Raw genomic sequence first — 68,779 nt, forward strand, 5'->3', positions numbered from 1 at the left:
GACGCCGAGTCTACGGCTGAGGAGTCAGGTCAGACCGGTGGGGGGCTCCACCGAGCGCAGTCTCCGAATCCCCGGAGGGCCGCCCAGCGGACCGAAGGCTCCAGGAGAGGTGGGTCACGGCGGGCGCTGCTGAACTGTAGAAGACGTGTCGTCCGTGTCCACGGCCGTCCTCCCAGGCTCCAAACCGCCGGCCGCCCTCGCCTGCGCTCCGCCCCCCTTTTCCTGACCCGGTGGCCCGGGACTCTCCCTCCTTCAGTGCTTAACTGATCTGCAGGCGATGCGAATTCCTAGAAGCCGTAAGAGGCTGCCCAGGATTTGAAGTTAAAATCCCCCACGTATTCTTGAGGTTTGTACTTGCACACCCCCACCGCCTTCGGGTCACAGAAGGGCCCAGGGGGGCGTGGGCAGGGAGAACGCCCTACTCACCATCCCAGTTCCCTCCCAGTCCCTCCCAGTCCTGCCAGTCCGGGCTGACCCGGAGGGGATTTGGGGAGCGGGGCCCGGCGGCTGGGTGGAAGGTGGAGGAACAGCCGGAGGTGACGGGGTTGGGGTGGGGGCAGGTAGCGGCAGGCCCGGAAAGGAGGGGGCTGGGCTGGGGCGGAGGCGCAAATGGGCTGCTTCTGCACCTCTGGGCCACCCGCCCGACCTCCGCCGGCTTAGCCCGGAGCGGGGACGGTGAGTCAGATCTCGGGCACCCGCGGGTCGGACGGGGAGGGGAAGAAAGTCAGGAAATGACATCAGAGGCCTGTGCTTGGGGAGGGGTGGTCTGGGCCGGGTCGGGGCGACAGGGGTGGCAGGGGCAGCACGGGCGGCTGCGCCGGGGCCGGAGGACCTTGGCGGAGCCTCGATCCGCGGGGCAGGATCGGGGCCCCTTCCTGGGGGAGTTTCCTGCCCGGGCCGCCTCCCCGCCTCTCCCCGCCCCCGCTCCGGGCCGCTCCTTGTATGGTCTGGGCGCCGCTCTCTGCCCGCCCCTCCGCCCCTCCCTCCTCCCCGCGTCCCTCCGCGCCCGGCTGGAGGCTGCTCCGGACCGGGACGCAGAGTGCGCGGACCCGGCTGCGAGGCGGCCCCCGGAGACGCGGCGCGCAAGCCCCGGCCCGCGGTGAGGCGCGGGGAGCCGCCCGGCGGCCGCCCGAGGGGAGGAGGCGCGGGCGGGGGCGCCGAGGGGAGCCGGGCAGCCCGGGGTCCTCAGCCCGGCCGGGCGCTGCGTAACCCGGCCACCCACCCCCAGCAGCCCGGCCTGGCCATGGCGGCCCCCCGCCCGCCGCCCGCCATCTCCGTCTCGGTCTCGGCTCCGGTTTTTTACGCCCCGCAGAAGAAGTTTGGCCCGGTGGTGGCCCCAAAGCCCAAAGTGAATCCTTTCCGGCCTGGGGACAACGAGACTCCCCCGGCCGCCGGGGCCCAACGCGCACAGATCGGCCGGGTGGGCGAGATCCCCCCTCCGCCCGTGGAAGGTATGCGGCTGGGCTTCGTAGCTGGACCCCGGCGGCGCCGGGCGGGGGGCAGTGGTTTCAGGAATTTGGGGGTGTCTGAAAGGGTTGCAGCAGAGGGGGCTGGGCGCAGCCGCCCTGTCCCAAGCAGATGTTCTTACCTCATCGTGGAGCTCATGGCTGGGAGCCAGGGCTCCTGGGACCGTTCCAAGTCCCCGCCTGGGGGTGGGAGGCAGGAATGTGGGGCACGAATCTTCCCCTCTGGGTCCGTTTTCTCGAACTGTAACGGGAGCTGCACCACAACTTGGCCGAGCCCCTGGCCTTTCCTGACCTAGTATTCCCAGGGCGTCTGCGTTCCCCTTTCCGTCCCAAACGCTCTGGGACCCCTGAGAGAGTTACTGGGCAAGAGCTGCAGAAGGAGGGGGACTTAGGGAAGGTAGAGGGGCCGCTGGTGATTGCCCTCTCTCTCCTTCCTACCCCAGACTTTCCTTTACCCCCGCCTCCCCTCCTTGGGGATGGCGACGACGCTGAGGGCGCTCTGGGAGGTGCCTTTCCACCCCCGCCGCCCCCGATTGAGGAGCCATTTCCCCCTGCGCCCCTGGAGGAGGAGATCTTCCCTTCCCCGCCGCCTCCGCTGGAGGAGGAGGGAAGGCCGGAGGCCCCCATACCGCTCCCACCACAGGTATGGAGGCCTGGGAGGGGCAGCTACACTGGGACACCCTCAAGGGAGAGCGGAGGGTCCTTTTCTCTGACCTCCCCTTGCCTCTCTGGCCTGATGGGGGTGGGGTGTGGCTGGAGTCCCGGGATGGGTGCCCTGACCCCTGAACCTGTAGCCCAGGGAGAAGGTGAGCAGTATTGATTTGGAGATCGACTCTCTGTCCTCACTGCTGGATGACATGACGAGGAATGATCCCTTCAAGGCCCGGGTAAGGGACAGAAGAGTAGGAAGGCAGGGCAGGGCAGGGCGGAAAGGCTGATGGAAGCAGGGAGGGTAGCACCCTCCTCTAACTGCACTTCTCTCCTTTTGTAGGTGTCATCTGGATATGTGCCCCCACCAGTTGCTACTCCATTCATTCCCAAGTCCAGTACTAAGCCTGCAACTGGGGGCACAGTACCCTTGCCTCCTTGGAAGTCCCCTTCTAGCTCCCAGCCTGTGCCCCAGGCTCAGGTTCAGCCTCCAAGCCAGACCCAGTTCCATGTGCAGCCCCAGGCCAAGCCTCATGTCCAGCTCCACGTGCAGCCCCAGGCCCAGGCCCATCCCCAGCCTGTGGCTTTGGCTAATACTCAGCCTCGAGGACCCCCAGCCCCATCTCCAGCCCCTAAGTTTTCTCCAGTGACTCCCAAGTTTACTCCTGTGGCTTCTAAGTTCAGCCCTGGAGCCCCAGGTGGAACTGGGTCACAGCCTAGTCAGAAGTTGGGGCCCCTTGAAGCTCCCTCTTCTACTGCCACAGGCTCCCCTCAGCCCCCCAGCTTCACCTATGCTCAGCAGAGGGAGAAACCCCAAGTGCAAGAGAAGCAGCACCCGGTGCCCCCGCCGGCTCCAAACCAAAATCAGGTGAGGGAGAGTGGGTGGACGGGGCTGAGAACGGGGTTGTGGGCTGGTTGAAGTCATGAGTGGGAGATTGAATGGGAAGGTGGGCCCTGGGAACGGGGTGGGAGTGCGCATAGTGGGATGGGAGTTTTCCGCTTTTAGGGTTGGGCTGTGGAACAATGGGAAGAGAAAACTTCTGGAGGAGGGCCTGGGGCTGGGTGGGGCCTGACTGGGAGTTGGGGAGCAGCATAGGCTCTGAATTAGGAGGAAGATCTGGTGGCCCTTCCCTTGTGCCCTGCCCCAGAATGTTAAAGGGAGGGCTGAGATCATCACCAGTCCAACCTTGGTTCTTCCCGCTTTTGGATTCTTGAATTAATCTCTGTGCTTCTTGGAGCTACTCTCACGCCCGCAGGCCCATTTGGTGATAAGAGAGTCCCAGCCTTAGTAAACACTGATTGAGCCAGCATCTGCCGAGTTCTAGGCACCGTGCTCTGCCCAAGAGGGAAGGGATCTCTCAAAGAGGTTAGGTCTGGGGGAGCCAGTTGGACCTGGGATAGAATTCCTGGCTCACAAAACCCTAGGCAAGTTAGGTGAACTTTGAGTCTCAGTTTCCCTGTCTTTAAGACTGTTTACCCCATATAATGGTTGTGAAGATAGAAAGTGCTGGGGTCTGTATCTAGCACACGAATGCTCAAAATGGAAGAGCTGCATTTCCTGCCTTCCAGTTCAGGGACCCTGAAAGTCCTCTAGTCCTCTAGTCCACTGGGCCGCGGAATTCACCAGGAGCATGAATAGCCATGTGTGCTAGAACAGTGTAGGGAGAGATGCCAAGTACCAGTGAGTTTTGCAGAGTCTCCAGGGAGCCAACATGGGGGCTGGCAAGTCAGGAAAAGTGGTGTGCCTTGAAGGATGGTGGGGTGTAAGATTCCTGAGACGAGAGGGAAGGGCATTTGGGTGCGAATAGCATGAGCAAAACTCAGGGTCACAAATAACACCGGGCGTGTTGAGAGAATAGAAAGTGCAAGGTTCCTGTGGAAATGCAGAGCTGTACTTAGGTAAGGGGGGTGCCTCTAGGGAGGAACTGAAATCCCACACCAAGGGAGCCTGTGAGTCCTGGGGAGGGGCTAATGATTTTTGAGTAGATGTGTGGCTGGGTGGGAGGGCTGGCGACAGCTGCTTCTGGAAGGTTTGGGGGAAGATTTTCCAGCAGAGGTGTGAACTAGAGGTAGGAGGTCAGTGATGTGTAGGTGTTCACTCCTGGGTGACCATGATGTTGGTTAAAATGAAACTAAGGCCCAGATACGAGAGCTGGTACAAAGGAAGGACCTCTAGGCTCAGAGACCTATAAGCAGGTAGAAGAGGAGGGAGAGGAGTTTAAAAAAAAAAAAAAAAAGCTGGGTGTGTTGGGGGAATGGTGGTATTGCTGACAAAATAGAGAAGTCCAGAAGGGGAAACGGTTTTGACGGGAAGAGGAGGGGTCCAGCTGTGGGCATGTTGAGCAACAGGTTCCAGCTGGAACTGTCATTCAGTTAGAAATGATGGACTGTGTTTCCGGAGAGGGCCCTCACTCAGGTGTGTGGTGGAGCTGAGGCCGTTGGTGCTGACCAGGTGGCCCTGGGGGATGCCGACACGGGGGGCTGAGGGCCTGGGCCATGCCTGGGGGTGATGCTCATGTGGACCAGTGGCAGGAGGAGGGAGTCACAAGTCTGGGTGGGTCTCAGAGAGGTGGGATGTGGTATAAGGGGCACTGCAGTAAACCAGACTTGACTTCAGAAGTCCTAGATGGCCAGGGGTGGCCTGTTGGTGCCCCGGGGTGCTGACAGGGAGAGGGGTTGAGTCAGTTGAGTGGTGAGAGTATGGAGTTGCCAGAGTAGCCTGCTCAGGTTGGCAGGAGAAGCGACACTAGGGGGCAGACTCTGAATGTGTGTAGGGGGTGGGGAAGAGGGCTGAGGTGTGTGTGTAAACCAGGGTGAAGAAGCTGACGGAGGCATCTAGGATGCCCAAGAGCAAGGGCTGCTGCTAGGGATGCGTCCTGGGTGACAGCCCCCAAGAGGATTCCCAGAGCAAGGACTGCGGCCGCAGGGCTTTCTGTCGAGGGGAGGTACGATGAGGGAGCTCGAGCTGGCTGGCATCCACCTTCTCAGTCACGGAGGAGTGAGGTCACTGGGGAGAGTGAGGGGGCAAGGCAGTTGGGGGCTCAAGGAGATGGAAAGGTTTGGAACAGCTGCTGTGGGGAATGCAACCGGGAATCCGCAGAGCCAAATACCAGACAGCTGAGCTGAGCTGGAGGGTGCCGAGGGCGCTGCAGTGCTTTGCGATCTCTCCACCTACTTTCTGCAGCTTGGAGGCAGAAACAGGAAGTGGGCAGTGTCGTGACCCAGGGTTGAGATTGGGCCAGATGCACGATGGTGGCTGAGGGTGGCAGGAGCGGCCGAGAGAGCCATGTAGTGATCATTGGTCAAGGGGACAGGCTTCGGGAGAGGCAAGCCGGCAGGAAGGGCTTGATACACAAGGCACGTGGGGAGGGTTGGGAGTCAGGAGGGAAAGCCTTTCTGAGTAGGTTCATTCAGGAGTGTGAATGGGGAGAGGGAGAGGAAGGTAATGGCTGGGAGGTTAAGCCCAGGAGCTTAGAGGTAGAGAGGCTGGTTGTCTGAGGTGGCTGGTGTTGCATGGTGGAAGGTGCCTGAGAAGGAGGGATATTGGGAGTCATTGGAGTTAGAGCTAGAGGTCCGAGTGCCATGGGTGTTGAAGCTGTGACATCCGTGCTGGTAGGCAGACTGAAAGTGGGGGGCCAGACTGAATGTGTCCTGAAGGAGTGTCGATACCTCCGGGGAGCTGATGTGTATGAATGGTTCATAATGGAGAGTGGAACAGGCAGTGAAAGAGGCTCCAGAGAGTGACATCATTCTGTCCCCAAGATGCCAAGAAGGGAAGACTGGGCGAGGAAAAGGTGAAGCCCACATTGCAGAGGGGGCTCAGAGGGGACAGAGTCCCTTAAGGGCAGGAAGATGGCTAACACCTGGGGCATCTGTGGCTCTGTGCTTCCTGGGAGGATGAAGCTGATGCAGGTGGGGGTGTGAATGTGGGAGATCCAGGGTGCCATGGGAGGAGATAGCTGGGAGACTTTGGGGTTCCAGGTACTACGGGAATGAAGGGATTTGCAGGCAGAACATTACTGATGGGGGCCATAGTCCTGGGTGGTCTGACCAGTAACGGAAGCTCAACCCTGTGCTTCCATTGGAGTGTCTCGTGGAAATGCCGGAGCAGGTCAGACAGCCCCTGAGCACCTCCCAGGAATTCTCAGGATCAAGACGGTGTCCTTTTAACCTCACCTGTGCCCCCAGTCTCCAGCTCTCAGGGTCCCCTAAATAGGAGGCATAGGCTGGTCTAGGGAGTGGCCCTTCTCTGGGGTCTGCTGAGAAGGGAGTGGGGACCTCTCAGGAGGGACCCGGGACCTCTGCCTGGGGAGCGGGGGCTGGGCTCCTGCAGACAGCGCTGGGGGTTTAACCTGTGATTCCCGCCTGTGTTGTATCCTCACGCTGACAGGGGCTGCTCAGCAGCAGGCGGGCCGGGTAGGTGTGGGTGCACACGCCATGGCGCCAACCTCTTACGTGGGGGCTGTGTCCCAGCATGCTCTGTGGGGTTGGTGCAGGCCTGGTGTGTCGGTGCTTCAGTGACCTGAGCTGCTATGTGCGTGGCCTCCGTCTGCTCAGTCATTCTGGCCTGTCTGTGACTGCCCTGGGAGTTCGGGTCATCCCTTTCCCTTTGTGTGGTGTTGGGGGTCGGGGAGGGAGAATGAGGAGCTTTCAGGGTCACACCTGAGTGTCTGGCAAATGGGAGGGAGGGGAGTTAGTCCTCATTGGAAGAGAAGTGGATAAGCTGAATGGGGTCAGTGCTTGGAAGGGGCGGCCCTTAAGAGAGTCTGAAGGAAGTGTTGGGGTTTCAGGTGCGCTCCCACGGGGCCCCAGGGCCTCTGACCATGAAGGAGGTGGAGGAGCTGGAGCAGCTGACCCAGCAGCTGATGCAGGACATGGAGCACCCTCAGAGGCAGAATGTGGCAGTCCATGGTGAGCCCACCACCCACCCATTGGGACTTGTCCCCCTCTTCCCGGACTCCTCTCTCAGGCAGCTGATCCCTTGCAAGCTCATGCCCTTCCTCCTATTTATTTGTGTCTTTTCTGGCCTTCCCAGAGTCCTGTGGCCGGTGTCACCAGCCCCTGGCACGGGCACAGCCTGCAGTTCGTGCTCTGGGGCAGCTGTTCCACATCACCTGCTTTACCTGTCACCAGTGTGAGCAGCAGCTGCAAGGACAGCAGTTCTACAGCCTGGAGGGGGCACCATACTGTGAGGGCTGCTACACTGTGAGTCAGGGTTGGGGCTGAGGGGCATGCCAGCACTCAGCTGTGGGTGGGGCCTGACGTGAGGCCCACATACCTTGGCAGCTAACTGTTGGCTACCTGTTACCTGCCATTCCCCTGCTGATACCTCCTCAGGACACCCTGGAGAAGTGCAACACCTGTGGGCAGCCCATCACTGACCGAATGCTGAGGGCCACGGGCAAAGCCTACCACCCGCAGTGCTTCACCTGTGTGGTCTGCGCCTGCCCCCTGGAGGGCACCTCCTTCATTGTGGACCAGGCCAACCGGCCCCACTGTGTGCCTGACTACCACAAGTGAGGACCCACTGCCCACCTTCTAGGCTTTTCTCTGGGCGCCAGCTGTGGTTTCTCTGGGAGCCAGGCTGCCCTCTAGACACCAAGACAGTGCCAAACCCCTGGCCTTGCTTTCTGGCCCCACATCTCTCTGTAGACAGCAGAGCCCAGCTCATCTGGACTTAGATATCCAGTGGCCTTAGACTTGAAAAACAAGTCTTGCTACTGGCTAGTCCGCACTGGCCCTTGGCTCTCCAGGCCTCTTTTGGGTGTGGTCTTGGTTCAGCCATGTGTGCTGGAGGGACTCATTTCACACACAAGCTGGATTCTAGAAGTTCCTTTGGAGATCAGCTGTTTGGAGCTTTGGTTTTCCCCTAGAAACAGTGTTTACAAGGAGGCCACTTTTTTGAGGTCAGTGCAGAATCCCGTAATGTGGCTGAAGGGAGGTACAGGAATACTGCAGAATCTGACTCCCACTTCGCATGTTTGAAGTGTACACTCAGGGCTCCACCTTGGGTGGCCAGAACGTCACATCCCCCGTACACCCCAGCAGTTGGCAGAGGTGCCCGCATGGTGCGGGGAAGGCTAGGGGTCAGGGTCAGAGGCGCCACCGTGGGGCGTGCTCTCTGCAGGAACTGCAGTGTGGATGTGGCAAGGGGTAAGCACCCGGAGGCAGAGGTTCCTGGGAGATGGGGCTTTGGGAGGGGCAGAAATTCCCCTTGATGAGGGCTGGTCTTGGTGACCTATCTAGGCTTTTCTGTTGAGCTTCCTCCACCTAGAGATAGGGGCCAAGATAGGCAAAGAAGTCTGCCCCATTGCCACCCAGCTGCCACCTCATTTCCCTGTGCCCACGAGCAGCTGGGGTGCCATGCGCCCCCATTCTGACGGCCACCCCTGCTTTCGGCCCCTCCAGGCAGTATGCCCCCAGGTGCTCTGTCTGCGCGGAGCCCATCATGCCTGAGCCTGGCCGTGAGGAGACCGTGCGCGTGGTTGCTCTGGACAAGAACTTCCACATGAAGTGCTACAAGTGTGAGGTCGGCCGGCCCTGCGGCCTCGGGGCTGGGAGGTGGTGGGTGCCCTCCCTGGAAGCAGTGCTGGGGTTTTGCGGTGGTCAGTGGTGGTGCCCATGCCGGCCCGGCCCAGTTGTTTCTGCCACTGTGGGTGGGTTTCCATGGGGTCACTGAGGTGGGGAGAGGCCGAGACAGGACCCTGACAAATGGGAAAGGAGGGTGTTGTGTGCTTCACTGTGGCAGAGGCTGGGGGTCTCTGCACTTAAGCAAGAGTCAGAATGGGGCTGGGGCAGGTGGGAAAGGCCCCACGTCTGTCACTGTGGTAGGCGCCTGGGAAGCTGCTCCACCCATTGCCCATCCTTGGGCAGAAGTTGGGGTGGAGGCTGGGTTAGGAGTGGGGCAGTGGGTCTGGTTGGGGGACACAGGTGAAGCCGCAGCTGAGCCATGAAGTGTTCGGTCTTCCTAATTTAAATACGGGGAGGATCATGGGGCACACAGGGGCCTGCATGCTCGCGCATTCTTTCCTGCCCAGGACTGTGGGAAGCCGCTGTCCATTGAGGCAGACGACAACGGCTGCTTTCCCCTGGACGGTCATGTGCTCTGCCGGAAGTGCCACACTGCCAGAGCCCAGACCTGAGTGAGGACTGGCCGCCTTCTCAACTGCGAGTCTGTTCCCCACAGTGGGCCACCCATACTGAGACCACCCTCCCCTCCCCTGCCTGCCCCCAGTTACTTTTGATGTCCAGCCCCTCCATCCACACCAAACCCATCCCCATATTCCTAGTGCCCTGATCCAGGGCCCCCGTGTAGCGTAGGGCTGCAGAGGCCCTGGGTTTCTAGTCCTCCCCCATCCTGCAGGGACCACCCACCTTCTTCCAGGTACCCCACCTTAGGGGGCGCTAGGTTGCACGCTGCTTTCACTGCTGCACCGATGCCCTTGGCTGGCCCCTGAGCAGCCTCCTACTCCGCTTGCTGAGGGCCAGGGGACGCCCTGCTCCCCGGGAGGCTGGGCTGGGTTGCCCTGCCTCGATATTCCTACCTGCCCTTGTGCTGCCAGGTTGTGGCTACAGCTACAAATAAACCTTGTTTTCCAGAATTCGTGGTAGGCAACTCTTGTGGCTAGAGTCCTCACGGGTGGGATGGAGGAATTAGAGGGATTAAAACATCAGGGGTAAAGGTGAAAACTCAATTCCTGTTTATTTACAAAAATATATCTGTATATGTATATATATATTAAACCCTCCCTAGCTCCCTCCCCCCATCACCTTTTTACTTCTACCCCCACCTCCCTTTTTAAAACAGGCTCCAGGCTGAGAGGCACCTTTCTCAGGGAAGGCTGGGCGAAGCAGCACCGAAGGCCTCCATCTGGGGGAGGGGGAGGGCAGGGCGGGGCATAATGAGTGGCCTTGGCCCCATCCTTGCTCCCCGAGGATAGGGCGGGGGGGAGAGGAGGCCTCAGTCCTTGAAACCCTGAATACTGCAAAGAATGCGCTTCTGGTGTCCCGGCAGCGTGATCCCCATCTGTGCCAGGTCCCTGTGGGCGAGGAAAGGATGGTGAGCCTGTGGGCTCAAACCCCAGCAGCCCTCCCCTGCCCATGCCCCCAGGGTCCTCACTCCGCAGTCAGCTCCAGCACACACTCCATGGTGTCCAGCCCGGCTGAATGGAAGTGCAGGATGTAGCGTTTCATTCGTATAGACTCCAGCCACTCAGGGACACTTCGATAAGGAATCCCATCTGAGCCACTCAAGCTGGGAAGGCGGAGGGTCACCCTATGGGGACATGAGCTGCCTTAGTCACATGGGAGATGCACGGGCTGTCCTCGGCCTTTGAGTCCTCAGCTTTCCTGAAATCGGGGCCCAGCCTACGAGCATCTGCAGCCAGCATTCAAGTTGGGTGTCTGAGCAGAGAGATTAGACTTTGCGGGTTAGCCTGGCCATTGTCTGGGAACCCATTTCCTGGCCTGTTTCCTGGTAGGCTCACAGCGACGGGCAGGCCAACAGGCCCGCCACACTGATAGACCTGGGTGAAGCAGCAGCCCCGTTAGTCCCCAAAGGGAGTGTGCCACCGGCCTATCTGCCACTGGAGCAGCCAGTTCTGGGCAGCTGGGGGCTGGTTAAGATATCACAGTTTCAACTTTCTCAGCTGAAGAAGCAGGAGGCAGAACAGAGGCCCTGGAAGCCAGCTGTGGTCCTGCCTTTTTCCAGGGTGGCCCCTGGAGTTCTGGGAGCAGCCTCTGCTTGCCACCTCCAACCTCAGCTGTTATTCTTGCACTCTGACACTCACAATACAATGACTGTTCCTGTACTAAAGCCAAACGGAGCCAAAAACCATTAGCAAAGTAAATCTGCTGGGGGAAAAATATCCAACATTCCAGAAAGATTAGCACATGCAGTCTCCAGTGTACAAGGGAGTTGTGCTCCAAAAGATAGTTTCAAAAGTTGGAACTTAGAGCACATTTTCTCCCAGAAACAAGGTTATATATGGTGGTTTGATAGAGGCCAGCATGCCAGGGCTGGTTTACCCGATAAAGCATTTGAAATCCAGTCCTGCCCTTCTCCCTGACCTTCCCCTGCTACCAGGTCATTTGCCACATTCTGGCATTGTTTCTGGTAAAATAAAAATCTTACCATGCCCCTCCCATGGACAATTTAGAAAAACTGGTTACCAGTTCTCTGCATTCAGGATAAAGTCCAAATTTCTCAGCAGAGCGGGTCCTCTTGCACTCTGCTACTCTTCAGCTTATCTCTGGCCACAGTCCCTGAACTGGACGCCCCTGTCACCCTGCATTATTTTCAATTGGCTCGCCCTGGCCACGTGATCTGGGGGCCCTTCCAGATCCCACAAGGCTGCCCCTACCAGTCATGCCATGCATCCCCGCCCTCAGCTTGGATGGAGCTGTGTGGAGCGGGTATGAGGTCATAAGCACTGCTTCTCTGTCCTTCCCATCTCAGTGTGTTTGCTTTCTATCTTTATCAAACTGGAGCTATCAGGGGTGGGGCACATCTTCCCATCAGGATGGATTCTCCCTGAGGGTACAGACTGTGGTCTTGTCCCATATGCTGGACTCTGTCCAGAGCTCCACAGGCCCAGCACTTAGTGGATGTGACTAAATGCCCACTTCCATTCTCCCAGATCTGCCCTCCAAATCGCCCTCCCCAGCGTGGTCACCTGGGATCAAAGTTGGCAATGGTCCGCAGAGAGTGGGGGTTGGCAAGCAACTGCTCCAGATGTCCTTTCAGATGGTGGAAATGGGGCCGGCGGGCATGATCGTAAGCCCAGCAGTTCTTCATGAGTTCATAGAGCGCCGCAGGGCAGTCCAGGGGAGGGGGCAACCGGTACCCCTCCTCAATGCTCTTCATTACCTGCAGCAGTTGAAATAGGAGTAGGAGGCTAACCTGGTGGCCCAAGAGAAAGGTCTGTTCCCACAAGGTCAGACTGCAGTAGAGCCTCTAAATCACCCTGGCCAGCAGTAAAGAGAACGGTATAAGGCAGGGGGACCAGAGGAGATAGGAGTGCAGGAGAATTGTGGGTCAGGAAGAAGAAATAAAAGATACTTGCAGGAAGGCCTGTGGGAGGATTTAGGGAGGGGATGAAAGGTGCATAAAGAGGTGATGCAGGGAGGAGTACCTCAGGCTTACCTCCTGATTGCTCATCTCCCCGTAGGGCTTGTCCCCAAAGCTCAGCACCTCCCACATCACAATCCCGAAGCTCCACACATCACTGGCCGTGGTGAAGATCCGATGGGCGATGGCTTCAGGGGCTGTCCAACGGATGGGGATCTTTCCTCCCTAAAAGGGCATCAGGGACACAAAGGTGATGTGTTTCAGGGCATGGAGGGGATGAAAAAACACCCGTGTGAAGGGGACGGGCAGCTACTATGCCCACATGAGCATGCATCCTGTACTCACGTGTGGCTGTGTGTATAGCATGTAACTATGTGAATGTGTACACAGTGAGTGTACAGGGCTCTACCTGGGTTTCATAGGTGCCATCAAAGTTGTCCAGGAGGCGGGTCAGGCCAAAGTCAGACACCTTGCAGCACAGGTTCTGACCTACTAAGATGTTCCTGGCGGCCAGGTCCCGGTGGACATAATTGTGGTCACTGAGGTAGTTCATACCAGATGCAATGCCCTGCAGCATGGCCACCAGTTGCCCAGGGACCAGCTGGTCCTCCCGCTCCTGCAGCAGGGTGAGGGGGTGAGTTAGGGGATAGACAGGGTCTCCTCTTCCCAGATCAGCAGCAGTACCCAGGGCTCTGTGTGCATGCCCCGTGATCTGCCCTCTGTTCTCTGCAGAGGCCCTCTGCCCTCCTCACCCTCAGGAAGGCGTCCAGGGCTCCATTCTCCATAAACTCTGTGATGATCATGATGGGCTTTCCTGAGACACAAAGCACACGTGAGCACGGTGCACACCTCTCCCCAGACCCAGACTTCCTGCCCTCAGCAGCACATCTTCCCTCCACTGCTGGTGGTCTAACCCCCATCCCCACTCGCCCTTCCCATGCTCCTGGAGACCAATCCTCATACTCTTCGTGATGACACCTTCCAGGTGCAGAATGTGTGGGTGATTGAACTGGCCCATGATGGTTGCCTCGCGGAGGAAGTTCCACCACTGGCCGTCTGGAGATGTGTCTTTCAAAGTCTTAATGGCCACAGTCTTGCAGTTTTGGCTGGGGATTCTAAGGGTCCCTCGATACACTTCCCCAAACTCTCCTGGGTGGAAAGAAAACAGGGTCATGTGCACTGTCAGGCTCCCCTAGGGGGGCAGGAAGCAATATCCTCCAGCCCCCTAAGTGTCTTCTTCTCTGGACCAGAAAGTGGCACACCCTTTTTGGGACAAGGGCTTGGGCTGTACTTCCTAGGGAAGGGGACTGGAGTGTGGAAACGAAGCACAGCTCTGCAACCTGTTTAGCGCACTCTCCTAGGTTAGCACAGTTCTTGGCTAACAGAAGGTACTCAATAAATGCTGGGTAAATGTACACTGAGGTGGTACTGGGGTGTGTTCATGAAGGCAGGCTGGTCCAGGGCCAGTGTGCAAGTGATGGGGGAGGCTGACCGGTGCTACCCTCTTCCATAGGCTCCTCTGGTCAGAGCTCAGCTGGCTTGGTTGCTTAATCTGCAAGGACACAGTGAAGCTTTGTTCTCTGCTCAGATCTTTCCTCTGGTGACCCAAAGGATGAGGGCAGCCCAAGGACACTAGGCCCCTGGTGGGGTGCAATGCCAGGTGAGGAAGGCTCTGAATGGGTCCCACATTTGAGAATAGCCAGAGCCTGGGCATGATGACCCCTGTGTTGACAAAGACAATGTGTTTAACGTTCTTTATCAGAAACTCCGTGGCACAGAAGTGAATCCTGCAAGAGGTGGGGGCTGCTCCAGGACACTTGATAAGGGGGTTATGACGTGACCGTATCCAGGGCAGACAAATGGTAGAGTAGAGAGGGAACGCATCTGGGAGCTCTTGGACCAGCAGAGAGGCCAGTGGGCTCTACAGTGAAGGGCTGGCAGGAAAGGGCAGCTGGAAGCTCTGTGCTGCCACACATGGAACTGTGGGGCTCACCTTCCCCTATGACAGTGTCCACAATCAGCCAGGCTGGGTCAAGCTCCTGGGTGAAGTCCAGGGCTCCCTGGGCAGGGTCCTCATATGCCTGGAGGTCCACATAAGGCTTCAGCCATAGCTTGTCCTCTGCAGGGAGAACAGAGAGGGCTCAGCCACAGGAGTGCCAACTCTAAGGCTCAGGGGTACTGGGTGGGGAGGAGGGGTCACAGCAGACACTAGACCTCTCATTCTCTGTTCCCTAAGAATCTTGTTTTGGCTGAAGTGGGAGAAATTCTCTATCTTTAGTAACAAAGCCTCCACAGCCCAGCTGCTCTTCTCCTGTCTGTGCAAAGCAACCATGTCCTCACCCGAGCCCAGAGCAGTGGGCCAGAACCTAGACCCGAAAGAGGGTTCGTGGCCTTGAGTTACCCTCTTCCCATGGCTAGTTGACCCACACTTCAAATTCCTGGCCCTTTCTCCTCACTGCTGCTTGCCATACTCCTCCAGTCACTCATACCTCGTTGACATTCCAGACAAGCCTCCCTCACACCCCGGTTCTTGGACAGTCCACTGGCTGCCCCGTAGTGAGGCCCTTAATGAGGTGACCAGCAGGACGCCCACATGCCTCAGAGGACTTCAGGGAGCCTGCCAGCGATCTCCCTCCCACCAGCCTCAGTCCACAGACCTGACCAGCCAAGATGGGGCTGCCGCTCAGAGCCTGGGTGTTGTCACAGTGCTACCAACAGCTAACAGGTAACTGCACAGAGCCTCGGAGGGGCCACTAGTGCCAAGTTGATTAACCAAAGTTAATTAGGTACAAAACACAAGAGCCCTAGAAGTAACAGACCCCACTGGTGTGCCCCGAATTGGCCTAGCAAATGTGGGTCCCTTGGTCCCATCCCAGTGGTATCTCCTAACGCACATGCACACACAAGCACCCACTCAGGTGCTCCTGATGTACCTCGGTCCACGTCAGTGACGCGATCACGTGGCCTCTGTTGCCGTTGCCGCTGAGCTTTCCTGTGGGAACCAGGGGCAGCTTGTTCAGGGTCCCCAGACCACCTCAGGGGCCCAACAGGCTCCACCAAGTTTCCCCAGCAAACAAGGACTGGGGGCACAGGGTGGGTGTGGGCACATGCTGGCGTTCTGGTACCAGGGATGGGAGGGTCGTTGGGGCTGCACTTAGGGGCTTCTGACTGGGCAAAGGGACCCAGGATGGTGGGCGGGCAGGGACAGGTACGGCACCTGGAACGGAACACAAAGATCCCGAGCAGCAGAGCTACACCCAGCAGCAGCCCGAAGATGATGGCCACGATCTCTCCTCCAGTCAGGCCCCTGGAAACTGTTGCACAGGGATGAGGAAGTCTGGGGGGTTCAGAGTCCACAGAGATGATGGAGGCTAACAGGGCACACCCAAGGTCAGGTCTCTCAGTGGGTCTTGAGTGTGTGTACCCTAACCTGGGAGACAGGTGTGTGTGTGTGTGTGTGTGTGTGAGAGAGAGAGAGAGAGAGAGAGAGAGAGAGAGAGAGAGAGAGAGAGAGAGAGAGAGAGAGAGAGAGAGAGAGAGGAGAGAGTGAGCCTGTGGAAAGGGCCTCACACAGGGCGCATGAGGGTTAGGAGATTTGATGGGCTACTGGCTGCTGTACTTGGTATCAGGGACTGTCCCCCAATGGCAGTTTTTAATGTGTGTATGCATATGTGTGTGTGTGCATGTACAGGTAAGGTCACTGTTTGGAACAGGGTCAGAGAAACCTCATTGGGGTGACAGGGTGTGTGTTTGTTTGATGCAAAACACAGATAACCAACCCACCTGGTGGGCTGGTCCGAAACTCATGGTCAGGGGAGAAAGGGCCAGGACCCAGTGGAGTCAGAATTCGGACTCTGACGATGTACGTGGTGTCTGGCTGCAGTTCAGTCAGCAAGACCCTGGGTTCTAGAACCATCTGGTACCGTTCTTCATCCTGTGGACGGGGACTTGTGTTAACTGGGCTTTTCCACGCCAGACCTGGTGAAGGTGATGGGCAGTCTTGGGATCATGTGGGGAGGTGTGGGTTGGGGAACGGCAGGGCTCTGCAGACTTTTGTCCTGAGAAAGCCATGCAGTTCACTTCGGTAGTTTCCCTGGTATCCTGCAACCAGAGCTAGGTATGTTGGGGTGCGCCTCGGTATGGACACCAGAGACACTCTCTCAGCCTCATCCTTACCTGGTTCAACACGTGCAGCTCGTAGCTCAGGTTTCCCCCGGGGCTGCGGAGCCGGGCCCCTGCCCAGGTCAGCTCCAGCTGCCGGGGCTCCTTTTTCACCAGCCTCAGAGTCAGGCCTGACAGTGACTCTGTGAGCCAGAAAATTCCAGTGGATTTGGAAAGAAAGAGGAACTAACTTTAGCTTCTCGATTGCTTCCTGCACATCAGTTTGTTCCTGTGGTCCTAAGCCCCGGGGATTTCCTCCAGGTCCTGTCCTGGCTCCTCCTCAGGCCTCTCACCTGCGTGCCCCATGCTGATGCTGAGCGAGGCGCTGGCGTGCTTGGAGGTGCCCAGCCCCGACACTCCATTTTGGGCTTCAACGTTGAAGGTATAGTTGGCATAGGGTTCAAGGCCATCGACTCGCACAGCACGCTTGGTGAGCCCACTGGCCCCCGGGGAGAAGCGCACACTTCCCCCACAGGGCTGGCAGGGGTCCCCATCCGGCGCTGCTCCCCGACACTGGGAACACCTCACACTGTACCTCACATCCTGGCGCCCCCCCATATCTGCTGGGGGTTCCCAGCGCAGGGAGAGCTGAGTCCCCGAAACAGAGAAGCTCAAGTTTCGGGGGATGGAGGGAGGACCTGTGGGAGAGGGGGGCCATCAGTGGCAGCAGCTTTGTGCTCACCCAAGCTACTGGCTCCTCCTCTCCTCCTACCACCCCAATCCTTGAAGTCCTCCCAAGGTCTTGCTGGGAGGTTGGATTCTTACTGAGGAAAAAGTAGCTTAACTACATCTCTGCATTCTTTCAGGGAGAGCAGGGGTTGTGAGTGGGGGCCTCTAGCACCCTGAACAATCCCCAGTATCTAATAAACTGGAAAATTCCAACTCTAATACAGGCTCAACAAAGGTCCCACACCTCCTCACAGATGACCAGGCCCTGCCCTCAGACTCACGTGTGCATGCGGCCTGGGGGCCCTCCCCAGGGGCTCGGTGATGGCCACTCTCACACATGCAGATGGTGGCCCCCTCAGCCTCAGCTGCACTGTGTTGGGGGCACTTGAGGCAATGGGGTGTATCCGTGTCTGCCCTGTAGGAGCCGCTAGTACAGGCTGGAGAGAGAAGGCAGTGGAACCATGGTTGTCCAGTGATTTTGCAGGCAGATTCACCCCCACCCTGCCCCAGGCCGTTATACTGGAAACACTGCACATGTGTCTCCCTGGGTCCCTGAACCACTCACTCAGTTGGAATATTGCTGAGCTAAGAGCATCGGTGTCCTTCCCTCCCTTAGTATGTGGCAACTCCCCCAGTGGTCCCTGAAGGTTCTCACCACCTTGAGTCTCCCTACCAAGGCATCCTCCACTGCTGCTGCCTTCCTCATAGCCAGGTTCACAGTGGCACTGCCCCACTGGCACCAACCATTCACCGTCAGGGCTGCAGTGCATACGGGGTGCACCTGAGGGGCTGGTGCTGGCCTGGGCATGAGGCAAGCAGGTTCCTGCCACTTCTTCCAACCCGCCAGGTCCAGGGAGAGTGTCAGGGAATCGGGCCAAGCTGTGCACAACCTCAGGACAGCGCTGGTAGAACGCCCGTACAGACACCAGGGCTACACAGGCACCCGGGTTGTGGAAAGCGAGGTAGAGGCCACGGTGGGTCAGGCGGCCCAAGGAGCAGCGCTCCACATTCAGTTTCACAGCTCCAGATGCAAGGTCTCGAATGGTAAAGCTCTGGTCTGCAGCCACTGTAGTTACCTGGGAAGGTGAGTGGAAAAAGAGCAGTGACAGCAAAGTCAAGCTTTGTCCCATATGAGAGAAAGGATTATTTGCTTAATACAATTTATAAAACCATAAACCAAGCGCTTACTACATGGGAGCTACTGAGCCAAGCGTTTCATGTGCATTACGCTGTTCAGTCCATGAAATAATCCTATAAAGTAGGATGGATTACCACCCCCATTTAACAGATAAATGAACTAAGGCTAAGAGAGTTTAAAGGCCTTCTGCAAGATCACACCGCCACGACACCACAGGGCTAGGATTGGAATCAGGGCAGGGAGATGCGACATCCCATATAATTTCCACTACTCGAGGTGTTTCCAACCTCAGTGCCAATGAGGTGATCAGTTATAAAGTGTGTCATCATTAATTTATTACTAGTAACAAACTTTACAACATCCTCTTTGGGAAAAAAATGAGAGCACATCTTACAAAGATACGTTCCTTACACTTCTATATCTCAGGACGTTTTCTTGAGTAAGAAAGAAAGGGATGGCATCAGGGAGACAGCCTGCAGAGAACTGTCTTGCTACACAACTCTGGGTAGACTCACGGGGGGTGTGGCATTCGACTGTGGTGGCTACTGACAGAAAAAGCCAAAATATCCTTCCCCTGCATCCATCATGTGCTGTTATCTCAATGGATGCTCACAAAGCCTCTAAAACAGGTAAGCCTGGCATTATTATCATCACTGTTTTAAGATGAGAAACCGAATCTCTGAGACGTTAAGTCCAAAGTCGGGGCACAGCAGAGAAGGTACTGCAGCTCCTTCTTATCCGGGTTTGGCTCTCGGCGGGTCCGCCCCCCACCGCCCGGAAGTAGACGGCCTGAGGTCAACGGTAGCCTGACGCCGCCCCGCCGCAGGGCAGAGGTCGCCGGCCTCACTTCCCCTCCCACGTCAGCGCTGAGGTTTCACCTCCTCGGGAGAGAGGTGAGTGAAGTATGGTAGAACACGGTCACGAACTGTTACTACAGCATATTGTTATAATTGTCCTACTTTATTAATATTGTTCGTCTCTTCTTGTGGCTAATTTATAAATAAAGCGCCGGAGGTGCATATGTGTAGGAAGAAAACAGTATGTACAGGGTTCAGCTATATCCGGGGTTTTAGGTTTCCTCTGGGGGTCTCGGAAGGTATCCCCCGTGGGCAAGGGGGTGTCCTGGACTTAAATACACCTCTTCTGATTTCTAGTCACAATTCTTACCGCCATCCCACATATAGACTCTTCCTGTTTCTGGAGCTTTCTCTTTTTCTTAGCTGAGGGGCGTCATGAAAAAAGTGGCAGGGATCAGGGCTAGGGCCGAAATGCACTGAGGGTTGGAAGCACCTTCTGGAACAAGGGCCGTCGGAGCTGAATGCCCACGTCCTGGTCACTCTCCATGTACAGGAGGTTGAAGGTCTCCTTGCAGCCCAGTGGCCTGGCGCCCCCAGGGAAACTCTTGCAGTCGCGCACAGTGAACTGCAGCTCCACGTGCACCCGGGACGCCTCCTCCCCGCGGTAGATCCAGTTGGAGCGAAGCCAGTGGTCAGTGTCTCCACCTTCCTGCAACGGGCAGTCCTGGTACATGTACAGCGGCGTCCCATTCAGAATCTGCTGCACCTCACTCCACTGCGAGAGGAAAATCAAGAGTCAGGCTCCAAGTCCCCAAACTCTGGTTTTCTAGAGCTGATGGGGAGGAATTTTTAAACTTCGTAAAAATAATAGGTAGCAGTGATCCAGCACTTACCAGGGCCAGTCACTGTTGTAAACACAGGAAACTGAGTCACAGGGGAATCAAATAACTTGCTCAGGGTACTCAGCTATAAAGAAGCAGAGCTGCGACGTGTACCCAGGCACTCGAGGCTCCAGAATTAATGTTCTGAATCATTTTGCCTCTATGTGTTTATTATAAAAAGTCCACGAATTAAAACTTGCAAATAATAAAGAATGAAAGTCCTCCCGTTCGTCCAGCTATTCCCAGAGGCAGCCACTTGGAACAATTTGGAGTAAAACTTCCCAGACCCTAGCTAGTGCCTCTAAAGAAATGTTTGAGTGTTTTCCCAAATGTGTTTTTAACATAACTTCTGAAAATATACAAGTGTTATTTTGTAACCTTTTTGTTTTAAAGAAAAGTCTTTGAAAGATGTCCACAAGAGTATAATATAGATTTACCTAATTCTTTTTAGCAATACATAAAACCGTATTCCCCTGTAGGGTCATACCATCATTTACTTAAACATCCACTTACTTCGGGACATTTAGGTATCTTCTAGTTTTTTTTTTTTTTTAAGTAAACATACAGATTTCTGCAAGATTTTTGTAGAGCTTTTGTATCAAAGGGTGAATATATTATAAACTTTATAAGATATTGCCAAATTGTCCTCCAGAAAGGGTTTATCATTTATCAAGGTGTTTACCATTTATTACACTTCTACCAACAATGCACAAGGACTTATTTTCTCAAAATCTCATCAGCGCTAGATATTAATGGTATTTTTATATTTGGCCAATCTTATGGATGAAACATAGCTTCTCTATTTATGTATTTCAAATATTTCCTCTTGTCATGCCACCTACTTTTACTAATTATGTCTTTGATGTTGACATACATTTAAAATATTTACATACTAACATCTACCTTCATTGCGTTGTGTATTTTCCTTGGGAAGTTCTCCCTCCCAAACTTATAAAAGTGTGAAGTTGAGATGTAACTTTACTTTTGTTTTAAATTATGAACATCCAATTGTCAATTTATTGGCCGGTCTATACTTTCCACATTGATTTGCAATTTCAGTGTTAGTAACATACTAAAGTCTTATATATGTGGGTTTGTATTTGGACTTCTGTTGACCTGAGTATCTTGTGCAATGTCACATGTTTTAATTATAGTTGCATAGTATGTTCTGATATCTGGAGGGACAAGTCTCTTATTTCATTATTATTCATTTTCAAAAAGATTCTCAGCCATCCTTAAGCATTTTCTCTGCCAGATGAATTTAAGGAAGATACTCTCAAATTCTATAACATATTCCACTGATACTTTGGTTGCACCTCCCTTATTTTATAGACAAGAGACTGAGGCCCTTAGTTCACTTTCCCAAGGGCTTCTTTCATTGCTACTTTCAGCTCTGGGAAAGGCAGGAAAAAGCACCATTCACTAAGAATTTGGGATGGGGTGGAGCAGGGGCAAGAAATATATGCTGCTGTGAGGCACGTGCTTTTGCATTAAGTTAGGGGGTTCAAAGATTGGGCAAGGGGTGTCCGAGCAATGACACGGGAATGACAGAGGCACTCAGAACCTTTTCTTACGAGGAAGCTGTGATGGGGAGGCCTGAGTGGAATGAATGGGACAGAGGTCAGGTGGAAGGGTGGTGGGTGGTTAACATGCAGCTCTTTAGCTAGGTGGCCACAGCTACAGCTGGTGCCAGGAGAAACAGATGTTCCCAGCTGTGACTTGCCTCTTCTGGTTCCAGCAGTGAAAGATGGGAGCAAACCAGCTGCCCAGAATCAGCAGCGAGGATCCTTTCACCTATCACTCAGGCTGCGGGCTCCTACATGGGTACATTCTGGGGAGCCTGAATCTGAGTGTACATGTGTGTGTTCTAAAAAGATGGGCAGGGGAGGCAGTGACTGCTGTTTTCTTGCCCTCCTAGTGCAAAGCTCTTACTTTCCATGCAATGGGGCCTTACTTCCATTCCAGCCCAACTGGGGTGGAAATAACTTGGATGGGAGTGGCCAGGGTCCAGGGCAGGCCCATGGGAGCCAGCAGATGGACCTGCGGCCCTTCCTGGGGAGTGAGTAGCTGGTTTATGAGATGAGATGCCTACTAGGGCTGGCCTAATCCAGGATTTTCCAAGCAGCCCCTCCTGTAGGATACATTATGGTTTGGTCTATTAAATCTAATTATAGGCCAGTCTGTGGGAGAGCTGAGAGTAGAGTCAGGACCCTAGGACCCAAAAGGAAGGAAAGAAAGCAAGTAACCCCTACCCTTGAAATAGAGGCTGGAGCAGCACAGGGAAGAGAGAACACACAGTGAACAGGTCCAGCACCAGAGGGCAGGGAGGCCGGAGGCCAGAGTCCTGGAGGCTGAGGCATCTGGGGCAGCCTCCAGTGGTTGTGTGGTCATCTCTGCTGAGTGGCAGAAAGGTGCTGTCTGGGACTTGCAACCCTACCTCTGCTCACTGGGTCGTAGGAATAACCAAGGAGGGAAGGGAGTGGAGCAGGCTCAAACAGCTGGACTGTGTCGTGGGGCTGGCGAGGACGGAGGAGGTGCCAAGGGCTCAGGGACCTCTAGTGGGGCAGCTTATAACTTTGGGGAGTCAAAGACCTTTAAGAATTTGATGAAAACTTTGTCCTCTCCAGAAAATAATGCACACGTACATACACTCCATTAAGAATATATTTAATATGTATATGGAATATATGAGGTTCCCTGACCTCCGCAGTCTATCTGTGCAACTCCATTGGGAACCATGAGCCTCAGATTGACACTTGGGGTGTTTGGGTCTCAGCCTTCAACCATCCTCAGTCTGGCTGGTCTGTTCTCTCCCTGGGGGCTCTCCCCACATCCTTGGGAGTATTCAGCTCTCCCTCACTGGGCCAGGGGGGCGTGGAGTTCTCCATGGGGTGAAGCCTGACCACCCCCCCAAAAGTCCCATTCAGGAGGCTCTGACTCATCTCCCCTCCCCCTCTCTGAGGAGACACTTCCAGTTTTTCCTGCTTTTTTCTCTGTTCCTCCACCCACCTCTCCGCCCCATTTCCCACTGGCCTTCAGCCTTGTGCCCTCCCCAGACACTTACCCCGTCCTCTGGGGGATCCAGCAGCCAGCCCAGCTCTTCCTGTGCTGTACTCGTGTCCATCAGAGTGACTGAAGGTGGGGAGAGAAGGGACCTGTCACCTCTGGGGGAGGAGGTCCCGCATGTGCAACCCACATTCCTCATTCTGAGCCTGCAGCCCCAAGGCTTCAACAGCCTCTTCCTAACAGCTGTGACTTCCTGAGGTTTAGTGGGGGAAAATGGCCCAAGAAGCAGGAGTGAAGTACTCCAGGGAGTAGTCTGTCGGCACACAGGGAGTGTGAAGGGAGGACGGCAGAATGGGGCAAGGGTTGGAGGGCTGGTTCTATGACCAAAGTCAACGCAGGAAGCATTAGGAAGAGCAGCCCTAGCAGCGGGGGTCGGTGAAGCCTGCGGGACCCGTGGGCTTCGGAACTGGAAGGGTGGATGGGCAGGAGAGCTCAGACGCTGGGGGTCATGAGTGGAGAGGGTGTGACGGGGGCCTCAGAGGGGAGTTCCTGGGTGGAGCGACTCCCTTCCACCAGAAAACGGCCTGCTTTGTGAGGGGGGTGTGCAGGGAAGGTACAAGACACTGGCTCTGGGCCTGGGGATCGGGGTAGGAGGGCCAGAGAGGGTGTGCAAGCTTTCACATGTAAGGCTTGACCTCTGCGTCCAGGAGCCCCTGCACCCAAAGACCTAACCCATCCCTCAGGGGCAGGTCTCCCACCTGCCCACTCCCCGCAGCAGCCTAGGTGGGCAGAAGGCGACATCCCGCCTCCTACTTAAGAGGGTCAGGCCTCTGGTTTGGGCACCCGAGGCTCGGACTGAGAATGAGGGGTCCCCACTATTGCTGGGGTGGGGGTCTGGGCGCTGCTACCTCGCAGCGGTCAGGAGCTCAGTCCCCACCCCGGGCTCAAAGTGTAGGCCAGCAGGGGCCAGCTGGTGGCCGACTGGGGAAAGCAGCTGTTTGGGGTCAAAGACCAAAGGCTGGCCTGGCCAGAGGATCGCCTGGCGGCCGGGCGAAACCGGAGCGCTGGAGAGGGGCGCGAGGAGGAACAGGGAGGAGGCGCAGGAGAGGGGCCTCCTCCGGAATGCCGGCTCCGGGAGGAGGGTGCCGGCGCAGCCCGGGGAGGGGAGGCAGCGGGGGCCGGGGTCAATACCTTCCTTGGCGCGCGCCCCCGGGGTCAGCGGCGCGCACAGCAGCAGCAGGAGCGCGAGCCCCAGGGGCCAGCGCCGCTCCATGGCGCCGGGCCGGGACCTGCAGCCGCGGCCCGCTCGGAGGGGCCAGGTCGCAGGGACTGGGCGGGCCGGGCGGGGGCGAGGGGCGGGGCCGGCGCCAGGGGCGGAGTCCGGCCTCACCTGGATCACCTTCTTAAAGGGACAGGGCAGGAAGGAAACTTGTTAGACAGGTAGTAAACTTCTTGACAGGAATGAGACTGCGGGCGCCGCCTAGTGGGTGGGTTTGGAAATTGACTAACCCAGTCCTAATTCTAATCCTAAACCCGGCCCAGCCCAGTCTTGTTTCAGCCTTTATCCTAATTCTCCCTCAGATTAGAGCTACACCCTTGTATTCCTCTCCCTTTCTTCAGGGCCTAGCACTGTAATAGACACCGGCGGAGGAAGGGTTTATGCTTCCGTAGGGGAGGCTTAGATGACGATAGTGTAGGATGGGCTGCAACTCTTAGAGAAGCACCTGGACGGTTGAAAGAGGAAGCAAGCTCAGTCTGTGGGGCACCGGGGGGTGGGGGTGAGTCTTCAGGGAGTGAGCTGGGTTTTCAGTGGCAGAGATTGGGAAAGGCATAAGCAAGGGCCTGAAGGCAGGGAGCCTCAAGGTGCACTCTGGGAGTGGTGAATGGACCAGTTTGACTGCTGGGGCACAGGATTTGTCTTGGGAGCCAGGCAGAAAGGCAAGTGTGGGCCAGAGTAGGGAAGCTCTTGGTAAACATGTTAAGGAGTTTGCACCTTAATGTGCACTGACAGAGCAGACATGAGGAATCTGTGGGCGGTTTTGAGCACAAGTGGTAGAGAAGGCACAGATCCTGGTGTCAGCCCATGGCCTTCCCACCCTCTTGGACACTACCTTACGTTACATTTAGTAAGTATTTATATTCAGTTTCTATTCTGCATGCATTACTCTCTGAAAACATCAAAGAAGAGTAAGACAGTCCCTGCCTTAAACAGGCTTTAGTGTGAAGAGTGTTGGGGGCTTGCACGTAAAGCAAGCACACACGACCAAAATGACAGACAGGAGTGGGCCCCGGCAGAGGTGCAAAATGGGGTGAGAGTGGCTCAAAGGGGGATGATCCATCCACCGAGGAACAGGCGGTGGGCTCCACTCCTGGGGCCTCTCCTTCCTGTGCTCCTCCCTGGCTCCAGCTCATTTGGATGAATCATTCATAGTTTTTCTGTCACTAAAATTGTTGCATATTTCAGTCACCAAGGAGGAAGGGAGGTGGTGCATTATAGGTGCTTATTTTATTTTCAAAAATGAATACTTCTCAGATTTTCTTCTTTTTTATACAGGTAAGTACAAGAAGAAAATGGCTTATAATTTCCTGGCCCAGACTATCTTCACTGGCATAAATAAGTAAATAAGTAAATAAATAAATGCAATTCATGTACATTGGTTGGGAAGTTCACATAGAACAGAAAAGAAACAAAACAGAAAGTATAATCCTCCCTTCCTCCCACCTTCCAGTTTGTGTCTCCAAGTGAACTACCATCAGTTGTTTCTTGTAAATCTCCAGATTTTTCCCCAATGTACACACTATTGTATGTTTCTCCTTCTACTCCCACACACATACAGAGGGGCCATAGGACGCACACTGCTCTGCACCAAGGGCCTCTTTCGAATGTTAAGGACTTTGGGAAGGAGGAGGAGGCTTCACTTCACAGGCTCACTGGGGTCAGAGCTTCGTGATTTCAGCGGGGAGGAATGGGCGAAGGGTGCACAGCCAACAGAAGGGGGGAAATGGAGCAAGCTTTGGACAATTGCTGCTAGGAAATAAGCCAGACTGTGGTGAGGTAATGCATATGCTCATTGCTGTCGTTTGTTAAAGTTAGGAGACCACTGGGACTCAGGGGGATGGGGTGGGGGCTGCTCCGTGTAGTGGAGAGTGCTGGAAAGAGGCCTTGCTTTTGTTTTAGGATTGCTTCTCTGTCTCAGGTCTGGAAGTGTTGCAGAAGGGGAAGGAAAGCCCACCTTCTCTATTTAGGATAATCCCAATTTGACAATTCCTTATTTGTTGTAGGAGGAAGCATGCCTTTGATTTTGGCCTCTGTCCTTAACTAGCAATGCAGCTTTTGTTAAATTATTTATACTCTCTGGACCCTAGTTTCCTAGATCTGGCTGATCTCTGAGGCTATTTCCTGGAAAGATGGCAAGATTCAGTCAGAAGACATAGGCCAGCTCTTTTAGCCATTCTGTGTGTCTGTTTTCTTAGCTATAAAATGGGATCGATCATGCCCACCTCATGGCTTGGGTGTGATGATCAAAGGAAGAGAAAGTGCTTCACTAACTAAGGCACTTAGCACACGTTAATGTGCTGGGAGAATGTGGAGGCTCTGACTTACTCAGGTTCTCCTATGGGCCTCCCAGGCACTCCTGGAGTGCAACAGTCTCTGTGACTAAGACATCATTTTTTGGGTTTTGTTTTAAAAGCAACTTTATTGAGGGATACTTTGCATAAAATGAATTTCACCCATTCCAGGTGTACAGGTCAGTGGGTCCTGACAAATGCTTATGCCCTCATTATCACTGCCTTGGTCAAGATCCAGAACACTTTTATCACCCCAAATGATCCCTGGTGCCCTTTGCAGTTCCTATCGGACCCATTCTATTGGTAAAGATGAGTTTTGTCCAAGGCTTGAATTTCACATAGTCTCCTGAATCTGCCTTTGTCTCTTCTGCATGATACCCCCAAGTCCCGTGCATGTTGTGGGCATCAGCAATTTGCTCCTTCTGGTTGCTGAGCAGTATTCCCAGTATGGTTGCCCTAAGACATCATTTAACAATACAAAGTCAAACCCTAGAAGTCTCCCTCTGCTCTGTTCTCCCAGAAGCTGTAGTTTCTTAGCTGATGGGGCTCCCAGAGGGATACACCTGTCTTTCCTCTTAGGTGGGGAGAACCCAGACCATCTGGCCCTCTTCTCATCCCTCAGTCTGGAAAGAAAGCCTGCACCTCCCTGCAGCCTCTGCCTTCTTGGGCTCTGGCTTGCTTCTGCAGCCCCAGCATTAACACTACTCTGTTTCTGTTGCCTCCCGCCCAGCCCCACCCCACCTGGCTCCTTGCTGACCTGGGATAAGGTGAAATTTCACCCAGCCTGGGTCAAGGCCTTGTATGCCTTTAAAGCTCTAGTTCAAATGCAGTTTAACCAGCAGGGTAACCCAGTTAGCTGCTGGCAACCACTATGAAAGCATCAGTACAAATTGGTTTATCTGATTAGTATCACGTCCCTAGCAAGGGCCCGTGTGGATGGGACCAAAACAGCTTTGTTTTGGCTGTGTTGGGCTGGCCTGCATTTGTGGGCAGAAAGATCCAGGAGACTGTGTGGGCGGTAGGAAGGGAAGAAACAGCCCTCTCCGAATGGTGTTTCGGTGGATTCCACACATCTTTGATCACAGGGCTAACCTGGTTCTTCCCTTTCCTTCTGGTCTGTGCTCTGACCTATCTGTTCTCTGACCCGGGCTTACCATCTGGCTACAGGGGCGGGGATAATCACAGTTAGCACGTATTACAGCACCTACGCATGCTGCCAGAGCACTTCACACGCATTATTTCATTTACTTCTCACACCAACCCTTTGAGGAAGGTATTATTAGTCCTGTTTTATTGATGGAAAAACCTGAGGCACAGGGAATTTAAGTTACTTGTTTAAAGTCACCAGTTGCAGGACAAGGATTTGAACCCAGGCCTGTCTGACTCTGGGGCCTATGGCCCCTAATTGGGGTTTCCAGTAGCAAAGAAGGTAGGGAGCACCCACATTTTGTTTTTTTACTACCTCCCCACTCTGTCTGCTCCACCTGAGGGTAACCAATATCCTATCTTAAAACACCATGGATTAGGTTTGACTGTTTTTGAGCTTTATAAAATGGAATCATCTGATACATATTTTTTAGTGTCTGAGTTCTTTCACTTACACCTATGTTTGTGAGATTAATTCATGTAGCTGTGTGCTGATTCATTCTCATTGCTGTATGCTATTCCACTGTATAAAGAATACCTTATTTTTAAAGACCTCTTGACTGTGGTTAAGTACTCTACATTTGAGTTGCTATACTGGGCGACTCCCGTAGTTTATCCGGTTGGTCTGGGTGTCTCTGAAAGAGGCTTAATTTTCCCAGAAGGTACTTCCTTTTTTAAAAGAGACTTTTTGATAGCCCCATGGCTCCTTAATTGATTAAATATGTACAGAGGCGGCCTGTGAGCAATGCCACTGACCTGTTATCCCACTCCACCTCCCTGCCCTCCTTCACATGTCCCTCCCTTCTTCCATGTCACTTTGCCAAGAAGAAAACACCTGATACTGTTTAAGTAGCTGCAACTCTTCATACCAGAAATAGGATTGTGTGAGAGAGAGGCAGTTTGAAGTTTTCTTTTAAGATGTCAGGAGCAAGGGTCTCTGTTAGAAAGTTCTAATACTGTCACTTAATAGCCATGTGACCTTAGGTCAATCATCTAGCTTTTGTGAACCTCAGTTTCCTGATCTACAAAATGGGAGAAATGGTGGTAATGATGTTGGTCCTAGACATGTACCTCACAGCCTGTGAGGCAAGTTTAAATATGGTTATGTAAGCCAGCAGATGCTCCTGGTACCACCGTACAACGCGAGCACACATCCTTTTCATTTCTGTGTCCTCCTATTCAGGGTTACTTGGAAGATAGATTTGGGAAAATCAAGGGGAAAGTGTGCCAAGGGAAGGAGGAGATCGACTAGCATCAGCCCCTGAAATAAAAGGGATGTTTGGCTGAAGCTTGGATTTCAAGAAGAGTCGAGACAAAAATAAAGAAAGAGCTAAGAGAAATCACTCTTGTTATCGAGATTATGAGGTATTCACATAATAAATGCCACAGTAACACCTTCAGGTCATATTGCAATTCTCTCTGCATTTCTGTGTTTCTTTTTGTTCTGTTTTTTGTTGTTTTTAAATTGTGTCTCTGTCTGCAATATTAAAATAGTCCAAAGCATTCTGTTTGTTTTACGGGCAAGAAGGTAGTGGAGCAGCTCTGAGCCTGCCTTGCATTCTAGGATGGGCCTCAGAGAAGAGGCAACTCAAGTTGAAGAATGGATAGTAGCAGCCACAAAGAAGGGATGGAATTGTTTCTGGCACTGATGGGAGAGACAGAGGGGTGAAATGAGAATCCCCCTGGGGTCATGCGTTATGTCTAAGTGTGAATGTAGGTACGAACTACCACAGCACCTTCTTGACTCCCATTCTTAACTGATCTTGCTCCCAAGTAGAAATACAAGTTCACAATCATCCTATTATTTCATTTGATTTCCAGAATGGTGACATGGAAATGTCAGGGATCAGTCACCTGATGTGGCCATGACTCAGAATTCCTTCTACTAATATTTGTGCGTGTCTCCTGAGAAATCACTGTATTTCCACCTTAACTTGTCTGCTTGACTGCCTGAAAAGATAGTGTTGCTAACCGGCGACATTTATATGGCTGCAATAATGTTGGGCAGGTAAAGGGAGGGAGAAGAAGGAGAGAACAAATGTGTCTCAGTGAACTTGGGCACATCAGAAACTTAACAAGTTGAGACAAGCGTTAAACACCAGAATCCCTTGGGGTGAAGAGCGATGCTTGGTGCTTGGTCCTTGTGAAAACGTTTACCGGTTAGACCACAGGAAGAGAAGAGAAAGTAGTAAACTAGCTATTTTTTTTTAATAGTACTGTCTAAAATTGAAACATGGAATTAAAAGGAGCATAATAATTTCCACCTCTTAATGTTTTTCAATAACTTTTAAGTTTAGAGGCAACTTATAGGAATTAATATCTCATGGTAAAATAAGTTTTGTTTCAGCTTCAGCAGTCACTCCAGTTTCATTTCAGCTTTTTGAATGTTAAATGCAAGTATCATATAATTTTACCTTTAGAATTAAAATACTAGATGTGCCTTCTGATTGATGTCTATCTTTTCACCCATATATTCACCTGGAAAAATGTCTGGAGTAGAGTTCTGAATGGTAATAATAGTTATTTTAGGGTGATGGAATTTGGGGTGATGTTTTATATTCCTTGGCATTTACTGAATTTGAGATTTTTAAAAAAAAGGGCATATCTCTTTTTACCAAAAGCATTGAAGACATTTTTAAAAATACTGGCATTATTACAAAAGTAAAAAATTCTGATTATGTTGTCAGTACTGTTGTTGCTACTATCACTTGCCTCTGCTGAGTGTTTTTTTTAATAAAGGCATCATTTATATATGCTCCTATCAAGGCTTCACATGAGCAACATTGTGGTTACTACATTCACCCATATGATCAAGTCCCCTGCACACCCCACTGCAGTCACTGCCCATCAGCGCAGCAAGATGCCACAGAGTCACCACTTGTCTTCTCCGTGCTACGCTGTCTTCCCCGTGACCCCCACACACCACGTGTGCCAATCATAATACCCCTTAATCCCCTTCTCCCTCCTCCCCACCTGTCCTCCCACACCCCTCCCCTTTGGTAACCACTAGTCCCTTCTTGGAGTCTGTGAGTCTGCTGCTGTTTTGTTCCTTCAGTTTTGCTTCCTTGTTTACTCCACAGATGAGGGAAATCTTTTAGTACTTGTCTTTCTCCACGTGGCTTCTTTCTTTTCTTTTTTTGAAGAACATTATGTTTACTAGACTTCCCCCTTCACCAAGTCCCCCCCACAAACCCCATTACAGGCACTGTCCATCAGCGTAGTAAGATGCTATAGAATCACTACTTGTCTTCTCTGTGTTGCACAGCCCTCACTATGCCCCCCACCCACATTATACATGCTAATCGTAATGCCCCCTTTCTTTTTCCCCATCCTTATCCCTCCCTTCCCTCCCATACTCCCCAGTCCCTTTCCCTTTGGTAACTGTTAGTCCATTCTTGGGTTCTGTGATTCTGCTGCTGTTTTGTTCCTTCAGTTTTTCTTTGTTCTTATACTCCACATATGAGTGAAATCATTTGGTGCTTGTCTTTCTCTGCCTGGCTTATTTCACTGAGCATAATACCCTCTAGCTCCATCCATGTTGTTGTGAATGGTAGGATCTGTTTTTTTCTTATGGCTGAGTAATATTCCATTGTGTATATGTACCACCTCTTCTTTATCCATTCATCTACTGATGGACACTTAGGTTGCTTCCATATCTTGGCTATTGTAAATAGTGCAACGATAAACATAGGGGTGCGTCTGTCTTTTTCAAACTGGAGTGCTGCATTCTTAGGGTAAATTCCTAGAAGTGGAATTCCTGGGTCAAATGGTATTTCTATTTTGAGGTTTTTGAGGAACCTCCATACTGCTTTCCACAATGGTTGAACTAATTTACATTCCCACCAGCAGTGTAGGAGGGTGCCCCTTTCTCCACATCCTTGCCAACATTTGTTGTTGTTTGTCTTTTGGATGGTGGTGATCCTTATTGGTGTGAGGTGATATCTCATTGTGGTTTTAATTTGCATTTCTCTGATGACTAGCTATGTGGAGCATCTTTTCATGTGTCTGTTGGCCATCTGAATTTCTTCTTTGGAGAACTGTCTGTTCATCTCCTCTGCCCATTTTTTAATTGGATTATTTGCTTTTTTGTTTGTTGAGGTGCGTGAGCTCTTTATATATTTTGGATGTCAACCCTGTATCAGATCTGTCATTTATGAATATATTCTCCCATACCATAGGGTACCTTTTTGTTCTGTTGATGGTGTCCTTTGCTGTACAGAAGCTTTTCAGCTTGATATAGTCCCACTTGTTCATTTTTGCTTTTGTTTCCCTTGCCTGGGGAGATATGTTCATGAAGAATTTGCTCATATTTATATTCAAGAGATTTTTGCTTATGTTTTCTTCTAAGAGTTTTATGGTTTCATGACTTACATTTGGGTCTTTGATCCATCTAGCTATGTTTTAAAGTCAGTTTTAGTTTAGTACAAGAAAAGAGGAAGCTGAAATAAACTGTCAGCTTTGTCTTCCAGGTTAGGCCAACATAGTTTATTTGATAAACTTGAAATTGTATTGCTAGTCTAGGCTTGGAGTTCCAGGGAACTAACCTCTAGAGGGGGAGGGTTTGGGGGTAGATTGGCATAGTCCACACTTCCAATTTTAAGTTATTGCTCCTGCGGTCTGGAGGTAATATCACTTTGTTGTCTTATAAAAGGAGTATTTGATAAATATGGGCCCTAATTGGGCATAGTTTGATTCCTTTTAAATTGTACTTAGAAGTTTTTTGATAAAGGGATTCTAATAGGGAAATCTATAATTTCTTCTAACAAGTTCTAGTTAGGAAGTTACTGTTATAAGTGTATATGCACAGAAACATACATGTTTGAACATATAGATACAAACTACCTCTTTTAAGAAATTAATATGCACTTCTCCAAAAAAATTCCTAAGTTTGGAAGGGACCCAGGTCATGAGCCTTAAAATGTGAGTGCCACCTGGTGAGGAAAGCAGGTAACTGCATCTCTATCTTCAAATGCCATGTATGCTATCAACAGATAATTATTGTTTATAAAATCTTAGAATATCATAGGAATATTTATCAACATGATATGACAGTGACAGTGATTTTCATACATTCTTATTATTATGAACATAGGCAGGCTTTAGGCTAGAAAGTAGCTTTCTCAGCTTGCCTGTGTCATACCCTGTATGACAGCCTCTGATAGGTGGTAAGATAAGGTCCAGATGGGAAAAGAAGGGAGGGAGGGCCTCGCGATAAGGGGCTTGTCCGACTTTCAGCCCTTAGTTCTGGACGCACACAAAACGCAGAAGCGAAGTCATCTTGGAGGTGCTGGCTGGGAGGAAAGGACGATCATTCTTTGTGATGTGTCTGATAGATACATGCTAAAGAGAGATGCTTCCACTCTGATGAAGCCTCCTTACGTTGAAGATGGCAAGTCATCTGGGCGGGGCCCCGATTAAGGAAAAGTAGCAGCAGGGTTTCTTTCCTTCCTTCCCCTCCGCCCCTTCCTTCTCCTCTCTCCCTTTCACACTCACTTCCTCTCTTACTTTTTTCCTTTTTAAATAATTACTGGGAAGCAGTATTTATTAGACCAAAATTTAAACCTTACTTATTGTACTGGGTGTTTAATTTACTAAGAAAGTTTTTTTTAAGCCAGAATTTATTTCTATTTAAAAATATTCAAGAAACAAAAACAAACAAACAAACAAACAAACAAAATATTCAAGAAACTTAAAAAAAACCCAAAGGACCGAAGATGTCTGGGTTTAATACCAGATCTTACCGAAGTGGTGTCTGCTGGATCCTCCACTGCTGAAGCTTCAATTTGATCCTGGTTAACTATTTGCCTTGATAGTTCTCCTAGCTGGGTAGTGAGAAAGTTTGTTTGTTTTTTGAGAGGCACTGAAAGTTAGTGAAGGATGTTTAGTAGCTTTTGGGTTTAGATTGACTTGGAAAATTCTGGTTTTCTGCTCCTTGGTATAAGACCACAGGCATTTTTCTTAACCTCTCTGAGATTCAGTTTCCTCACATACAAGTGGTTCATCTACCTTTTAGGAGAACTGCTTTTTTTTTTTTTAATTAAGGTATCATTGGTATACACTCTTATGAAGGTTTCACAATAAAAATAATGTCACTACATTTACCCCTATTATCAAGCCCCACCCCCATACCCCAATGCAGTCAATCAGTGTAGTAAGATGCCACAGAGTCACTATTTGCCTTCTCTGTGCTACACTGTTCTCCCCGTGATCCCCCACACCATGTGTATTAAACATAATACCCCTCAATCCCCTTCTCCCTCCCTCCCCACCCACTCTCCCCCACCCCTCCCCTTTGGTAACCACTAGTTCATTCTTGGAGTCTCTGAGTCTACTGCCATTTTGTTCCTTCAGTTTTGCTTAATTGTTATACTCCATAAATGAGATAAATCATTTGGCACTTGTCTTTCTCTGCCTGGCTTATTTCACTGAGCATAATGTCCTCCAGCTCCATCCATGTTGTTGCATATGGTAGGATTTGTTCCTTTCTTATGGCTGAATAGTATTCCATTGTGTATATGTACCACATCTTCTTTATCCATTCATCTACTGATGGACACTTAGGTTGCTTCCATATCTTGGCTATTGTAAATAGTGCTGTGATAAACATAGGGGTGCATATGTCTTTTTGAATCTGGGATCTTGTTTTCATTGGGTAAATTCCTAGGAATGGAATTCCTGGGTCAAATAGTATTTCTACTTTTAGTTTTTTGAGGAACCTCCATATTGCTTTCCACAGTGGTTGAACTAGCTTACATTCCCACCAGCAGTGTAGGAGGGTTCCCCTTTCTCTGAATCCATGCCAGCATTTGTTGTTTCTTGTCTTTTTGATGTTGGCCACCCTAACTGGTGTGAGGTGATATCTCATTGTGGTTTTAATTTGTATTTCCCTGATAATTAGCAATGTGGAGCATCTTTTCATGTGTCTATTGGCCATCTGAATTTCTTCTTTGGAGAATTGTCTGTTTATATCCTCTGCCCATTTTTTATAGGGTTATTTGTTTTTTAGGTGTTGAGGCTTGTGGGTTCTTTATATATTTTGGACATTAACCCCTTGTTGGATATGTTGTTTGCAAATATATTCTCCCATACTGTAGGATGCCTTTTTATTCTACTGATGGTGTCCTTTGCTGTACAGAAGCTTTTTAGTTTGATGTAGTCCCATTTGTTCATTTTTGCTTTTGTTTCCCTTGCCCAAGGAGATGTGTTCAGGAAAAAGTTGCTCATGTTTATATTCAGGAGATTATTGCCTATATTGTCTTCTAAGAGTTCTATGTTTCATGACTTACATTAAGGTCTTTGATCTATTTTGAGTTTACTTTTGTGTATGGGGTTAGACAATAATCCAGTTTCATTCTCTTACATGTAGCTGTCCAGTTTTGCCAACACCAGTTGTTGAAGAGGCTGTCATTTCCCCATTATATGTCTGTGGCTCCTTTATCATATATTAATTGACCGTATATGCTTGGATTTATATCTGGGCTCTCTAGTCTGTTCCATTGGTCATTGGCTCTGTTCTTGTGCTAGTACCAAATTGTCTTGATTACTGTGGTGTTGTAGTAGAGCTTGAAGTCAGGGAGTGTAATCCCCCCAGCTTTTCTCTTTCTTCTCAGGATTGCTTTGGCTGTTCGGGAGGAGCAGTGCTTTTTGTTTGTGTAGGGATGCACCCAACTGGGAGGCAGCTCCAGTAAATCCTCAGGTGGAGGCAGAAGCAAACTGCCATGTGAATATGGGAGGTTGATTTTGACAGGAAGCATATATGATAAAGGTAGCCTTTGCCTTGGGCCTGGTGTTGTGTCTTCAATAGGACAGTTCATTCATTCATTCCACAAAAATTTTTGAGCCCCTGTTAGGAGCTAGACACTGTTGTAAGTGCTGGGTACACACTGGTAAACAAGAAAAAATATCTGCCCTTCTTGAGTTTACATTCTAGGGGAGGGAGCCAGGCAGTACACAACAAATAACAAAGTATGTTTTTCAGTTGGTCAGAAATACTGGGAGAAAAATTAAAAGAGGGTAAGAGGATAAGGATTATCCAGGGAGGTCTCTATTTTATACAGATAAGGTGAGTGTTGGGCAGAGAATTGAGGAGAGGAGAGAGCATGCCAGGAAGATCCAGCTCGGAGGGCAGAACAACCCAGATAGAGGACACAGCCCTGGACCCTGGACAGGCATGTGCAGAACTTCACAGGACAAGGGGGCCAGTGTTTCCGATCAGAGCAAGTAAGAAGGAAGCTGGGAATAGAGAGGCACTATGTGCGGGTCAGCACATATGGGGCCTTCCAAGGCCATTTTAAAGACCTTTTGGCATTTTCATTGAGTGAGATGAGGACCCTTAGAGGGGTCAAAGGAGATTAATGTTCTGACTTACCCTTTCAAGGGTCACTCTGGCTAGTGTGTGGAGAATACATAGGGGTGGGGTTGTAGGCTGAGGGCCAAAGGCAGAAGAAGGGATAAGTTAGGGGGCTTAGTCTAAGTGAGAGCTGAGAGGGCTTGTGGCAGCGTGTTACTGCAAGGGCTGGTGAGAGTCATTTGTGCAGCAAAGGCTGTTTTCAGGTTGTGGGTAAACTTGTAACATTTCCAAAATATCTCACCTGGCTTTATTTAGTACATCTGCGTATCAATAGGCATTCAGTGGCGGAAATAAGTATGACTTTAGTACATTTGCATCATTCCTCAGGGGTGGAGAGAAGGTCATCTCCATATCAATGGGTAATTACCTGGGCAAAGGAGGGCTTATCTCTACCGGAGAGGTGAGAAAGAGGGCCGGTTTTTGGCTTCTGCTGGAGCAGGAAAGAAACAGCTGCAGACTGAAGTTTGTAAGCAATAAACAGGTTTTAAACTTTATTTCTCCCTTTGACTGATGTCGGTTTTTAGAGGTATTTTGCCCTGGAATTTCCTTTCCCTGGACTTACATCTGGTGCAGTCGGCACAGTTCCTCTGAACCTGAAATCTGTTATAATGGGTGCGACCTTTGGGAGGGCCACCCCTAGAAATGATGGGGAGAAGTGGCGCTCACGCCAAGGGATATGTGTCTACACTCGTGTGGTCGTGGAGGTGTCACCCCTGCTGCTGGCCACGCCGACCCCAGTCTGTGGCCCGAGCCTAAGGCTACTGCTTCTGCCACTGCTGCTGCTCCTGCTGCCGGCCGGAGCCTGGCCACAACCATGGAAAGGAGCAGAGGTCCGGTACACCTTGATAGAGAAGCAGCTGGCTGCTGTGTACCACGCCTTGCTGGCTATGGAGCCCATCGCTGGAACAGCTCCGACCAAGGTAATAACCACCTATCCCATCACGGGGTGGGTGAGAGACTGGACCCAAAGGCCATGGAGTGGTGTGGCACAGACACCTAGTGTATATCATGTGACTGGCCATTTGCCTTTGGCATCCCCAGAGAAGGATGAAGCAGACACATTGGCCCAGGTGCACTGGCTAGAAAGAAAGCCTGCCTCTGATGTGGCCCAATGGCTACATCAGTGTTTGTTGCATGCAGGGCAAAAGACAATGTGGGCCCATTGGTGGGGCTTGCCATTGACCTTTGAAGAAGTCAGCTGAGCCCAGGAGTGCTCTGCACATTGTGCAGATCAGCAAACCACCAAGAGGTGCCTAGAGCGTCTCTTTGCAGCCTATGGTCGGTCGCCAGTTATTGGGAGCAATCAAGGCACCCACTTTATTAGACATGGATTGCAAGGATGGGTGCAGCAATGAGGAGTAAAATGTATGTGGCCCTGGACATTTCCACCAGTGATGGCTGGCTCTTCTGACACTTTGGGGAGAAGGGCTGGAAGCTGGCCTCCTGTGTATTCCTGGAATAACAGCAAAGTGACCCCCCACCATCACAGTTATTGCTTCTACAGTTCTTGTGTCTTGGATGCGCCCCCTGCTGCAGCTGCAGCGGTGATGGCTGGAATGGATGAGCTTTGGACTTAATCTGTATGGGACTTTGAACCTATCTGAATCCTCTGGCTTGAGAATTATCATATTGTGTTGTTGTTGTCAAGACAAAAATGTTTAAAGAGAGGCTTGACTTTGTCTGATGTTTGGTAAAAGTTCTGTGAGCAATCTAGCATAGTTGTTAGGAATGAGTAAACAAGTGTAGAAACATATTTTGTGCCTAGTGAGAGATTGTGCTGTAAAGTACATTTACTCAGTCGGCATGGCTGAATCCTCTGGCTTGAGATTATCAAGATTTTACTGCTGTTGCTATTGTATGTTATTAGATAGGTTGGAAGAGGGGGAACAAGTAAATTGTAAGGTGAGATTTCTGGAGGGGTGGCCTGTGGGTAAAATTGTAACATTTCCAGAATATCTTGTCTGATTTAATTTTTTTATTATTATTAAAAAATTTTTTTATTAAGGTATTATTGATATACACTCTTATGAAGGTTTCACATGAAAAAAATGTGGTTACTACATTTACCCCTATTATCAAGCCCCACCCCCATACCCCAATGCAGTCAATCAGTGTAGTAAGATGCCACAGAGTCACTATTTGCCTTCTCTGTGCTACACTGTTCTCCCCGTGATCCCCCACACCATGTGTATTAAACATAATACCCCTCAATCCCCTTCTCCCTCCCTCCCCACCCACTCTCCCCCACCCCTCCCCTTTGGTAACCACTAGTTCATTCTTGGAGTCTCTGAGTCTACTGCCATTTTGTTCCTTCAGTTTTGCTTAATTGTTATACTCCATAAATGAGATAAATCATTTGGCACTTGTCTTTCTCTGCCTGGCTTATTTCACTGAGCATAATGTCCTCCAGCTCCATCCATGTTGTTGAAAATGGTAGGATTTGTTTCTTTCCTATGGCTGAATAGTATTCCATTGTGTATATGTACCACATCTTTATCCATTCATCTACTGATGGACACTTAGGTTGCTTCCATATCTTGGCTATTGCAAATAGTGCTGCTGCAATAAACATAGGGGTGCATATGTCTTTTTGAATCTGAGAAGTTGTATTCTTTGGGTAAATTCTAAGGAGTGGAATTCCAGGGTCAAATGGTATTTCTATTTTAAGTTTTTTGAGGAATCTCCATATTGCTTTCCAAAATGGTTGAACTAGCTTACATTCCCACCAGCATGTAGGAGGGTTCCCCTTTCTCCACATCCTCACCAGCATTTGTTGTTCTTGGTCTTTTGGATGGTGTGAGGTGATATCTCATTGTGGTTTTAATTTGCATTTCCCTGATGATTAGTGATGTGGAGCATCTTTTCATGTGTCTGTTGGCCATCTGAATTTCTTCTTTGGAGAACTGTCTCTTCATATCCTCTGCCCATTTTTTAATCGGGTTATTTGCTTTTTGGGTGTCGAGGTGTGTAAGTTCTTCATATATTTTGGATGTTAACCCCTTGTTGAATATGTCATTTACAAATATGTTCTCCCATACTGTTGGATGCCTTTTTGTTCTGTTGATGGTGTCCTTGGCCATACAGAAACTTTTTAGTTTGATGTAGTCCCATGAGTTCATTTTTCCTTTTGTTTTCCTTGCTCAAGAAGATGCATTCATTAAGAAGTTGCTCATGCTGATATTCTGGAAATTTTTGCCTATGTTGTCTTCTAAGAGTTTTATGTTTCATGATTTACATTCAGGTCTTTGATCCATTTCAAGTTTACTTTTGTGTATCGGTTAAACAATGATCCAGTTTCATTCTCTTGCATGTAGCTGTCCAGTTTTGCCAACACCAGCTGTTGAAAAGGCTGTCATTTCCCCATTGTATGTCCATGGCTCCTTTATCATATATTAACTGACCATATATGCTTGGATTTATATCTGGGCTCTCTAGTCTGTTCCATTGGTCTATGGGTCTGTTCTTGCACCAGTACCAAATTGTCTTGATTACTGTGACTTTGTAGTAGAGCTTGAAGTTGGGGGGCATAGTTCTCCCAGCTTTATTCTTCCTTCTCAGGATTGCTTTGGCTATTCGGGGTCTTTTGTGGTTCCATATGAATTTTAGAATGATTTTCTCTAGTTGGTTAAAGAATGCTGTTAGTATTTTGATAGGAATTGCACTGAATCTGTAGATTGCTTTAGGCAGGATGGCCATTTTGATAATATTAATTTTTCCTATCCATGAGCACGGGATGTGTTTCCATTTGTTGGTATTTAATTTCTCTCAAGAGTTTCTTGTAGTGTTCAGAGTATAGATCTTTCACTTCCTTGGTTAAATTTATTCCTAGATGTTTTATTCTTTTTAATGCAACTGTGAATGGAATTGTTTTCCTGATTTCTCTCTCTGCCAGTTCATTGTTAGTGTATAGGAATGCCACAGATTTCTGCATATTAATTTTGTATCCTGCAACTTTGGTGAATTCAGATATTATTTAGTAGTTTTGGAGTGGATTCTTTAGAGTTTTTTATGTACACTATCATGTCATCTGCAAACAGTGACAGTTTAACTTCTTTACCAATCTGGATGCCTTTTATTTCTTTGTGTTGTCTGATCACCATGGCAAGGACCTCCAGTACTATGTTGAATAGAAGTGAGGAGAGTCTTGTTCCCAGTCTTAAAGAAAAAGCTCTCTCCCCACTCCCACTCCCAGCACCTAGCCAATAGCCACCAGCCCCGTAGAAGTAACACCACAATCACCCCATGCCCCTTCCTATATAACCCAGCACCTTTCCACAATAAAGCGGAATTCTCTGGTGAATTGCTGCTGTGTGTCACTCCTTCCTTTCATTGGTGCCAAAACCTGGGAGACGGGACACCCCAACTGGGCCCTGTCTTCCCCCCGACACCAGCAGCAGCTTGCCCTCGTCCTCTTTTTCCGGCTCTGGCTCCTCACACTCACCACTCCTCTCTGGCCTTTGGGTAAGTTTTCCCCCGGGTGGGCCGCTCTTCCCCGAGCTATCGCAGCGCCATTGACCGTGATCGTCCGGCAAGGCCCTGACGCCCGGGGACGAGGAGGGAACTCTCCCCGCCTCAGGCCTTCACGGCTGCGGCGGACCCTCAGCCCCCTCCAACAGCCATAAACGAGGTGACTCCTTTGTGGATGAGAACGCTCCCTTTTTCCCCTTCCTCCTTCCGTTCTGCCTGCCGAAATCCGTTCTGTCTGCCGAAAACTCCTAGTACTAGGTGCCTCGGACTCCGGCACTCTGCCTTCTTAGAGAAGTCTGGGTGACGACCCACACTTCCTAAGAAACCGACTCGTGTACGAGTTTCCGCCGACCCCCGAGGATCATCGGGGACGCCCTTTGTCTCCTTGCCGTCTGCTCCCAGTCCGAGGGTCTCCGTTCGTCTTCCCCTGTGTGTCTCCTTCTCTGTCCTTTAGCCATGGGAGCCTCCTCATCCCTCCCTGGAAGCTCACCTCTTGAATGCCTGCTCAAGTATCTAGCCACCCTCTCCCTGACGCCTGATATAAAACCAAAACTTCTCCGTAAATACTGCTCCCAAGATTGGCCGACATACCCCCTAGACAATCACAACCAATGGCCCGCAGGGGGAACTCTTGATCCTAACATCACTCGCCATCTCTTTAACTACTGCCAGTGCCTGAAAAAATGGAAGGAGATTCCCTATACCGAAGCTTTCCGCCTCCTCCCCCGCCTCCACCCAAGTTCTCCTGGCCTGCAAGCCGTCTCCCCTGCAGAAGCCTCCCGCCCACTCCCTTCCCCCTCCTCTCCTACAACAGCCCCTCCCCCTTCCTCCACCACCATCTCCTCCCCCACCTCACCCCCCTGCACATCAAGCCTGAGCCTTTCAGCCCCCCTCTAACTAAGTTCCAAGAGCCTCCTCTGTCTTTGCCCCCATCACCTGTTTCTCCCCCACAGACTGAGCCAGAACCCTTCAGTCCCCCTCAGACTCGGTCCCGAAGGCCTCCCAAAATTATCGCCACCCCCTCCGGGAGGTAGCAAAATCCGAAGACATCGTGCACGTTCATGTCCCTTTCTCAAGAGATTTAGCCCAACTTGAGAAACGCCTACGTTCCTTTTCCACTGATCCCACAACATATATCAGAGAGTTTCAGTAGACCCTCCAGTCATACAGCCTCACACATCATGACATTTTCATGCTCCTGGCCAATACCCTCCTTCCTGAAGAGCATAGACGAGTTTGAGACTTTGCCCAAATGCACGCCACCTAAACCCACAGGACTGACCCCACCTATCCCCCTGGCCCCACCGCTGTCCCCGAACAAGACCCACACTGAGATTATAACACCACCATGAGACTCTGCCCTCAAGATATCTTCGCCTGCTGCTTAATAGCAAGTCTGAAAAAAGCAGCTCGTAAATAGTCAATTTTCAAAAGCTTCCTCCGAGTTCTTAGACAGACTCACCCAAGCCCTATTACAGTTTACCAGCCTGGACCCAGAAACGCCTGACGGGAGACATGTCCTTATGACATACTTCCTGGCTCAAAGCTACCCCGACATTAAAGCTAAACTCAAAAAGTTAGAACAGGGCCCCGCTACCCCACAGACTGAGATCCTAACAGTGGCCTTTAAAGTCTTCCATAACCAGGAGGAGGAGAAAGAACGCCGTAAACAAAAGGCTGATCAGGCCAATTTCCAAATGTTGGCCCAGCTGATAAAACCACAACCTGGGCGCCCCTCTACAAACAAGCTCCCCCCTGGAGCTTGTTTCAAGTGCGGAAAAGAAGGACATTGGTCAAGGGTGTGCCCCTCCCCCAGATCTCCTACCACCCCATGCCCCAGATGCCACAAAAAGGGCCACTAGAGGTCTGATTGCCCAGCCACCCGAAGGGGAGGCTGGACGAACAACCCCCACCCTAAGCCCACCATAGTGGGCCTGGCAGAAGAAGATTGACGGGGCCCGGGGGCTTCTCGCCCGACCATTTCCATCACCAAACAAGAGCCCAGAGTTACTTTAATAGTAGATAGTCGCCCCATCTCCTTCCTCCTAGATACAGGAGCCACCTTCTCAGTCTTGCAGGAATACCGGGGCCCTACCACGCCTGCCATTACTCCTATAGTCGGGGTAGGAGGTAAATAGATTTTCCCATTAAACACCCCCCCCTCCTTTTATGCACAATCCAAGGCAATCCCATACCTTTCTCCCACTCCTTCCTGGTTATGCCCCAGTGTCCCATCCCCTTACTAGGACGGGACATCCTTTCTCTCCTCCATGTTTCCATAACTATATCCACTCCCACAGCCCCCAGTACCCCCTTCTGATGGCCCTCATAGCCGACGACCCCCCTCTACCCAATGAAAGCTCCAGTTCCGCCCTCATACACCCTGTAAATCCCAGAGTTTGGGACATTACAAGCCCCTCCGTGGCTCTATGTCCTCCTGCCTCTATCAAATTACGTGACCCCTCTCAGTATATCTGTCAGGCCCAATACCCCCCAACCACTTCAGCCCTCATAGGCCTCCAACCCATCATTCAAGATCTTTTAAACAAAAATTACCTCAGACCCACTCACTCTCCATTTAATACCCCTATATTAGCTGTTAAAAAAAACCAACAGATCTTTCCGCCTCTTCCAAGACCTTCGCTTAATCAACATGGCCATCGTCCCTATCCATCCCTTACTCCCAAATCCATACACCCTTTTATCGCTGCCCTGCCTTGGCCTCCCGAGACCCCTCCTCCCAAGATTTTTTCGCCTTCACCTGGACGGACCCATACACAAGACATTCTGAACAACTCACTTGGACTGTTTTGCCACGAGGCTTCTGAGTCCACCTTACTACAATACGTGGACGATCTTCTACTCTACAGTCCTCGTGGGAACAGTCTCAACTTGACACTGCCTCCCTACTTAACCTTCTAGCTTCCAGAGGTTACCGGGTATCCCCCATCAAAGCTCAAATCTCTTCCCCTTCTGTCACTTACCTCTGATTTCTTCTATCTCAACAAAGAAAGTCCATTACCTTAGACAGAAAACGGCTCCTCTCTGACCTGCCCGTTCCCAAAACCAAGACAGAAATCCTTTCCTTTCAAGGCCTGGCTAAGTATTTTAGAGTGTGGATCCCTAACTTCTCCCTGTTGGCAAGACCCCTATACGACCTCAGCAAAGGCCCCCCTGAAGAACCATTATCCTTCTCACCCTGACACTCCTTCATTAAGCTCCGTGGAGCCCTTGTGGAAGCCCCAGCTCTCCATCTTCCTGATTTGTCGAAGCCCTTCTCATTATACACTCATGAGAGGTCCAGTCAAGCTCTAAGAGTCCTAGGCCAATATTATAGCCCATCCTTTGCCCCAGTAGCTTATCTTTCCAAGCAATTAGACCCCACAGTTCAGGGATGGGCCCCCTGCCTACGGGCATTAGCCGCTGGGCAGCTCTTGCAGAAAGAAGCTCATAAACTGACATTCGGGGCACCCCTTACCATTCTGTCCCCACATCACCTAAAAGATCTCTTAACCTACAAAAGTTTACAGACTCCCTCCCTCCAGACTCCTGACCTTACTGTCCTCTTTCCTCCAAAATCCTGTTCACCCCTTTGCCATCCATACCCAAATCATGACTTTTTCCTCCTTTACTGCTCCCTCGCTCTCTTGCTTTTTCTCCTCATTCCTATTGTCTTCCCCGCCACCCCAGCCTCCTTTGTATGGCGATTCAAAGTAAGACAGACTTACACACAGCATCAAACAAAAGTTACTGCCCTCATTGCCACATCAGACTGCCCTCTGAAAGGCTGCTCCGAGCCTTTATACCTCCACTTTCCTCCCTCCACCGAAGTGTTCACTAGCAGCTACCTTTATTCTCCCTACCTTTGCTTCCTCTATGACCAAAGACAAGCCTATTGCAGGCAATGGCAAGACACCTACGGGGGATGTCCCTACTGGTCTTGCGCCATTCACTACATGGGTAACTCCTGGTACCCACAGTATTACTCCTCCAACCATTTCATGAAATACCCCAATGGCTCATTCTCCTTATCAATTCCAGATCCCTAGGACTCTCGATGAGTCGCCGGGGTCACAGCCTCAGTTTACTATTGGGGGTCCTTGACCCCCCACGGTACCCTTCATATCTCTTGAGAGTATGTTCCCTCTCACTCCCAGATCTCTCAAGTTGCATCAGATATCGGACATTCCGAAAAAGTCATTATCCAAACTCTTGACGGCACTTCTTCATCTTCTTATTCCTCCTACTCTTAGTTACAGCTTATTCAAGACACCACCATCTTTCTCAACCACACCCTCAACACCACCAATTGTTTCTTGTGCGCATCACTACAGCGCCCACTGCTGGCCGCTGTGTCCCTTAATATTTCCAACTATTCCTTCCATGCAGAAGGACAACCTTCCCCCCCTGGCAGACATACCCCTATGGGAACCAGAATATGCAGATATCTCACCATCCACCACTGTGTAAGCCCAACTCTGTCCCCCTCCAGCGCACTTCACTGCCTCTCTATCTACACCCCTACCTCCGGCTCTAAGACATTCACTCAACCGGGACACTTCTTTTAGTGTAATGGCAGTCTTTTCAACTCACTGCCTCCCAACTCTGATATACCCTGCATTCTCGTCACCCTAATCCCACAGCTTACACTTTACAGCATGGTAGAATTTCTTGAGCTCCAACCTCCCTTGCCCTCGCGCACATAAAGGGCTGCTTTCCTTCCCATCATGGTCGGTATCTCTTTGACCACCTCAGCCATTGGGGCACGGTTTTCGAGAGGAGCCTTGAGTCACTCTCTATGGGCAATTAGAAATCTCAACGCCAAACTTGAGGGAGCCCTGACATCCACTGCCGATTCCCTGGCCTCTCTCCAAAGACAGGTCACTTCGCTAGCTAAGGTCACCCTTCAAAACCGGTGGGCCTTAGATCTGCTTACAGCCGAGAAGGGCGGCACCTGCGTCTTCCTTTGGGAAGAGTGCTGCTATTACATCAACGAATCCGGCATTGTGGAAACTGACATTACCAAACTCACCGACCTTGCCTCCAGCCTCCACTCTGCTTCCAATTCCAACCCATTCTCTTCAATACTAACAAACCCCCTCCTTACCTGGCTGTGGCCCATTGCAGGCCCCATAATAATCATTCTTCTCGCCTGTCTCTTCTTACCTTGTATAATAAAGTTCATCAAATCCCAAGTTGGAAAAATCTCTAATCAAACTTTCAACCAGCTTTTACTCAGGAACTACCAGCTTTTAGCCACAGAAGATCCCTCACCCTCACGTGACCTCCTCACCACACGCTGAGATGGACCCCTCTCTCCGCTGGAAACTGTTCCTGGAAACAATGGCCACAGACGCCTGGCTTCTGGCACCCGTATCCTCTTGGCACCATTGGAATCAACAAGTCCTCAACCTATGGTTACAGGGAACCTTCATTGATTTCCAACCTGAGGAAGTCCACATCTACCCGTCCTTACTGTGGGGAGTCCTATCAACCCTTTCCCCCCATTCCTCAAGCCCTCACTCCCTTCTCCGCCCCCGTTCAGCAGGAAGCAGAGAGAAAGCAACGTCCACAACCCTATAGAGGAGAAAGGGGGGAATGAAGGGCCCTCACCAGTAAGATGGCAAACTTCCGGCTTCTCTTCCGGGTCCTCAGTTCCCGACGGCGCCACCTAAAGACCAATCACCTCTCTCCCCACTCCCACTCCCAGCACCTAGCCAATAGCCACCAGCCCCGTAGAAGTAACACCACAATCACCCCATGCCCCTTCCTATATAACCCAGCACCTTTCCCCAATAAAGCGGAATTCTCCGGTGAATTGCTGCTGTGTGTCGCTCCCTTCTTTTCAGAGGGGGCGGCAGTTTTTGGTTTCTGCTGGAGCAGGAAAGAGAGAAACAGCCCCAGACTGCAGTTTGTAAGCCATAAACGGGTTTTAAACTTTATTTCTCCCTTTGAGTGATGTTGGTTTTTAGAGGTATTTTGCCCCGGGATTTCCTTTCCCCAGACTTACACAGGCCCAGGCCAGCAACAGCCTGATAACTGCGTAGAGTGAGGAAATGCTGCAGTGTGGTGTGAGCGGCTGGATTGGGATGAGGCCAAAGTGAAAATAAGCTCAGGAAGGCAGGCTGGAGGTGGTCTTTGTGACCAGCGCACGGAGTTTGAACTTTCCGAAAGTCGCCTCATTAACATAACAAAAGATACCTTTATCACTCTCAGCCCAGGAAATTCCAGTGATTTTCAGGTGCTCTGACAGAAACAAAGACTAAGACCAAATATGTATTTATTATAAATTACAACATCACATTGATTCATCACCATTATCTCTAAAGCCTTTTCCAGGAGGGAGAAATTCACTTCAACACCCCTACTTCCACACTGAGATAAGGCTTTTTAAAATAAAAAATACAACCTTATAAATATGATTACATATGAACTGATTAACTTCCCTCACCTCCCTATCTAGCCAACATACCTGGTTATTCTACTAGCAAAAAGCACTTGCTGCCCAAGTCTGAGCCCTTATTTCTTACCCGGACCACTGTCTTCGATTTCCTCCTGCCCCCCACTTCCTCCGTTGGCCACCAGAACTCAAAACCCACATCTGATCACGTGAGTCCCATGGTCAAAACTTGCTGGCCCTTGATCTGATCAGTCGTGACTATGTAATGAAGCCTTCCTAAAAATCCAAAAAGAATGGGGTTTGGGGAACTTTGGGTTGGTGAGAATGTAGAGATGTGGGGAGAGTGGCATGCCTGGGGAGGGCATGGAAGCTCTGACCTTTTCCCATACTTTGTTCTGTGCATCTCCTCCATCTGGCTGTTCCTGAATTACATTTTTTTTTAGTAAACCAGAGATCTGGTAAGTAAACTGTTTTCCGGAGTTCTGTGAGCCACTTTAGCAAATTAGTGGAACTCGAGGAGGGGATCATGGGTACTTCTGATTTATAGCCAGTCAGTCAGAAGCACAGATGACAACCTGGACTTGCTATACATAGTCTCAGAACTACGGGCATCTGAAGTGGAACACAGTCTTGTGGGACTCAGCCCCTGACCTCTGGAATCTGATGCTATTTGGGGTAGATAATCTCAGAATTGAGTTGAATTGAAGGGCACCTCTCGTGCTGCAGACCTGGTTGGTGGTGTGGGGAAAAAGTGCACACGTCAGAATTGGGTGCATAATCGTAGTTGGAATCAGAATCTGGCTTTTGTTTGTCTGAGTGGGGTGTGCTGGCTGGGGACACTGAGAAATGGGGTTGGCAGTGGCAAGTGAGAGATGGAACTGGAGAGGCCTGGAGGAGGATGGTTTGAGAAAGGATGAGAGAGTATGTAGAGATGTGGCAGGTGCCTTCTGGAGCCGAAAACTGGTTAAAAATGGCTAAGATACTGGAGGGGACATTTATGAAAATTTGCAGTGAAGTGTGACAATGGGATGTAGCCTCCTTTTCTGTCTCACTGTAGAGATTTTTGTAGAAACTCAGTTGTGATTGTGGGGCTTGTGGATTAGATTCTTGATTTTCTTGGAAGGATAGGATGCCAAGCACTGTTACCTATAACCAGATCAGTCTGCTGCTTGTTACCTGGTAAGAGAATGAAATGAATGGAAATTTCAACTACCTCAATATTTTCTTTTTGTCTGTTTAGGTGTTCTAATCCCATTGTTTGCTCTGTGCTGCTCTGGGCTATTCTGTCCTTCTGCTCTGTGCTGCTGCTTTGTGCTGCCTTGTGCTCCTGCTCTGTCCTCCTGCTCTGTGCCCCTGCTCTGTGCCCCTGCTCTGCACCCCTGCCCTGCGCTCCTGCTTTGTGCTGCAGCTATGCACCCCTGCCCTGCGCTCCTGCTCTGTGCTGCAGCTATGCACCCCTGCTCTGTGCCCCTGCTCTGTGCCCTTGCTCCGTGCCCCCTGCTCTGCACCCCTGCTCTCTGCCCCTGCTCTGCGCCCCTGCTCTGCACCCCTGCCCTGTGTCCCTGCTCTGCACCCCTGCCCTGTGTCCCTGCTCTGCACCCCTGCTCTGTGCCCCTGCTCTGCGCCCCTGCTCTGCACCCCTGCTCTGTGATGCAGGTTTTGCTTTCCGTCTCCCCACAGTATAGCTGGATTGAAAATAAAGGTCACTTAACTGCTCCTTTGCTCTTCAGCTCCGTCCCTGCACATCTCCCCAGGATTGTTAGTAGTCTGCTTTTGGGTCTGGCCTTCTGCCCAAAGTTGGTATGTATCTGGAAGAGGTGATGAAGTTTACTCAGTTCTTTACTTGTCTTTTATTTCACTGGGAGGATTTGTTTTTGTTCCCTTTTTCTTTATTACTTTTCCAGCTTGAAATACATCCTTTGCCGTCACTTGGAATTATCAGAACTACAAAGAAAACCAGTAGGATAACAGAAAAATGGCACTAACCTTGTTATTATCATAATTATCATTATATTTATCACTAAGTCTTGAAAAAGCATCTAATTGTAACTGGCCTGTTGGGACAGCAGTGAATAGGCATAATTATTGCCCAGAAACTCTCTTGGTCCTTAGGGAGCTGAGAGTTGGATACTAAGAGCCATAGACACACACATGCGATGGAAGTGACCAAGTGTCCTAATTTTATTGGGCGGTCTTAACTTCCTTCTATCTTTGATCCCCCATCCTTTCCTCTCTCTGATACCCTAGCCAACTACTGGGCTCTCTTGTGGGGATAATAAGGTCTTACTCATAGCTGGGCAGGACCACAGGATTTCCTAAAGGCCTGTTCAGTATTAGGATCTTCAATTCTGTGAATACTATTTACTTGAAGGTCTCACAATCAATCCAGCATAATTTCCGAATTCCCACTCTCCACAAAAAGTTCTAGGATAAGACAATACTACAGAAATGGGACAGTGTGTAAGTCAGAATGCAGGTCTTTAAAATGCCCATCGTGGGACAGTTGTGGTGGGGGCTTCATCTGCACCCTCACTCAGGTGACCCTGGGACAGAATATCGACCCTGTGTGGTGTACTCATTTGCAGATAAGGAAGCCAAAATCCAGGAGGTTAAGTAACCCACTCGAGGTTATATGTTAATAATGGTAAAGGTAACTGTCAAACCCAGACGGTCTGACACCAGAAGTCAAATTCTTAATCACTACCTTTAACCCTCATCTATCTGTGTAGACACCAGGGATCTCATTTATGTGAGAGTTTGTTAGTGATGGCTGACAATGTAAACTCAGGGGTTCACACTGTATGAAAAATAAAGGAGCAGAAAGAGTGTTCCTAACTGCACCCTGGAAGGCAGGGAAGTAGCACCCAGGTCGGGAGAGAGTGAGGAAGGGGGGTCAGCTGTCATGGCACTCTGCTCTTGTCAAGGGCGCTTCCTCAGGTGCCCTGGTCCAGAGCCACCTGTCCAAAGTGTATCTTCTGAGGAAAAAAAAGCCCGTGTGGTTACTTAATTGCTTGACTTTCTAAGGTTGATGGAAAGAGTGTGTCTCTCGGAGGTAGGACTGCTCCACAAGGTCTGGGAGCTACAGGGCACGGGTGGTGACACGAGGACACGGGCAGGCAGAACAGCGGCTGGGACGGACCGTAGCAGCAGGGGCCTGACAGCTGCGGGAGCAGGTGCACAGCTGTGGGGTGTGTGGGGGCCCGTGGGGGCTGGGCATGGAGATCCACAGACTAGGCTGGCAGGGCACAAAGAGGCTAGTGCCACTGAGATGCGTCATTTGCTCCGCAGGCTTCTGGGACCTGGGGAAGTAACACTGCTACTGCATACAGGTGGATCTCTTCTGTTCAGAACATCTTCCTCCGAACTGCTGTTTGAGCGTACTCTCTTACTGCTGTAGCTGCCTTACCAAAAGGTGAGTTCCATGTTTTCTGTTGTACTGAATATTGACAGTAAGCCCAGTGAGCTTTGGAGACGGGACACTTTTTGCTGACCATACCCCTGAGGTTACCTATGATTTAGTCATGTGGGACCATGGGATGAGTTGCCCACTTCTTCAGAGCATATCAAGCCTTCTACCCTACAGTGATGCAAGAAAGCCCAGCAGTTCCCCCTAACCCTCCTCTGATGCTCCTGCCTCTTTCCTGCTATGTGTCGGGTCTCCTGATGCTTAGTCAAGTCTTGGTCTGGAAGAGAGGGAGAGAGCCCAGTGTGGCTCAGTCCTACCTTGATGGCTGCATGAAATCAGCTTTCCTGTACCAGGTAAAGGTTTCAAGCCTCCTTTATGGCTGATGGGGACAATGCAATGCTGTTCCCTGGAGTGGCAAACCTTGGATTGGATGCCCACCTCCTACTGGTGTCAGTCAGCGGAGGGCCCTACCTGAACTAGGTTGGGACCCAAGTCAAAATGCTTTCCATTTCTGTTGCCCATGAAGAAGGAGGCTGGAATCCAGGTGTGGCTGCCTAGTGCTGAAGGGTACCAGGGAGCCTTGGCCTGCCCGGCACCTGAAGTCCTTTCAGCAGGAGGGGCTGGCTCCCAGGGAGGTGGCCCCACTGTACTGAGGCTGCACCTGCAGAAGGCCACCCAGAAATTCAGGCTGAGAGCACGGGGATGACAACCATGAGAACCTGTGTATGGCTTTTTCCCCGGAAGTCCTCTTCAGAATTTTTAGTTTAGCAATTTTTAATTATGTAAAGGATACCTACCTGTGTTCTTTCTGTACCCATTCAAGCACTGCAAAGAAAGCGGAAATCCACCTTGACTGCCGTTTCCGATTCCATCCTCTTGTTATCCGTTCATTTTGTAAACTTTTCAGAGGTTTCCTCCATGCATTTTCTTTCTCTATGTGTGTATCACCACACATTGTGTGTTTTTAAAAAATATGTAATTGGTATTTTTATGTAATTGGTAACATGTTTTATAAATTTCTCTGAAACAGCTTTCTTCATTCAACTATCTTAGAGATTTTTCCCTATCAGTTTATATATATTTAGCTAATCTTTTCAGCTGTTTGCAGGTATTCCATAGCATAAATGTGTCATATTTTATTTAATTGAAAATACTCTGAACCAATGCCCTCATTTTATAAAATTATTGGGGAATATGTCCCATATTATCTTGAAACAAAATTGAAAGATAATACAACTTACTTAAAACATGATTAAAAATCAGTGTGATGTCCTAATTATAATATAAGGATATAAAGAAAAGCAATTTATAATAAACTGATACTGTATTTTGAAATGTAAATGGCTCAGGCACACTGCAGCAGATGACATCATAAAGCAGACAGATGCTTGCATCTGTATCTAGACTCAAGTGAGTGCTACAGCCCCACATGCAGACAGATTTAGGTGTGTTTTGTTGCTAATTTTAATGTCCTGGGTGATGTTGCTGTAGATTCTGTGATTTTTCTGAGATGATGAACAACCTGTGGTAAAGATCCAAACTGAAAATTTTTTTTGCTGATTCCATTCTTAGAAAAGTCATCGTATATTAAAATTGTGCAAAAGTTACATTGTGTTTATATATAGCAGAGTTAAATTCTTGGCTTAGATGTACACTTAACATGAGTGACACCCATAGTCCCTGCAGGATGGGAAGATTCTTCTTTGTATGGGTACATCGGGGCCCCCAAACAATAAATGCCAGTAGTGACCCCAAAGATGGTGACAGTCAAAACATCCACATTAATTTCCTAAATATCTCTTTTGGGGGTGGCACTGTCCTCATTAAGAACCAATGATCTAATGAGGACGTTAATCCATTTTTTTCCCTCTAGACTGGCTAGGAAGCAAGGGGTGTCCTTATATATACCTTTTTGTGCACGTCAAAACAGTTCTTCAGGGGAAGATAAATCTCTAAGTCATTCCAACTAAGGTGCCCTCACCCAAAACCTGGGCCATGGGGTGTGACTTCTCCAGAGGATGGCTCTTTCTATTTCAGTCTTTCTTTTCCAGGTGGTTCCCAGACCTGGGTCAGAGTGGGTTCTGGTTCACTTGGAGAACCTAGAGTCACAATCCCCAGCCCACCTCCAGGAATGTAGCCCTCTGGGGCAGGCTGCTGCTGCTTGTCCTCCTGAGGTAGGCTGCACATTGATGATTTCAGAGCTCATCCTGCTCCTGCAAGGAGGCCCTGCTCCTGCAAGGAGGCCCTCCTCCGTGATTCCATCTCACCTACCGTAATTTAACTCACAATTTCTACTGTGAGGTGGAATCCCTGATTGGCCACCCCCATGGTTGGGGATGCCACTACCTGCCCAGATGTCAAGTTCAAAACAGGGGCAAAATGTTACTTTTAGAAGCTATTATCATTAGATTGTTTATTTTTATGATTGAGGTATTTAAATTGTGCATATTGAAAATTAAGAGTAGCTTGAAGGCATTACTTGCAGAGGTGGTGAAGCGGGATTTTTTTCCAAAGAGACTGGTGAACGAGAAAGAGGTAAAAGTTCTCTGACAGCAGCTGGGAAAGAGGGCGAAGAGTCTCTCTTTTCTCAGGCTGGCAGGGAACTTTGAGGACATTCAGTCCAAGATCTTTGATGACCATTCCATGAGAGAGACCCCTGCAGGAAATCTCAGATGAAACAAGTGCCGCTGACTGTTGTGAGCGAAGGGAGCAGAATTCCAAAATGTGACAAAGCAGCTGTTGAAATATTTGACATTGTTCAGTAGGAAGAAACAGAAAAAGCAATTTTTTTTTTTAAATGAGGAAAGGCTTTGGAGCAGGAATGTTTGAGAATATGTTTCCCTTCAGAAAAGAAAAACAATAGATAATTTCATGAGTTTGCCTTTTGTTTCTTTTGCTGTGTCTACGTTCTCTCTTCTGGTTTGTGCCTGTTTTGCCAAATAAGTGTAGGGCTAAGCAATGGACAAGAATGTTTTTATATGCCTTGCCTTCTGACGTGGACAGACTGGTCAAGTATTATTACAGTTATATACACCAAGGGTGGAAAAGAGGGGAGACTTAATCCTAAATTACATGTTGAGAAAGTGTCAGAAATAAAACTCAAGCCAGTCTTCTGAACTAAATTATGTGCCCATTACAACAAACCAGCTCTAAGTTAATTTGAATTTGTGGAATGTTACAATGAGCATTTTATTTTTATAACTTTCTTTGGAAACTCATGATATTTTCTTAGGTTCTCTGTAATGTTTGCCTGCTTGGGTATATTTACTCATTGCTACCTGGTGGTAAATAAGAAACACGGGAAGAGGAGAAAAAAAGAGATGAGCAAATACTTGTTAGTTACTCCCAACAGCAATCTGGGTTCAGAAATTTGAGATTCAGTCACTAAAGAATAGTAGTTAAAGCTGGTTTCTTTTGACCCCACCAGGCAATGGAAATATTGTGGCGTGACATGGCATTGTGATCTTCCCATTTCAGGGCAAAGGCAGAGGTGCAGCAGCGTCACTAGATTTTCCTGAGGGAAAAACAGAGGCAAAGACAGTCTATCTAATAATAAAGAGCAAAATCTGGAGTGCATATGGCATGCTTAAATAAGATTAAATGAGAAAATGATGTATGCAAATGTGCTTAGCATAATGCCAGCCACATACTAGGTTTTCAGTGAATGTTGGTTCAACTTAAGATTGTGTTTCTTTCCTAGAGCTCTGTACTTACTACCTTGTGATTAAAAAAATATTTCTCTCCTCTTACTTTTATTACCATGGTCTGATGGAGAAAAGCTAAGTAATCCACCAAACTACCAGCCTGGAAGCCCAGTGCCCATTCCCTACCTGGGTCCACACTCACTTAGCCAGCGTTCCTGTAACCCTTCTGCAGGCCTTCTCTCGGTTTACCCATTTGGAAACTGTACCACTGCAGCCAACGGCCGTTTCTCCATTTCCTTCATTTCTCATGCACACAAAATGATGGGAGCTTTCTGTGGGGATGGTCAGGAGAAGCTGGTGATTGAGAATACATTTTTCACTCACTTTCTCCATTGAGTTTTAGAAGAAATGTGTGACTCCCACATCACTGTGAGAACACAGTGTTCTTCGTTTGCCTCTTTATTTTATCCTCCAATTCCCAGCATCTTCATTCCATTGATGGTGGGACATGGGTCAGCCCATTTGGCCTCAATCTAAGAAGTGATCCTAATCTGCTATTACCAACACTGCCCTCACCCTTATGCCTCCAGGAAGGTGTATGAAGAATGGTGGGTGGGGATGTTCGAGGAACGGAGGAGGGACAAGGCAGAGGGAGGGAGAGAGAAAAACAATCAGGAGAATAATTACATTTGAAAAATGGAACTCTCAGATTATTAATTTTGTTTTTCTTAGCAAGATGATCAAGCCATTTTAGAAACATGACTCATATATTGACTTCTGCCCTTTCTTCCTCCAAATGATTATGAAAAACACATACTTGGAAGATTTTAATAAAATTATGAGCAATATTAGATCATTCTAATTCCTGTTTACCGAGGACAGCAGTCCAGTACTTAGCTGCAACAGGAAAATGAATCTATGCTTCTTAGAGGCACAGCCATTTACAAAAACCAAGGAAGAATAATTTTTGCTTGTAGCCCTTTCGTTGCCTTTTTCTCATTTTTTTCTTAAAAGTTTGTCAAAGTTACATATATATCTAGTTTAAAGAGCCAGATATTTCCATCAGTTTTTTGTGAAAAGCAGTGGTTCTTGCTCCCAGTCTCTCCAATGCTGCCATTCCCAAGGCAGCCGCTTTCACTTCCTTTAGTTGATGTGTGTGTGTGTGTGTGTGTGTGTGTGTGTGTGTGTGTTTATGTCTTTGTCTCTAAATTACATGCTGTGTTGCTACTTTTGATTTTTTTCAATCTTGTTGGGCATACTTTACGGAATATGAAACCTTAGTTCTTCCTCAGCCCATTCCCATGGCAGACGCTTTCCATCCCACTTTTCAATGTGGTTTTGTTGTGAGATTGGCTAAATCAATATTCAGTGTTTAAAATATGTGATATAATAAGAAATATATATTTGGTCTCTGCCTTTGGTTCCTGACATAGAACCAAAACTCCTGTAATTTCCTGAGTGATAAAGGTGCCAGGAACATATTTTGTTCTAATATGTGGTCTTTAACTCCAGTTCTTGATAAAAGAGCTTATAAGACCCTTGGGATCTCTGGAGTGATAGGAGTATATTTTTGTGTGCTAATGAGATGACTGGTAGCTGGGGTCCTAGCTTTAGGATGGTGGCTGGTCACCAGAAGACTAATGCATTATTAGAGGGTTGGAACTTTTAGCTCCAGTTCCAATCTTGGGAATGGGAGAGGAACTGGAGATTGCGTCGGTCACCCATGGTTAGTGATTTAACCCACCATACCTACATAATGGAACTTCCATAAAAGCCCTACACAAGGGTTCAGAGAGCTTCTGTGTTGGTGAACGCATGCACATGGTCACCAAGGAGGGTGGGAATCTCAATGTCGTGGAGACAGAAGTTCCTGTGCTCAGAACTCTTCTGGATCTCACCCCGTGTACTTCTTCTTTTGGCTGTTCATCTGAATCCTTTAAAATAAACTGGTAAATGTAAGTAAAGTGTTTCTCTGAGTTCTGTGAACTGTTCATAGCAAATTATAGCTACATTTCCTGAGGAAGGGGTGTGTGAACCCCCAGTTTATAGCTGGTTGGCTAGAGCTACAGTGATAGCCTGGGACTTGTGACTGGCATTTGAGAAAGTGGACAGTCTCGTGGGACTGAGCTCTTAGCTTGTGGGTCTGCATTGACTTCAAGCAGTTAGTGTCAGAATTGAATTGTAGGACACCCAGTTGATGTTTGGACAGTTGAAGGACTGGTTGGTGTGAGGCTACCCCTCACTCCCTATTTGTTGTCAGAAGTGTTGTGAGTAGAGAAATAGGTTTTCTTCTAATGACAACGTGAATGGCATTCATGATGGACCATGTATTAAACCATTTCTTGTACATATTTTCATTTTCTGTTGAGTTAATAATTGCTTGGTTTTGTTTGCTTTTTGCTCTCAAACAATTTATTAATAGTCTAAATCTTTCTTAACAATTTTGGTTGCATCTGGTACTCTTTAAGGTTTTATTTGCCTGAAAAAGTCTCTCATGGAAGCCTGGACTTATCTCCATGATTGGTGCCCCTCTCTTCATCCTGAGGTTCCATCCTTTGGAGGAGTAGGTCCCAGAGAAACAGTATATAGAAAGTAAGCTTTTTTTTTGAAACTTGATCTGAAATGTCTTTATTTTGCCCTTGCACTTGAGTATCCTGACAGAGAATTCTAGGTTAGAGATAATCGTTCCATTGTCTTCTAGCTTCCCAAATTACCTTTGAAAAGCTGAAAGCCATTCTAATTCCTAGTATTTTGAAAGTGGCATCCTCCTCACCCCTTTCCTTCTCCATGAGCTTGTAGGAGCTTCTATTCACGCTCAGTGTTCTGAAATTTTATGATGATGGGCTAGATACTTGGCAGGTCCTTATAATATGAAAGCCCCTGTCCTTTCATTCTGGGAATTTTTCAATTGTTTTGTTGATACTTTTTCCCCTTCCCTTTATTTCTCTCTTTTTAGAATCCCTAAGCCTTGGCTACTGGATATCCTGGATTGGTATTCTCTTTTCTTTGACCTTCCTTTTTTTTTGTTTGTTTTGCTTTACTTTCTGAGAATTTTCATAAATTTTATCTTCTGACTCTTCTGTTGAGTTTTTAATTTCAGACACCATGCTTTTAATTCCTAAGAGCTCTGCTTTAAAATTTTTTGACTGTTTCTCCTAACGTACTGTTATTTTATATGGTTTAATTATATTCTCTTCATGCTCTGAGAATTTTAATTTTTTTGCAGGAAGGGGTTTTTCTCCTTGCATTGTTTTCTCTTCAAGTAACTATTCTGTTTCTTTGTTTTGGTCTTATCTCCCCCATCTTTACTCAGATATCTGAAACTCCACAGGCTTCACTGCAGAGTGATTGGCTGGCCCAATTAGTTGAGGAACCTCTGCTACCGGTGTCTTTAGCTCTTGCCCTTGGAATGTTCAGATTCTTGGAAAAGACCATATTCATACCCTGCCTGTGGGTGCCAGTGTTCTGGAAGCTAAGTGAAGGAAAGCGTTTGTTCACCCAGTTCCCTGTTTTCAGGATATCCCTGCCTCAAAGGTATTTGATAACCCCCGAGCTCAGAGGTCCTGTTTTGTCCTCTCCAGAGAATTACGTCCAGTCTCTTACTAGGGTTGGGGAGGGGTGTTTGGCCAGTTATGCAAAAGGGAATCTGAATCTGAAACTGACTTAAAACCAATTTTTACCAATTTTTCTCCAGAGGTACCAGGTAATAAAAATCCTGAGTATAAGTCAGGTTAATTCTTTACTTTTATTTCTGCTTTTCATCAGATTCAGTTTTCTCAGATCTGCTGTTTTTGACCACTCTTCCGTCTACTTTCCAGCTTCCCGAATGTGTTCTGTTTTCTCATTCTTTCTGTTATTGTGGACTAAAGACTTAAAAATAATCCCTTTACAGTCACTTCAGAAGAGTTTCAATTTCAGAAGAAAGAAGATGTATGGGTTCAGCCTTTTTCCCTCTTGGTGACTTTTGATATAGGGCAGCAATTTCACATTTTCTTTTTGCAGTGGAAGCCTGTTTTGAACTGAAATTTTATGCAGAAGCTCAGTACATAAAGTAGACACAAGCAGAGCTGCTCTGTTTGAAGAGGGGGTGAAAGCCTGTGGTTCTGCTTCCCCAGTCTCCTCCTCTTACCCCTTCAGGGCTGTGAGAAGCCTCTGGAAGACACGGTTTGTAAACTGAACGTAATTCATCCGTCCAATAGATGTTAGATGTTTGAGTAAAATTTATGGCATTATGGAAGAAGTATTGATTTATTCCTTTAGAAATTGGAAATTAATTGCTCCGAACTGCTCAAATGGACCCTCTTGCAGGCAGACCTTATGATCCTAAGAGTAACTTTAAAATGCTATTTTTTATTTGAAAGGGGAATGTGCAAATTTACCTGAATATTAAACAATATTTAACTATGCTTATACATTTTGATAATTGAGGATGTTGGAAAGTCTCAAGTTTACTTTCAGAAAGCTAAGATTCTGTTTTGTACTGGATTTCTCTTAGAGCCAATGGTTCATCTAAAATTATTTACTTGAATAAATAATAAATAATAAATTACTTACCTGAAACGGAGGATGTCTGTAGGGCCAGGAAAATATTTAGAACTTATTCTGTGTGGAAATCATTATTGAATTTGTGTATGATTTACTTCATGTTTATGAGCAGTCTAGCCATTAAAAACATTGTTATTTCCTTCCTTCCCCACCTTTCCCTGGCACAGACCAGCAATTACCTGATGCAACAATGGAAGAATGGAAATATTTGCACATTGCATGTCATTCAAAGATTCAGGGGGGAATGGACACCAAGATTTACAAATGCTGCCAAATGAAATATGTATTTTCACATGTTTCTGAGATGATCCAAAACACTTTTGAATGTAATTAGAAAAAATAAAACACAAACTAATGAACAGAAACCAAAAAATTCTTTACTAGTATAGAGAACCGAAATGAAGAACAAGGAGGTCTTTTCAGATTTGTACGTTTGGAATCTGACTTACTCCTACTTGTTCGACACTAGCATCATTTCACAAAGGACTCAGGCATCATCCTAAAAAAATACTGCCAGTTGTGCTACAGAAAAGAATTTGTCAGTTCCATTAACCCTTAAGAAATATGGCGCAGACTCTTGCGGGAAACACCTAGGATTTTGATTGCTGTTGTGTATTGGAGGGACTCTCAGAAACAGCTGAGAGTGTCCTGCTTGTGGCCTTTTTGGAGGCAGGTTGTGAATGGGACGTGGGATCTCTCTAAGACCTACCTAGTGGGGCACTGAGAGATGGATGAGCAAGCTTCCTCTTTCAGCTTTCTCACAGAAGAGCCCTGAAACAGGAGAAAAGTCCTGGGAAAGGCTGTTTCTGGCAAGCATAGTCTTTGATGACTGCGCAAATTGCATGAAAGTTGCCTGTGAGCATGCAGGGGATGCTCGGTTCCAGGAGACCGCAGCAGGGTGTGTGTGCCATGGCCTCAACTTGCTTCTCGATGACGTCATGAAGCTGGCCCTTTGCCAAAGGATTCCGAGAAGAGCCAGTGTTTTGAAACTTGCAAAAGCCATCACTACTGATATCTTCAAGAAGAAGCTCAAGGAAAACATTTGAGAATTAAAGCAAGTCTGTGTTGCAAAACTGTTAGTTGGATTGGATTATCTGCACTTTGATTATCTTTTGAGCTTTTGAAGCAAATGCCATATTTGGGAGGTAGCTAAACTTTTTTCCTGAGGTCTCCACCATAAATATTTATCCTTGTTGCTTCCTGAGGCTGTCACACAGGGCCCTCTCGCCTGAGGAGTCTTGAGTGAGACCACGTACATGGGCATCAGGGGGCAAGGCCATTATTTGTGGGTGGTCGTGGGGGAGGACTGTGCCTCAGGATCTTTGACCTGAGAAGAGGGGCCTCCCTTCCCTGCCTCTCCGCCTGCACCTTGGCTTCCTTCTGCCTTCCTCTCTCTCTTCCCTCTTTGCCTTTTGCTTTTCTCTTTTTCATGTTCCTAGACATTCTTGCCTTTTAAAACTCACTTTATTTGGATCTTTCATCTTGGCTCCCTGAGACTGGGATGGCTGGTGGGATGAAGTGTCACCATGTGCGGCTGGTAATGAAGGGAAAGTGTAGCATGTATGAAATGACTTTGACAATGGCAAGGTGTTCCAACAGGTTGGCGGTAGTTCTCCGGACGTGGCTCATCCTGCACATGGCAGGCCCTCCCTGTGGGCATGTGCTGAACTTAGTTCTGAGCTCCTCTTGTCATCCTGCCGACTTGCGCTGCCCTGGCTGCTGCCTCCTGGGTTAGATCTCCCAGGCGCCCTTCTCCGTCTGTCCCGTCTCATTATATCTCTTCTCTCTCTTTTCCTCAGACCCTTCTCAGGGAAGGATTGATTTTGGTTTGCTAGGCACATTGATGCTACGGCATCACTGACTAATAAATGTGACGTTTACACATCAGAGAAATTCACATTTTTAATTAGAGACTCCTTGAGCTCCAGTATGGAGACTGCCAGTGAACTTTTAGAACTTCACATTTTAGGCAGCATGATCCATCAGTGGAGGAGAAAAGGGAGTCTGTTCTTAGTGCTTCCAAGGCTTGTGCGTTTGGATGACTTCCTGCCACACCCATTCAGGAGGCTGGCCTTAATATAGCTCATATAGGTTACTGAAGAAGATATTAACCCAGCACGTGCAGGGTCAGTGGAGGTTTGTGACCAGGGGAGGGAAACAAGAATAAGCACATCTTTTATGGAAAATGAGGAAAGAAAAGAGTATGATTAAGAAGAAAAATGAAAATATTGGATTTTTAAATCACTCCTGGAGCCTCTGTTTGTGCATCTGGCTCTTTGTCTGGCTCTGCATCCTTGCATCTGGCTCTGATAAAGAACAGGCAAGTGCAGGTTATTGAAATAGAGATAGGGTGTCATTGAGCCAGAGATTTGCATGCCAAGTGAGGTCACAGGGATCCTCTTTTCAAATCCTAAGAGACTGGGTATTTGCTGGCAGACAGGCTTCTGCATGAACCCAGGGAGAGAGCTTTCTGGATGTCTGGTCTCAACAGTGTCTCGGCCAGACAGGCTGTTTTTCCTTGTGTCTGTGCCCCAACCCTCCAGGTTAGAAGCTGAGTCCCACAGAACCTCCCTGGAGAAGTTGCTCTCCATTTGAGTTGATCTTCTCTGTCACCTTTTTTCTGGAGTCATTGACTGCTATGTTGCAGAATGGCTTCATGGTTACTGTGCTGGGCAGAGAGTGGGCACCATGCCAGACCCTCCCTGCAGGCAACATGACTGTGTTCTGCCTGGCTGCTCCTGGTTCTGCCTCCACGGCTGCCTCCACAGCCATCCTGAATAACCTCCTGGCTTTCTTTGAATTTTGTTCCAGAGTTTATTATTTCAACATTATCTGGGGCATTATCAACACTCTTTTCTTTGTGGCTTCCTGTCTTCTACTGTAGATCTCATTCTTCTCTCACCCCGTCTTCTGGCTGAAGTGGAGGATTCCTCAGTCAGTGCTAAGGGTGCTCCTGGGCTCCCTGATCACGTCTGGCCTGACACTCATCAGCTGCTGAGAATGTGACTCTTGTGCACATGACTACCTCCCAGGGTTCCCATGGAAACAGCACCCTGGGCTGATGGAATGCAGACCCTCTGCTGGCAACTTTTTCTACATCATATAATACTTAGGCTGTTTTCCATTCCTCCTTTTCCTGGAATCCGTCCTCTTGCTCATGTTCTCACTGCACTGACACTTGTGGCAGATGAGGGACCATAGACCCAGCCCATGTGATCCCAGCACCCAGGCTCACATCATAGCCCTGAAGTTATGTGTCTTCTTCCCTGTCTTCTACACTTCATATTTCCTGTCCCTGCTTATTGTTATGAAATCACAACCTCCCAGAGCCACAGGCACTGGGGCCTGGGAAGTGGTGAGCTGTGCAGGCATCTGTCTGCCTTCCAGCATCCTGGTGCTGATCAGTCCCAAGCTGAGAAAGGCCCTGAAGATAAGGCCTCGGGAAGCCCTGGGAAAAGGACAATTTGTCTCAAGTTGTCAGCACCACTGTCAATGGCCATGAGTGGCAAGCATTCACAAAGTTTGGGCACAGTCCTCTCTTTTCATGTCCCCCTTCCTTTTGGCTCCTTTCATGCCCCATTCATTCCTTCTCTACCCTTCTCTCCTTCTATTCCCCGCCACTAACCCTAATCCCTAGTCTGGCTCCCAAACCACCTGGTCTACGATGGCGACCTCATTTGCTCACAAGCATCTCTCACCCTCTGTATTGATAGGGAAAAATTACAAGGACAGCAATTTACAAGGACAGCAGTCTAGCCCGGGTGGCTCCCCTCTGTCTCCCCCTCCTTAACACAAACAACAAAAGCACTCCCTTGGTTTCCCGCTCTGCTGAGCACCGGTTCCCAAGGTTCACTCCCTAAACTCCCTCCCCCTTGCCTGCTTGCTTGCAGTGCACGTAGGAATGTTACAGATACAAAAGCAAAAAGATATATATTGCTCCTTTTGCCTTTGTTCGGGGCTCAGACTTTTGGGAGGTTACTCCCCTCTGAGCCCGCTGGTGTGAAATAAAGCCTCAACACTCCAAGACCTCAGAGTGCCACTTGGTTCTTTTGTCAGTGATCCAGTCCAGGCTTTTTTCAGTATTTTCCGTAACAGTATAAGCAGCCTTAATAATGTTTTCTTCAAACATCATTTTGGTCCGTACCCTGTCAGAGACATGTGACAGTTGTCAGCTGTCTCAGTGGCCAACCTAAAGTTTTTCTTTTTCTTTCTTATTAAGCTATCATTGATATACAATTGTATGAAGGTTTCACATGAGCAACATTGTGGTTACTGCATTCACCCATATTATCAAGCCCCCTCCACATACCCCACTGCAGTCACTGTACATGAGTGTAATAAGATGCTATAGAGTCACCACTTGTCTTCTCTGTGCTATACTGCCTTCCCTGTGCCCCCCACTACATTATTTGTGCTGATCATATACACCTTAAATCCCTTCTCCCTCCCTCCCCACTGTCCCTTCTTGGCGTCTGTGAGCCTGCTGCTGTTTTGTTCCTTCAGTTTTGCTTTGTTGTTTTACTCTACAAATGTGTGAAGTCATTTGGAACTTGTCTTTCTCTGCCTGGCTTATTTCACTGAGCATAATATCCTCCAGCTCCATCCATGTTGTTGCAAATGGTAGGATTTGTTTTCTTCTTATGGCTGAATAATATTCCATTGTGTATATGTACCACTTCTTCTTTATCCATTCATCTACTGATGGACACTAAGGTTGTTTCCATTTCTTGGCTATTGTAAATAGTGCTGTGATAAACACAGGGGTGCATATGTCTTTTTGAATCTGGGATCTTGTTTTCTTTGGGTAAATGCCAAGGAGTGGAATTCCCAGGTCAAATGGTATTTCCATTTTTAGTTTTTTGAGGAACCTCCATATTGCTTTCCACAACAGTTGAACTAGGTTACATTCCCACCAACAGTGTAGGAGGGTTCCCCTTTCTCTGCATCCTCGCCAGCATTTGTTGTTCTTAGTTTTTTTTATGTTGGCCACCCTGATTGGTGTGAGGTGATATCTCATTGTGGTTTTAACTGGCATTTCCCTGATAATTAGTGATGTGGAGCTTCTTTTCATGTGCCTGTTGGCCATTTGAATTTCTTTGGAGAAGTGTCTGTTCAGATCCTCTGTCCATTTTTTAATCAAGGTATTTTCTTTTTGGGTGTTGAGGCATGTGAGTTCTTTATATATTTTGGATGTTAATCCCTTGTCAGATATGTCATTTACAATATATTCTCCCATACTGTAGGTTCCCTTCTTGTTCTACTGTTGGTATTCTTTGCTGTACAGAAGCTTTTTAGTTTAATGTAGTTCCATTTGTTCATTTTTGCTTTTGTTTCCCTTGCCTAAGGAGATATTTTCAGGAAAAGTTTGCTCATGTTTATATTCAAGAGATTTTTGCCTATGTTTTCTTCTAAGAATTTTAGGGTTTCATGACTTACATTCAGATCTTTGATCCATTTCGAGTTTACTTTTGTATATGGAGTTAGACAGTAATCCAGTTTCATTCTCTTGCATGTAGCTGTCCAGTTTTGCCAACACTAGTTGTTGAAGAGGCTGTCATCTCCCCATTGCATATCCATGGCTCCTTTATCATATATTTATTGGCCATATATGTGTGGGTTTACAGCTGGACTTTCTATTCTGTTCCATTAACCTATGGGTCTGTTCTTGTGTCAGTACCAAATTGTCTTGATTACTGTGGCTTTGTAGTAGAGCTTGAAGTTGGGGAGCATATTCCCCCCAGCTTTATTCTTCCTTCTTAGGATTGCTTTGGCTATTTGGGGTCTTTTGTGGTTCCATATGAATCTTAGAACTATTTGTTCTACTTCGTTGAAGAATGCTGTTGGTATTTTGATAGGGATTGCTTTGATCTGTAGATTGCTTTAGGCAGGATGGCCATTTTGACAATATTCTTTCTATCCATGAGCATGGATGTATTTCCATTTATTGGAGTCATCTTTAATTTCTCTCATGAGTGTCTTGTAGTTTTCAGGGTATAGGTATTTCACCTCCTTTGTTAGGTTTATTCCTAGGAATTTTATTCTTTTAGATGCAATTGTAAATGGAATTGTTTTCCTGATTTCTCTTTCTGCTAGTTCATTGTTAGTTTATAGGAATACAATAGATTCTGTGTATTAGTTTTGTATCCTGCAACTTTGCTGAACTCAGTTATTAGTTCTAGGAGTTTTGGACAGTTTCCTTAGGGATTTTTATGTACAATATCATATCATCTGTGAACAGTAACAGTTTGACTTCTTTACCAATCTGGATGCCATTTATTTCTTTGTGTTGTCTGATTGTCGTGCCTAGGACCTCCAGTACTATGTTGCATAAAAGTGGTGAGAGTCGGCATCCTTGTCTTGTTCCTGATCTTAAAGGAAAAGGTTTCAGCTTTTTGCTATTAAGTATGATGTTGGTTGTGGGTTTGTCATGTCTGGCCTTTATTATGTTGAGTTGCTTGCTCTCTATACCCCTTTGTTGAGAGTTTTTATCGTGAATGGATGTTGAATTTTGTTGAAAGCTTTTTTAGTGTCTATGGAGACGATCATGTGATTTTTGTCCTTTTTGTTGATTTGGTGTATGATGTTGATGGATTTTCGAATATTGTACCATCCTTGCATCCCTGGGTTAAATCGTACTTGACCATGATGGATGATCTTTTTGATGTATATTTGAATTCGGTTTGCTAATATTTTGTTGAGTATTTTTGCATCTATGTTATCATGGATATTGGTCTGTAATTCTCCTTTATTTGTGGTGTCTTCGCTTGATTTTGGTATTAGAGTGATGCTGGCTTCATAGAATGAGTTTGGAAGTATTCTCTCCTCTTCTACTTTTTGGAAAAGTTTAAGGAGGATGGGTATTAGGGCTTCTCTAAATGTTTGATAAAATTCACCGGTGAAGCCATCTGGTCTGGGTATTCTGTTCTTAGGTAGTTTTTTGATTACTGATTCAATTTAATGTCTGGTAGTTGGTCTGGTGAGATTTTCTGTTTCTTCCTGGGTCAGTCTTGAAAAGTTGTATTTTTCTAGAAAGTTGTCCAGTTCTTCTGGACAATTTGTTAGCATATATTTTTTTATAGCTTTTTCTAATAATTCTTTACATTTTTTTGGTGTTCATCATGAGTTTTCCTTTCTAACTTATGATTCTGTTTATGTGTGTACACTCTCTTTTTTTTTGATAAATCTTGCTAGGGGTTTATCTATTTTGTTGATTTTTCTCAACGAACTAGCTCCTGGTTTCATTAATTCTTTCTATTGTTTTATTCTCAATTTTATTTATTTCTTCTCTGATCATAATTATATTCCTCCTTCTACTGATTTTCTGCCTCATTTGTTCTTTTTCTAGTTTCATGAATTGTGAGTTTAGACTGCTCATTTGAGGTTGTTCTTTCTTAAGATAAACTTGTGTTGCTTTATACTTTCCTCTTAGAACTGCCTTCACTGTGTCCCACATATTTTGTGGTGTTGAGTTATTGTTTTCATTTGTGTCCATATATTGCTTGATCTTGGTTTTCATTTGGTCATTTATCCATTGATTATTTAGGATCATGTTGTTAAGCCTCCATGTGTTTGTGGGATTTTTTGTTTTCTTTGGACAGTTTATTTCTTGTTTCATACCTGTGTGGTCTGAGAAGCTGGTTGGCACAGTTTCAATCCTTCTGAATTTACTGCAGCTCTTTTTGTGTCCTAGTATGTGGTCTATTCTGGAAAATGTCCCATATGCTGTTGAGAAGAATGTGTATCCTGCTGCTTTTGGATGGAGTATTCTGTAGATGTGTGTTAGGTTCATTTGTTCTAAAGTGTGGTTTAGTGCCTCCATCTCCTCAGTTATTTTCTGTCTGGTTGATCTGTCCTTTAGAATGGGTTGTGCGTTGAAGTCTTCTAGAGTGAATACAGTGCATTCTATTTCCCCCTTTAATTCTGTTAGTATTTGTTTCACATATATATGTGCTCCTGTGTTTGGGTGCATAGATATTTATAATGGCTATATTTTCCTGCTGGATTGACCCCTTTAACATTATGTAATGTCCTTTTTTGTCTCTTGTGACTTTCTTTGTTTTGAAGTCTATTTTATGTTATACAAGGACTGCAACTCCTGCTTTTTTCTCCCTATAATTTGTGTGAAATATCTTTTTCTATCCCTTCCCTTTTTGTCTGTGTGTGTCTTTGAGTTTGAAGTGAGTCTCTTGTAAGCAGCATATAGATGGGTTTTGTTTTTTATTTATTTTGTAACTCTGTGTCTTTGGTGCCTTCAGTCCATTTACATTTAGGGAGATTATCAATAGTTATGTACTCATTGGCACTGCAGGCTTTAGAATCATGGTTACCAAAGGTTCAAGGGTAGCTTCTTTATTGCCTAACAATATACCTTAACTCAGTATGCTATTTCAGACAGAATCTAAAGGTTCTTTTTTTCCCCCCTCCCTTCTTTTTCTTCCTCCTCCACTCTTTATATATTAGATGTCATATACTGTACTCTTTGTGTATCCCTTGACTGATTTTGTGGGTAGTTTATTTAATTTTTCATTTGATTAGTAATTAATTGTTTTACTTCCTTTACTGTGGTTTTATTTTCTGTGGTGACAGCTATTTAGCCTTAGTAGTACTTCTATCTAGAGCGGTCACTTTAAAATACAGTGTATAGATGGATTGTGGGAGGTAAATTCCCTCAGCTTTTGCTTATCTGGAAATTATTTAATCCCTGCTGCAAATTGAAATGATAATCTTTCCAGGTAGAGTATTCTTCATTGGAAGCCCTTCTGTTTCATTTCATTAAATATATTGTGCTGCTCCCTTCTGGCCTGTAAGGTTTCTGCTGAGAAGTCTGCTGATAGCCTGATGGGTTTTCCTTTGTATGTTATCTTTTTTCTCTTTCTGGCTGCTTTTAATACTCTGTTCTTGTCCTTGATCTTTGCCATTTTAATTATTTTATGTCTTTCTATTGTCTTCCTTGTGCCCCTTGTGTTGGGAGATCTGTGCACTTCCATGCCCTGAGAGACTATCTCCTTCCCCAGATTGGGGAAGTTGTCAACAATTATTTCCTCAAAGACACTTTCTATCCCTTTCTCTCTCTTTTCTTCTTCTGGTACTTGTACAATGCGAATATTAGTCTGTTTGGAATCATTGCAGAGTTGTCTTATTATTCTTTCATTCCTAGAGATACTTTTTTCTCTCTCTACCTCAGTTTCTTAGTATTCCTGTTCTGTAATTTCTATTCCTTTTACCATCTCTTCTACATTTTCGAATCTGTTTTTAAATCCCTCCATTGTACGTTTCATTTCAGTTACTGTATTTTTTCAAAATTTCTATCACTTTTCTTGAAGTTGTCCTTGAGGTCTTGAATATTTTTCTGTAGCTCTGTGAGCATGCTTACGATTTTTATTATGAAATTTTTATCAAGAAGATTGGTGATTTCAGTTTCACTGAAGCCCTCTTTCTGGTGTGTAAGGGATTTTGTATTGAACAATGTTCTTTTCCCTTTTCATATTCCTAGTGAATAATATGAAATAATCACTTTGTGTAGGTAATGTCCTCTAGTGCCCAGAAGCTCTACCCTCTGTAGCTGCCTAGCACCTGGAGTGATGTTGGGAGTCACAGGTGAGTGGTGCTTGTTCCTGCCTGGAGGAAAGACCTCTTTCCTGCTTCCTGGCTGCATTGCCTGCCTCCACTGCTAGGTCCAGTGGGATGAACAAGCAAGGAGTAGCCTCTGCATTAGCCTCTGTAGCTGCTGTAGGTGGGGTTGCCCTCTGACTGGCCTGGTACAATGGTAGGGCAGCAGGTTTGTGAACCAATGCTGGGAGGAAAGAGCAGTAGGCTGCATATCATTGTGGGGCACCTCTGTGCACATTGCCAGCAAGGGGATGGAGCATTTCAAGCTCCTGAAATATCCCAACCTGCTGGGCTGAGTGCACTGGGATGATTTTGTCCACCTGTCCTTTCTCCTGAGCAGCAAGCTCTGTGTAATCCTTGCCCCTTTAGCAGCCCTCTCACTATTGGGAAGTCTTTCAAAGTACCCTCCTTACTTTTGTCCCAGCGCAACTGCTTGTGCATACCTGTCCTCCACAAGCGGCTCAAATATCAGTCTCTCTGAGTATTCTACCTGTCTTTGCAATCTAACCCTACTAATATTCATAGCACAATGTAATGTAGGTTTGTGCTCCCAGAGCAGATCTCCAGGGCTGGGTGTTCAACAGTCCTAGGATTCTGCCTCCTCTCTGCTCTGTTTCTCTTCCTCTTGCCAGTGAGTTGGGTGCAGGGGAGGGCTTGAGTTCCACCCTATCACAGCTTTGCTACTTTACCCTTTAATGTGAGGTCTTCTCTTTTCCTCAGATGTAGGCAGTCTATTGCAGTCTTCTTTCCTGTTGTCTAAGGATTAGTTGTATTTGATGTATTTTCTTATTATATGTGGTTTTGGGT

The 68,779-nt window shown here is 48.2% G+C and overlaps 3 protein-coding genes and 1 pseudogene across 12 annotated transcripts; 3 read left to right on the forward strand and 1 right to left on the reverse strand.

Moving 5' to 3' along the window:
* The first annotated feature begins 324 nt into the window (after positions 1-324).
* On the forward strand, positions 325-9,715 carry ZYX (zyxin). Of its 5 annotated transcripts, none has more exons than XM_057504855.1 (10): positions 325-346; positions 1,232-1,451; positions 1,910-2,109; positions 2,261-2,353; positions 2,458-2,982; positions 6,905-7,025; positions 7,150-7,319; positions 7,452-7,630; positions 8,523-8,643; positions 9,152-9,715. In XM_057504855.1, exons 2-10 carry the CDS (start codon positions 1,244-1,246, stop codon positions 9,254-9,256), a joined length of 1,722 nt encoding a protein of 573 aa, XP_057360838.1. In that variant the 5' UTR covers positions 325-346; positions 1,232-1,243; the 3' UTR covers positions 9,257-9,715. The 5 variants fall into 5 exon arrangements, with proteins under 5 accessions (XP_057360838.1, XP_057360837.1, XP_036782038.2 ...); XM_057504854.1 differs by having other exon boundaries at positions 326-346; positions 1,229-1,451; XM_036926143.2 differs by lacking the exon at positions 325-346 and adding an exon at positions 966-1,099 and having other exon boundaries at positions 1,229-1,451.
* Positions 9,716-9,791: 76 nt separating this feature from the next.
* EPHA1 (EPH receptor A1) lies at positions 9,792-24,180 on the reverse strand. 3 transcript variants are annotated; one of them, XM_036926138.2, is made up of 18 exons: positions 24,027-24,180; positions 22,894-22,961; positions 19,442-19,723; positions 17,687-18,089; positions 17,295-17,450; positions 16,638-16,982; positions 16,360-16,487; positions 15,967-16,117; positions 15,401-15,497; positions 15,117-15,175; positions 14,177-14,302; positions 13,147-13,332; positions 12,936-12,997; positions 12,593-12,799; positions 12,259-12,408; positions 11,789-11,982; positions 10,234-10,389; positions 9,792-10,153 (listed from the first exon to the last, which is right to left on the reverse strand). In XM_036926138.2, the coding sequence occupies exons 1-18, from the start codon at positions 24,106-24,108 to the stop codon at positions 10,075-10,077; spliced, it is 2,931 nt and encodes a 976-aa protein (XP_036782033.2). In that variant the 5' UTR covers positions 24,109-24,180; the 3' UTR covers positions 9,792-10,074. The 3 variants fall into 3 exon arrangements, with proteins under 3 accessions (XP_036782033.2, XP_036782032.2, XP_057360833.1); XM_036926137.2 differs by having other exon boundaries at positions 15,401-15,554; XM_057504850.1 differs by lacking the exon at positions 16,638-16,982 and having other exon boundaries at positions 15,401-15,554.
* LOC130684319 (uncharacterized) lies at positions 24,155-46,118 on the forward strand. 4 transcript variants are annotated; one of them, XR_008998573.1, is made up of 2 exons: positions 24,155-24,961; positions 45,597-46,118. XR_008998573.1 is itself a non-coding variant. In XM_057504859.1 (2 exons), exons 1-2 carry the CDS (start codon positions 24,833-24,835, stop codon positions 37,101-37,103), a joined length of 807 nt encoding a protein of 268 aa, XP_057360842.1. In that variant the 5' UTR covers positions 24,181-24,832; the 3' UTR covers positions 37,104-37,845. The 4 variants fall into 4 exon arrangements, 1 of the variants encoding a protein (XP_057360842.1); XR_008998572.1 differs by lacking the exon at positions 45,597-46,118 and adding an exon at positions 28,735-30,263 and having other exon boundaries at positions 24,173-24,961; XM_057504859.1 differs by lacking the exon at positions 45,597-46,118 and adding an exon at positions 36,426-37,845 and having other exon boundaries at positions 24,181-24,961.
* Positions 46,119-59,889: 13,771 nt separating this feature from the next.
* On the forward strand, positions 59,890-61,865 carry LOC118932612 (taste receptor type 2 member 143-like; annotated as a pseudogene).
* The last annotated feature ends 6,914 nt before the right edge of the window (positions 61,866-68,779 follow it).

The sequence above is a fragment of the Manis pentadactyla genome, chromosome 7 (genome assembly GCF_030020395.1).
Source record: "Manis pentadactyla isolate mManPen7 chromosome 7, mManPen7.hap1, whole genome shotgun sequence".
Taxonomy (NCBI): Eukaryota; Metazoa; Chordata; class Mammalia; order Pholidota; family Manidae; genus Manis; species Manis pentadactyla.

What these genes read in the sequence shown, in the direction of transcription:
- EPHA1 (XM_036926137.2), bottom strand. Translation starts at nt 24,108, where the DNA reads ATGGAGCGGCGCTGGCCCCTGGGGCTCGCGCTCCTGCTGCTGCTGTGC. An exon ending in CCCTGGACGCCTTCCTGAGG is followed by an intron (nt 12,800 to 12,935) that starts GTGAGGAGGGCA and finishes ACCCTGCTGCAG; the next exon opens with GAGCGGGAGGACCAGCTGGT. An exon ending in ATGGCACCTATGAAACCCAG is followed by an intron (nt 12,409 to 12,592) that starts GTAGAGCCCTGT and finishes ATGCCCTTTTAG; the next exon opens with GGAGGAAAGATCCCCATCCG.
- ZYX (XM_057504855.1), top strand. Translation starts at nt 1,244, where the DNA reads ATGGCGGCCCCCCGCCCGCCGCCCGCCATCTCCGTCTCGGTCTCGGCT. An exon ending in CGGCTCCAAACCAAAATCAG is followed by an intron (nt 2,983 to 6,904) that starts GTGAGGGAGAGT and finishes TTGGGGTTTCAG; the next exon opens with GTGCGCTCCCACGGGGCCCC. An exon ending in ACTGTGAGGGCTGCTACACT is followed by an intron (nt 7,320 to 7,451) that starts GTGAGTCAGGGT and finishes ATACCTCCTCAG; the next exon opens with GACACCCTGGAGAAGTGCAA.
- LOC130684319 (XM_057504859.1), top strand. Translation starts at nt 24,833, where the DNA reads ATGTGCACTGACAGAGCAGACATGAGGAATCTGTGGGCGGTTTTGAGC. An exon ending in ACTACCTTACGTTACATTTA is followed by an intron (nt 24,962 to 36,425) that starts GTAAGTATTTAT and finishes GTCGGTTTTTAG; the next exon opens with AGGTATTTTGCCCTGGAATT.